Source organism: Diadema antillarum, unplaced genomic scaffold, assembly GCF_040938485.1.
Source record: "Diadema antillarum isolate AM-2024a unplaced genomic scaffold, OU_Dant_1.0 seq00000810_RagTag, whole genome shotgun sequence".
Taxonomy (NCBI): domain Eukaryota; kingdom Metazoa; phylum Echinodermata; class Echinoidea; order Diadematoida; family Diadematidae; genus Diadema; species Diadema antillarum.
This window is the reverse complement of record NW_027271690.1, coordinates 2,923,468-2,995,556: the sequence shown is the minus strand read 5'-3', so window position 1 is coordinate 2,995,556 and position 72,089 is coordinate 2,923,468. Positions and strand designations below refer to the sequence as shown.

Genomic DNA, 72,089 nt, shown 5'->3' with positions numbered 1-72,089 from the left:
TTATCATTCCTGTATAATAGCGTTTTTAATTGTTATTTCGGCATTCTGGTGAACTCTTGCTGTGGCATGTACTTTTTATGTTACTTTGCAATGTACAGTATGCTGGTATGTATCTACACTGTATTATGTCATCTTCTGTATATACGTTTTGCTATTGAATGTACATATGTTCATCAATATTATTCAGGGCTCCATGGAAGACCACTATTTATTGGTGAATGGACTACCCTGACAAAAGATTAGAAATAAATAAATAAATAAATAAAAATGCGTGTCATGATTAACTCAGCGTTCACAAAACTACGTCACAGACGGTATTCTCCATGAACAGTTGCATTGTGGAACTCATTTCTTTTTATTTCCATGTACCGCGTGTCTTCTCTTCCCCTCCCCTTTCTTCCTCCCCTCTCTTCCTACCCGTCTCCCTGTATATCTTGCTCACTGAGTTCTTCACTCAAACCAATGAGTTCAAACTCCGTAGTCAAACGTACAATTAATCTTGGGATTTCCAGTTAAAGCGGCTGTCCAATATAGCGCAGAGTATGGTCAGGAGGTCTGATTGGATTCGATGCCCCCGAGGGAATTCGAGAACCACGAATGGCTCCCGTCAGCCACAATTCACTGAATACTATTATTGTGTGCATTGAAGCTCACACTCATCGTTAACGGTCGACTCTTGACCACGGAAATTTTCGAATAATATCCGAACTGGGCCAACCTTCCAACTCCGCGAATCCACACGCCCGCCGGAAACTATACGACTTACGACTACACGTCTGACAGACAATAGATCTGAAATAAACACACGTATTTATTCCGAGGATATTATGATTTATCTCGGATCCAAAGTCTGTCAGTCGTATAGTTGACGTGTAGTCGTGAGTCGTATACTGTGCGGCGGGCTTTACAACTATTATTGTCGTTTCAAGGTCTGCCGGGCAAAGGACTCGCCTTGAGTCTTGATCACACGAACCACCACATCTATCTACTGACCTACAACGGAATTGACGATACCTCGACAGTTTTGCGTACCGGAATGAGCAGGGGTCCAATACGTACTATTCTGAGGCTTCGTAACCGTGGCATGATCCCGAGAATGCATCTTAACCCCACAAACAGGTTTTTGTCCTTACATTCCATTCTTGTTATTGTGAAGCAAAGTTGTTAATGTATTAATCGAAATTGCGACCATTTCATTTTCGAAATTGCTCTGGGTTATTATCAATCATTCACTTTCACTAGATCGCAACTTAACGAAGAAGTGTATTCAAGGGGAAATCCAGTCCAAATATAAGCTAGTCTGCTAAGAAAAAGTAAAATAAAACGAGTTCAAAGGTAAAATTTGGATTGAAATCGAATGACAAATAAGGAAGTTATTACAAATAAGGAAGACATTTTGAACTTTCGGTTTTTTTTTTTCTGCAAACATTTCTTGAAGGGTCAATATGAATTTGCAATAACAAAGTCAGCATTATCCCTTAACTTGCCAGATAGTTTGTTCAGAAAATTTTTACATTCTATTTTTTTTTCATTCTAACGCAATCATTCCCGAGACTAAAATCGTGATATATCTAACTGATCACTAAACATGGTAAATATTCTGAAGTTATTCAACCAGGAGTAACATCATGTTTCAGGCTTCACTGATAGAAGAATTGAATTTTTGTATTTTTTTTTTTGTCATTTCATCTTGTTCACTTTTTTTTTTGTCGTTTGTGTGTGTGTGAGTTAACATAATATTATAAAGTGTACTCAGGACCTGTAGTTTCCTTGCGTTATATCGAAGGTTTGTTACAACCGAACAGAAAACAAATGAAAATAGATAAACTGAGGCGATTATGTTGCAGCCTGAATTTTTACCTCGTTGATACCGGAATTCCGTTATAACCGTGTTCGTTATTACGGGAGTGCACTGTATAGTTAATGCGTGTGTACTCTAATTGAAACGGTGAATTCCAACATATTATTAACCCTTACATTTAGCAGAGGTTGAAAGACTGATAAACTTTTTTTTTTTCTAATTTAGCATTTTAGAAAATGTTAAACAGTGATTTTTGTTTTTGGTCAGCACTGTTCAATTTAACATTTCAAATTACATTCAATTGTTTGAAAGTAGTGAAATACCATTCACTAAACATGGTAATTTGATAAGCATTTCAGGATGTCATGACAGCAGTAGCTACATCAATGGATCACTAAAGCCTAGCTCACACCTTTGCGTTTCGAGCTTGCGTTCAGCTGCGTATTGCCCGAACGCAGTCTAACGCAGCCCAACGCAGCACTACGCAATGAAACGAGCTAATACGAGGTTAATACGCAGACTAACGCAGAGGCTTTGCGTTCTAGCTCGCTAGTTTGAAATTTTTTCAAACATCCGCAACTGAACGCAAGATCAAAATTCATACGAGCTAAGACGAGGGGCAACCATTTAGTGCGAGCAAGGACGAGCAAGGGCGAGCGACAACGAGCTGCTTAACGCAGGCCAACGCAGCTTTACTTTGAACTGCGTTTCACTGCGTATGGTTACGATACCTGCTCGCTTCACCTCGACTTACCTCGCTTTCGTTCGCGTTACCTCGCTTTACCTCGCATCACCTCACTCTACTCCTAGTACTCTGCTCGCATTAGCAAGGACCGTTGCGGATGTAACTCGCTTCATTGCGAATCTAGCTCGTCCGTCGCTCGCTCCCCCTCGTTCATCCTCGCCTTACCTCGTTCCTCCTCGATCCTGTTCGATGCTGCTCGCTTTAGCTCGCTATGACTGCGTATACATCTGTTCATACAAAATCTAGTTAGATTTAATTAGAATTCACTTAGTTGACTAAGAAACACAATATGCTTATCAAATCATGAAGCTTTTGGAATGATTGTGTGCTTTCAGCAACATCAGATTCAAACATATCAGTTTTTAAAAACACCTCAAACTGAGTTTCCCGCTGTTATTGTAGGTTTTGTGGAAAATCTTTTTTTTTTCTCAGAATTGTATTACCACTCAATGTATATGGCTGAAAAGTAATTTTTTTTAACACAGTAATATGCTCTGTTTAGTCCTCAACAACTGCAGGTAATGAGCAAGGTTGTCATTCCTGTTATAGTGACCGTAGGCAAGCCCTTTTGAAATAACCTGTAGTGAAAATAATGTCCTGACCCAAAGCGACATTAAGGGTGACCCTATAAGGAAAAGTTGACTTCAGACCATGAAAACAACATTCAGAATCGATTTCATTGACCCAGAAAACCTATAATACAGATTTTGAAAATTATTGTGAAATGTTTACTTTTTTAAACAATGGAAGTGACTTTTGAATTTCAGATGGCGGCCATATTGGATTTGGCCAATATGGCCTCAGGGCGCCCTTCTTGGCGCCCATAAAAAATTGAAATACACTATTATGCTTTTGGCAACACGTGTACCAAATTTACTGCTTTTTGAAGAATTTGAACCAAAAAGTCCTTGTGCCCCCCCCCCCCCCCGTAACTGTAAAATGTCAAAATTTTTATACCAGTGAAGCTCTCTATACGAGCTTATACGCAGCAGGGCGAATTGATACGCAGCGGATCGAGCCGGAACGAGTAACAGTCGAGTGGATAAGCAGTGAAACGAGGAGAAGCGAGTTCATGCGAGCTGCTACGAGCTAGTGCGAGATGCCAGCGAGCAACGAATGAGTGGCGAACGAGGTACACGCGCAACGGAGCGAGCAATCTTCGTACTGAATCGTACTTTTACGAGCAAAAGCGAGCTGGAGCGAGGTGAAAAGCAAACTCAGGCAACCGTAGGCAACCATTTTGTACAAAATATACGAGCTACAACGCAACAATGTGACTGCTACAAAATATTTTGCCGCGGAGTGCTGCGTTAGGCTGCTTTAAGGCTGCGTTCGACTGACACAGCTATACGCAGCTAAAACCGCAAAGGTGTGAGCGTTTACTGGGTCAATAAAATTAGAAAATGCTAACATTTAAAACTTTAGCTCTTAGCTCGAGTATTCGAATAATCATATATAAAAATCTATTATTTGTTCGATTTTTCAATATGACTCGCATTCTTTTTTTTATCGTATTTTTTTCATTTACCACAGGATGGTTTATGCGGTATTCAATCACGGAATCACTGGGGTATCATTGAACGGACGCAGCAAGCATGAGATCCCTGCAACATCGAATTTGTTCGATTACAGCATTGAAATCGAACGAAGAGACGGTACTTGTTACAATGTGCAATGTTACACAAAGTCTTATCTGACGTCATGATAGAGTTAATTGGACATAATGGTAGAAATATTTGTGGCACTCAAGGGCTTTGCAGCCTTTCCTCATTGCAGTGTTAATGCTTAGAATACAATACAATATTTCGATCGATTTCAAGATATGAAACAAACGACCGCTTACAAAAAATCTGTGTACTGAGGAAACTGTTGTACTTAGATGACCGTATAGGCCTATTATGTAATTATGGGGGGGGGGGGGGTCTCAAATACTCAGAAAAAGAAAAAAGAGTTTTCATTTCTTGTGCATGCTAATTACATTTCTCGTCGTGGATATTCAACATGTCAAATCTCTACGACTGGCCATAAGACCCAGTCGTATGATACTTCCGGTCTTAAGGTTGTGCGACTGGTCGGATCGTATGGTGTGCGGAGGGCTTTACGCCATAGGTTATGGGAACCTTCACGCCCTTATCTTTTGTGCCGACGTTATACAAGTGTAGCTTTTTCTAGAGACCCTGCAATGTGGGAACACCACTGATTTGAAGACTGGCCCGGATCGGTTATGCTCGAGAATCTTCGTAATGAATTGTGTATACATTTATCTCTGATCTCTGTGTTATAGTAAGGAATACACACACAGCCGAACAATCCCGACTGTAGTCTGCAGTCGACCATTACCGATGAGCATAAAATGTGTACACTTTGAACAATGCTCATAAATTGGTGGACCGGTGCTATACGTGGTGGTTTTTCGAATGGGCAGCCGTCGGGATTTGAGAATGATTCGGGCCAACTATTCCTACTGGAAAGAACACAGTGTCCCACAGTGTGTTCAGAGTGTGTTCGATGATGTGTTCGTATAGTCGACTATAAGAAAATGTTCGAATTTAAACGGGTGAAGATGATTTCACACTGTGGTGTGGTTTTCACAGAGTGTTCATAAAAAATTATACTAATGCTGTGTTTCACACTGTGAATTGACGACTCACAATGTGTTAACACTGTGGTTCTCACACGATGGGGCACTGTGTTCTTTTCAGCAGGGATGAATTCCCGCGCTTCGCGGTATTCAACATACAACAGCTATGACAAAACCACCACTCAATTTATATGACTGAAATATATCTGCGATGTACATTGAAGGAAAGATCAAGGTAAATGTTAGCCTGTATACATAACCATCGCTCTCTTTTTATACTTGTTCTTCAGATACGCGCGTCCACCGATGCACTGCGGCTAATGGTGTAGTGCGGATTTACATGATTTATTCTGACGGAAGGGAAGGGAGTATGTCTTTTAAGGATGCTGGAATTTCATGGTGTATCATTCGTCACTTTCGGGGCCCTTCTTTCCTGATGTTTACCAGCAATGGCATGATCAACTTACGAACATTATCAAACATAGACTTTGTATATTTGGCACGCTATATAATTTTCGAAAGAGTCGTTCAGAAAACCGCATACTTTTTGAAAATGTGCTGCAATTCAATATTGTGAATGTTTTCATTTAATAGTCATGTGGGATTACTTTCCAACTTTAAGAGCTTTTATAGGCTTCAGAAGTAATCTGAAAAAAAAAGTCAAATGGAATATTGCACTTTATTAATCCATCAATAATTTATGCGAGTAGTGATAGAAAATGCTTTAATACTTCCTCCAGAATGTAAACTCTATAGCGTGAAGAAAAAAAAAAGCCTAGCGTGGTACAGATGAATTTCCTTTAGGGCTTGTTCCGCAGTCTAATCCACACAGATCATTGAACAACATCAAACCTATTTAAAGACATTATTTACCATTAGCAGATGAAACAAAAACCCAGCTTTAGTGCTTCAAAAATGCATGTAGTTCTAAAATGTGAGTCAGTCATAGAAACACCAATTCCTATTAAAACTCCCGATTTACCTATGTGGTCTGCAGATTCTTTTGGTATCTGACTTCATTAGAATAAGGACTCTTACATAACAGAATACTTATTTAAACGGTAATTTCAGATGAATCATTATAGACAGAGCGAGATATATTAGTTTTATATGCACGCTCTACGAAGTGAAGTGCATTGTGGGCTCACGCGCTAATGGTCAAAGGTCAAAAGTTAAAAAAAAAATACTAGCGTTACACCCCCATATCTCTGACTCCTATATGAGGGCATTTCATTAAACTTTATACGGTATAAAAATATCACCACATGAGCATTTTCGAAAGTATTCGTCAATGGGGCTTTCGGTCAAAGGTAAAGTAGCAATGCTATAAATCATAGCACTCAGGTAAACACAATACTTATTCGTGAAATCACACTGTTTCATGTATACGGAGACGAACCTTAGAAATAACTTCTATAAAGTATGGTGAACGAGAAAAAAAGAAAGACGATGTTCATTAACAAGGTGATTAATACATTTCTGGAAAGCTTAAGTCTCTAGGAATATAAATGATTATCTTTCAGAAGGTAAAAACGTCTCCAGAAACATGAAGAGATGGTGTTTTGAGACCCCTTTTGACCACCTGAACCCGATCTGACGGCGAAATTTTGGTGACCAGAATTATGACGCCACGAAATATACACACCCCATCCACACAGTGGGCTCCGTCTATGGAAAGCCGTTGCGGACATAGGACCTAATTCGTTTGGGGCATACGTATGGAAACGGGAATACATATGCAACTACCTTTAGCAAACGTTTGCTAATTGACCAATCAGCGAGTGTTGTTTGGGAAACGTTTGCAAGTTTATTTATTTATTTGTTTTTGTTAGCAAACGTATGCCGTTTTTATACGTATGCGCAGAATACCAGTAAATTGATTTTCAAGGCAACCAAGGAAGTTAGCTGTTAGAACCAGCTGATCAGCTCAGTACGGCTCCGTACGACTCAGTACTGCTCAAGTCAGCTCTGTATGGTCAATAAAACTCAAGTGGAAACGAATTGCGGTAAGTGCAAAAGTTTCAACAAAAGCGTCGAAAAAGACGGCTGTTCCGGAGCGAAAATTGGTGAAGTACTGTAAATCAGTAAGTTTTAACTCGCGATTTCTCAGTGGCGCGATTTTTTTTTTTAATAAGTCACATTAAAAATCTGTTTTAGGAGACATTTCCCTCTGCTTTGACACCTTCTTTTATATTTTCTTGATTCTAATGTCTTGTTCACGATACTTAAAGTGTTTACACTTAAAACTATAAAACCTTTATACACTGTACAATGAGTCTGTAGAAAAATATTTGAGAAATGCGGTTAAGTCAAGAGAACATTTCACTTTTTGCACATATTTTTTGAATGGACGACAACATTGTTGAAAGACAGAGATAATTTGCGAATTTGAGAATCCTCACTGGTGTCTTGAGCTGGGACCCTTGGCCTTTCTCACCACCACAGTGTGTACCTGTATGTGCTCTATCTTCTCGTTTTATTTTGCTAAAATCTATAAAACTATCTTCGTGTTTCTGTGGTCACGTTTCATAAAAAAGAGGTGACCATCAAAGTTTAAAACGAAATAAAAATAGACCCTTAGATAGATATTGCGTTACTACAATTTGCTATTGTAATTATTGCTTCATTTTGACAGTGTGGGTTATGATTTATTCAATTTATTTTCTCATTTCATACTGAAAGAAAATCCTGTAACGGGGACACGAGTCGCTCAATATACAAACGTCTACTATTGAACAAATAATTATACTATATATATATATATATATATATATATATATATAACGTATATAAACAAATATATATACACTTACATATCAAGCACTGCGTGTCACAGACATATCTTTTACGCCTGTGCATACATTTTCGATATCTGATCTATTTTTTATGCTTTACTTTGCATCTGTATTAAAGAGAACCACATAAATATGATCACAATATGTAATTGTTTCGTTCTCTATATAAATGTAAGTTTTCCCGGTGAATTTCATACTTTGGTCATTCAAGTTCCTATTCCGAGCATTCAGTTTCACTCATTCCGCGCTCTCAGCACCGAATCAGGAATCAAATTCAAAATCCGGTCATTCGAATTCACTACGGGGGCATTCAAATTCACTATGGGAGCATTGAAATTCACTGTCGGAGCATTCAAATTTACCATCGGAGCATTCAAATTCAAAAGTGGAGCACGCATTTCAGCAATGAGCATTCAAAGTCGTCAATAGGCAACCATGTTCCAAATACGTGCATTCAATTCAAAAAAAGTCCTGAATATAGTCAGTATGCAACATGGTATGGGGTAGTGTATTATTATGTGTCTTTTACATTAAGCATTGAATACATTTGACTCTATGATGAAGGTTATTTATTTTGCAGTATGGAGGTCCACCTGTTCATTGAAAAATTTGAACTTTAGCTTCACGAAAAGGAATATACAGGCACACGTCCCTCGGATAGGACATAAAATGGAGGTCCCATAACCATGTGTGAGAGAGTCACAACTCATGCACGTAAAAGATCCCACTTCTTATTCATCGCAAAGACCAGTGTTTTTTGTTTCGTTTTTGTTTTTGTTTTTGTTTTTTGTTTGTTTTTTGTTTGTGTTTTGTTTGTTTGTTCGTTTGTTTGTTTGTTTGTTTTTTTTTTGTTTGTTTGTTTTTTGTTTTTTTTTGTTTTTGTTTTTTTTTTTTTTGGGGGGGGGGCTTGTTTGTTTTGTTTTTTAACCCGGTGAAATGGTGCCACCTAATTTCCAACTGCACCTCATGGAAGAATAAACCAGCCGTCTTCTTAAATAGAAAATGAAAAACAAACAAACGAACAAACGATTTCGACTACAATATACGTCTTGTTTGTTGTTTCTTGCTGTCTTATTGGTTTACTTTTGCGAGAATATGTGAGATCTTTGTTTCAGTTTGTCTTTAGATTGATGCATTGTCATTATGTAGTTTGCGTTGGGGCGTTGTCACCATGAAGAATAATCAAGATATATGATCAGATTGTCGTCGTCTTGTTTGGATGCACTGCTGATTGGGTGAGATGAAAACGAAATAGAACTCCCATGAATGAAATTGATCGCTCGGATTTTGAATTTGAATGACAAAGGTATTGAATTGACCGGGATAAGCTATATAAATAAATACATAAATATTGCAAAAGCATGCCCGATTCTGAAACGATTCTTTCATACCCCTTTTCACGTTCCGCTCCCCGGAAGGTGAAAGAGATGAAGAGATGATGAAGAGAGCGGTGTTTGGGACTATCCTGTTTCAATTTTAATGTAACTCGAACGTATTCTCCGTCTTTGTCTTGGTTTGCTGCCACTACGTGGCTTTAGTAGTTATGACCTCCGTGATCAAAATGACTGATTGCCAAAACGAATATTATCCTTACAGTGGAGCATCAGGCCAACTTTGTAAGACGGTGAGTAGGATGATAATGATGTAGGCCCCCTAAATCTAATGTGCATGAATTTGGCCACAGAAAGCAGCGTGTATGTCTACCTGTCATGTACAAGTCATGTTGTGTGCACATACATTAGCCTAGTTCACACGTGCAAAATAGCGGGATGACGATCGCGATCCACATCTCGAGTTTTTTTGCGAGCGTCCACACGTACCAAATTAGCGGGATAGCGATCGCGATCGGTATGTTATCTCTTTCGGCAATTAGCGGGATAATTCGGTGCGTGTGGACGCTCGCCAAATTAGCGGGATACCGATCGCGATCGCTGTCCCAACAATTTGGTACGTGTGGACGCTCGCAAAAAAACTCGAGATATGGATCGCGATCGTCATCCCGCTATATTGTACGTGTGAACCCGGCTACTGACGCGCAAAAAAAAAAAACAAAAAAAAAAAAAAAAAAAAAAAAACACAAAAAGCAATGGACAAAGGGAAGTGCGCCCAGGCAGTGATAGAGAAGGGCGCTGTGTGACCCAGTTTGCAGGCTTTGCTGTTATCTCGATCAGCAATTGGCGGGATAATTCTGTACGTGTGGACGCTTGCAAAAAACTCGAGATTTCGAGCGCGATCGCTGTCCCGCTAATTTGGAGCGTGTGAACGGTTGCAAAAAATCTTGAGATATGGATCGCGATCGTCATCCCGCTATTTTGTACGTGTGAACCCGGCTCTTTGGCATTCACCACTGCGCTTCAAACAGTCCACAATCAGCACATGCGCGCAATATGCAAACTACAGTCACCACTATACTAAGCGCCTCGTGGTGTCACATGACACGCGCAACCAGGGTCAAAGTTCCATGCTTCAGGCAGCCTCATTGCCACTCCACTACACTGTCACTACCACAAACACCTTGGCCCGAATTAACGAAATAGGACATGCGACACTTGGCGCCCCAGACAAAACAAGGAAAAGTAGAAATTACGCGGTGCGTAAAATATGTCCCCGCCGGAAGTAGCATTTAGTAGCAAAATGTACAATATCGGTAAAAAAATCAAGGTCACAGGTCAAAGAAGTCAAAGGTCAAAATTCTGTGTAGAAGTTTTGAAGCCCTCACCTAGTGCCATCACAAAAAGCAAACGGAATCGAAATCGGGTTAGAAATGGCAAAGGAGTAGCATTTTGTAGCCAATGTACAATATAGGTCAAAAATCAAGGTCAAAGGTCAAAGAAGTCAAAGGTCAAAATTCTGTGTAGAGGTTTTGAAGCCCTCACCTAGTGCCATCACAAAAAGCAAACGGAATCGAAATCGGGTTAGAAATGGCAAAGGAGGAGCATTTTGTAGCCAATGTACAATATAGGTCAAAAATCAAGGTCAAAGGTCAAAGAAGTCAAGGGTCAAAATTCTGTGTAGAAGTTTTGAAGCCCTCACCTACAGACTGTAGTGCCATCACATAAAGCAAACGGAAATGTAATTGGGTTAGAAATGGCAAAGGAGTAGCATTTTGTAGCAAAATGTACAAGGCAGGTCAAAAATCAAGGTCAAAATTCTGTGTAGAAGTTTTGAAGCCCTCACCTAGTGCCATCACAAAAAGCAAACGGAATCGAAATCGGGTTAGAAATGGCGAAGGAGTAGCATTTTGTAGCCAATGTACAATATAGGTCAAAAATCAAGGTCAAAGGTCAAAGAAGTCAAAGGTCGAAATTCTGTGTAGAAGTTTTGAAGCCCTCACCTAGTGCCATCACATAAAGCAAACGGAATCGAAATCGGGTTAGAAATGGCGAAGGAGTAGCATTTTGAAGCAAAATGTACAATATCGGTCAGAGGTCAAGGTCAAAGGTCACAACTGAAATTCTGTGTAGAAGTTTCAAAGCTCCCATGTAGTGCTATCATATAAAGCAAACAGAATCAAAATTGGCTCATAAATGACAGAGAAGTAGCAAATTGAACATTTTGATCACACACGGACGCACAGACAGATGGACGGACGGACAGACAGACGGACGGACGGACACACGGACACACACACGTACGGAGCCCGTTTCATAGTCCCCTGCTCGAACTCGTTCGGCGGGGACAACTACGGCCTGTGTTCATGGTTTAAACTACGACTGACTAATCAGGAGAACTTACAAGCTGCAACTCATACGACGATACGACTAATGGTACAGTACTTCACACCACCACTGACTGGACACTAATAGTGAAGCACAGGCAACCAAGTATGTAAACGAACAGTACTTAAAGAAATTGCGATAACAATGTTTGTTCAGATATAGTAATTTGAATCATTTGTTTTATAATAACGTATGTACATAGTATTGGGCTCTTCAACCCAAAGGGTAAAATGGGGTAAATGAAACACCAGGGCAAGTGGGACACTTGAAGGATTATGTGTTACATAGTTTAGAAGGCATTTGTAGGGTTAAAAGTATCGTAGGAACATAGAAATATGAAGAAACAAAATGGAAGCCTCCTTGTCAAAAAACAACAAAAAACGAACAAACAAAACAAAATCCAAAACAAACAAACAAACAAAACAAAATCCAAAACAAACAAACAAAGGAATCAGAGCTAAAATTGTCCAAAATTATGAACATCCCACAGTCTGACTCCAAGATTTTGCGTCATAACTATTCTATGAATAACAGTGAATAAGACATGGTGATGTTTAGTATCTTATTTGTTTCAAAAAGCGTATTTTAGTGACGGAATTCAGCGATATACAACAGATGACCAGAAGTTATAACAAAACATACGCAAACTTTTACTCTTTTATCAATCAGTTGAATTTCGATTCGGGCATTTCCTCGCCCGATGAAATATTGATCGACGCTGTGCTGATGGCGACGTCATTATTGAGAAATATGTAGCCTTCTGTCTCTGCTTTGTTTCATTCTGATTCATTTCAGTCTCTTTTTTTTTCCTTCAAAATTTTTCTTTGACAAGTTAACACTTCCGAAAATTCCTGAAGGACTCGTTTTAGTTTTTAGAAGATTTTTGAAATAAAAATGATAGTTTTGTGGCCTGTATGAGGCCATGGCGTGAGGGCGGCAAATTTGGAAAAAAAAAAACAAACCCAAAGAACCACATAATAAATAAAAAGTCCCGGGCCCTGTTTCATGCAGCTGGTCGTAAAGTTACGAACAACTTATGAACGACTGGTGATCAGTTCTTATGCTGAATTATTGAAATTCTGATAAGTATAGCACATCACAACTAATCACCAGTCGCTCGTAAGTTGTTCGTAACTTTAAGAACAGCTTCATGAAACACCCCCCAAGATTGTTACCAAACACCTCACTTGCAAGATTTCAAATCACATCTCAGCGGCAAACGAGTCTTTTCAAAGATAGATCTTGTTCGTGCTTATCCTGTGGAGCAGACGACATACCGAAGACTGCACTCATTACACCATTTGGACTTTTCAAATTTGATCGAATGCCTTCCAGACTTCGGAATGCTGCACAATCATTTCAACGGCTGACGGACGAAGTCGTGAGAGGACTGCAATTTGTGTTTGGACGACTTACAGGAATACGGCATCGTCATTAACCATGTGGTCGACGAACACATAATCAGGCCTTTGGACGAGAAAGTGCAACACATCTTGATCTAGACAACTCTGTGCATAACTCCAGGATTTCACGCAAAAAAAAAAAAAAAAATCTGCCCCATCCCCACGCGCAGACAACGTACACCATAAACTATGCGAACTCCGATTTTTTTCTACATCGAGTCACGTGTTCATCAGGAAAGGACGCAGTATTAAGTAAACCCCTTGAACCGCCCTTCCGAAGCCCTTTCCTTGTCCTTCGTCGTATTGACGAGTTTTTCGGCATAGACATTGACCGTAAGCAAGAAAAGGAAAGTATTGATCGCCTGAAGCCAGCATTATTTGGGAAAGGACTACACATTTTCTCCAGTGCCATCGGATCCAAAACTTTCAGTGAAAGCCTCATCATCACTGCCTGCAGGACCACCATCATCCACCCCTGCTCCTGCAGCAACCTCTCCTGAAGCAACCTCTCCTGAATCCCCACATGCAAGTGAGGTTGTCTTCATCAGATATGGATCGCTATGGCTACAGTGTCTTCATCATCCTCAAGCCTACGTACACTATACAATCAGAACAATCGCACAAGAGGCGAAAACAGAGAGGACTTGAAATAGAAGTAAATCCATGTTTCATGGTCGCAGTAAAAAAAAAAGAGACAGTCATCAAACGTTTTGGACGAGTGGCTCTAGAGAACATGTTATCAAGAAAACAAGCCATCGAAAAAAATGTCTTGAATGACAATTCCACAGGGGAAGGAATGCTGACGAGCCTTCAAGGTTTCATAGAAGACTTCAACACAAAAGTAGGGTCATCATGCATGGCGATGGACATGGTGGAGGAAAAGTTGATTATGGCCATTTGCAGATCTTTAATGACAAAAGTCCATACTGACCTATGGCATACAGGTGAGCTAGTCTTCGTCAGATATGGATCACTATGGCTGCAGTGTATTCGCTATCCGCAAGCCTACCCCGCATTATACGATTATACCAGTCGCAAGACTAGACAGAGTATGAGCCGGGTCATACGACCAGTCATGCAACTTGACACCACATACTATTATGACCAGACTACACAGCTAGGCTTAAGTACACCATACAGTGGGATGACTGGTTGAACGCCCATGACCGGTCGTGAAATTTTGACAAGTCAAATCTCTATGACTGGCACAAAGACCCAGTCGCACAACTCTAAACTGCAGGGCTGGTGACGCCACACTTGTGGTCTAAGGTCCTATGACCAGTAAATTGTGACAAAGTCGTATAGTGCGTTGTGGTCATTACACATAGCTTTGCTGGGGAACTTCCACTGGGTTTTCTTATCACCACATAAAAAAACCCAAAATATCATTAAGGCTGCTTTTCAACTCTACTGTGGTTTCCTTCCTGACGGCTGCTTGGAGGGAGGGGAAAGGGAGAAGGGTCCATTTTGTTTATGGTGGATGATTGCCATGCAGAGCAGTAGGTCATTCAGGACCTCTTCCCTAATGCATCTACGTCTCCTTTGCATATCTTGCTGGGTGATGGAGACGGATACCAAAGCATCAGCCCCTTCTCATCTCAGGCATCTCAAGCGACTTGTTTTCAAAGTAACAACGGGATTTGTGTTGGCCAATCCTCAATCTGCTCTCAGTGGTAGCGCCGATGTATGCTCTTATTTCCAGTCCAGCATCAGTTCCAATCATATGGTTTTACCAGTGGCAAATTAAATCATGAAAGTACAAATTAACTAATGTCAATATGTATCACTTCATGGTTTATATGTTTTCATAACCATATTGTAATCGTTTATATGAGTAAAGAAGGCATATTAAAGTCATACATTTAAATTTTTGTTTATCTTCTTGTGAATAGGATCTGTTTGACAACATTTACAATGGTTAAAGTGTGATTATGTAGAAGATAAACGGATAAAGAAATAAGTATTATTCACTCATTTTCAAGAAGCAAAAATGTTGTTAAATTACGAAGGCAAGATTACTTGAATACATAACAAAGAAAAAGTAATGGTTCACATGCTTTTACTAACAGTGAAAGTACGCCATATCTTGTCACTCATGTTGGTCATGTTCTGTGCAGTGTGTATGAACACTTCATTGATGCCTTGAGACTGAAGGTTGTATCTTTGCCACTATTAAATTCATGAATAGAAAAAGGATCACAAACTCAAACAATAGGGAATCACCATGAATAAATGACAAACAATATGCATTTAATATCACATATTTTAGGGATTCTGAAATGTAAGACATTATATTCTTCTCTGTGATTTCCTTGGAAGAGATAATTGATTTGCTCTTAAAAATCTCAATTAGACTCTCATTGCTACTTTAGAATGAGTCGCAAAAAACAACAACAATTATGGCTTTTCATTGGCATTCCGCTAGAGCATACGGGTGGGTGAAATTGTCGGCTCTATAGCCATATTGGTAGAGCGATTCTAACTGCTTCTTTTGATAAAATACATTTGTCTTGAACATTTCTTCTGTTAACATAATAAGGGTCAATTTATGAAACCTTGTAAAGTCTAAGCAATGTCTGAAGTGGAGTGCACTTCCCAGTAAATTCAGATGTACTATTGAATGTAAGAATTGCATTTGACCACTGTCTTCGCTTAAACATACTATTTCCATGGTTATGCACTAGTGCACAGGAATATATTTTAGTACATGGATGTTAGCAGCAGTGTACGTGAAAAAAATATCTTGCATTGTTTTTGTTTTTTTTTTTGTTGCAAAGACATCAGTCTGACATTTGTTAATCTTTTTTTATTGTATTACTCATTTTTCATGAGAACGGCAAGAGAGCTTTTGAAGTCATTCCATTCACAAGGTTTATGTTTTAAGATGTGGTTATCATGGTAATGCCTCATTTGACAGACCCCCCCCCCCCAAAAAAAAAAAAAAATGCACTGCAAAAACTAGGGTGTTAAATATCTAACACCAGCACAGAATAGACAAATACTAACACTCTTGGTGTTGATTTTAGGTCCGTTCAGAAAGAATCACACCAACTGGTGTCGAAACATTCAATTACAGGTTGATGTTAGAGTTTTGGTGTCATTAATTCGTCGTTGGGCAATCAAAAGGGCGAAGTTGCCGCTATCGATAGCAAAACTGATACATGTTTTTTAGACGAAAGAATGTTTTTCGCCTATTTCTTTTTACTATTCACAATTTTATCGGGGTTTTTGATGTGTTGAAGTTCAAAAATCAATTTTACACCTTATGCTCTTGTTTTGTTTGCAATTTTTGGCTTATATTCCAAGTAAATCAATATTTCTCGTTTTGCCCTTTTTACTGCCCAATTCTGGACGAAGCAGAAGCGTCTAAAAAGGGCAAAGCGCATATTGCCCTTTTGAACGCGCGGGTATACACGCTACGTTCGCCAATCCCACAGTCAAAAAGGGCAACTTCGTCATTAGTCCATTCATTTACACACATTTTAAAGGGTAATATGGGAACAAGGTGTATTGTATTTAAGGCTATGTTCACACCGACGCCGAATGTCGCGCTTTAGATCTGTGATCAATTCGGCGTCATTTTTGTTTACTTTTCAAAAAATCTCACGATCTCCTCAGATATATTATGCTCAGATAAGCTCTGATACGCTCTGATACGAAGTTCGTTCCCGCTTTGGGCGACAAATTATTTCCCGAATCGCTACGGCTTCTCACGCTTTGATGCCGATTGATCAGGATTTGTTACGCTTTAAATCACGCTTTGATATGGTTTAATACTCTTTGATAAGCTTTGATGCGCTTATCACGCTTTAAATAACGCTCTGATACGATTATCACGCTCTCTTGTGCATTGATAGGCTCTGTTAAGCTCTGAACTATTATGCAAATTAAGAGATCCCGATTGCATCCCTACTACTAGTCTATATAGAACTGTGATTTTAATCACAGCATCAGGGATGCCATTTTCAGTGAAATAGAGGAAGAGGTGGGGTTCAAGTTCAAGATGGAACAAAAGCAGATCATGAGCGATTCCATAGTGAACCACACGTTCAATGTTCTCCCAACTGGGTTTGGGAAGAGTTTGTGCTTTGCCCTGCACCATTTGATGATGGACAAAGTAAGTATACTCAATAGGCTAACAGAAAATTTAAAAAGGGTAGTCTAGGTCTAATAACGAACGTGACATGATATGGATTAAAACTTAAAGTACAATATTTTTGGTTTAAAGAAAAAACTTTTCAAAAATATTCTCCACAGCAATTCTAGTACTTGATTATGACTATAAAGGCAAGGGTTTACTTTGAATCCCTTTCATTTATTTTAAAAATAATTTATTTGGATTATTCTTTAATTGTTTGGAGGCCCTCTCAACAAATATATAGTTTTATACACATTATTAACTGCATTTTACAAGGGGGTAATTAAACTAATTATGATTAATCGTAAATCTAACTTTGGTTCAAAGCATATGAAAGTAGTTAAGAAATACTCTGGACAGTGTTTTATCAAATATAGGAGTTTTAACTTTTTTCAATTGTCTGAACCAAACCTATCCCTGTGCTTTAATTCAACTAAGTTTTAACAAGCTTTAATGAAAAGTCAAGGCAAAAAATATGTAATTTAAGAAGAAATATAATTTCCTCCTTCAAACTGTTGCAAATCATCTGAAAAATCAGGTTAAGAGTATGTTTTTTTTTTTTTTTTTTTGCTTGTCACCTGCGGCAAAAGGGTGTCCCATATATAAGGATGTGTACCCCTGTTGTGATAAATAAAATGGGAGAATATTTCTTGAAAAATGTGTCATGGTTCAGCAATTATTTTATCAAAATAAAATTATATCTGTGCACATACTGATTTTTCATGGTTATGAATAAGATGAATAAGGTTCTATATGCAATACAGCAAATTTACATATTGAATATTTCATGACCTCTAGCTAATCTGTTAAAAAAAATGCTATCTGTGCACAAGTGGATTTTACATTTCTGCACAAGTTAACATATCATAATTATTAAGGTGTTCATTTTTAATAACTTTATTACCATGAGTACCTATTTTCATTTTTATTGAGCGATTGATTTTGGCTGACAACGAAGTTTTTGTTACTTTTGATACATATCTTTCTTAGTATCTCAGATTTATGTTAAAGGAATTAAAGAAAACACCTTTTTAAAAACATTTTTAGCCCTCCACAGGCTATTTTATTGATCATAAATCAACATGGTTTACAACGAAATATAATTACTTTTACTGTCATTTTGACAATACAATTTAACAGTTTTCTCTCATAAAATTTCAAGAAAATAATACTGGGAGCATTAGCCATTTTTTATCAAACTTTTCCTGTTTACCAGACACATCAAAAATATATTTATCATTGTAAATCTGAATAACCTTTTGTTTGACCATCTTAAACCTTGGTAGTTTGCCGTTCCATTTATGCCAGAATAGCTGATACTTAATGATGATAAGAATGCAGTTAAGTGCATCATTTCTTTGTTCTTGAAAAGCGAATAAACTATTCTCCATAGAAAAAAGAACACCTATTTGAGTAAAACTAAACATCCACCCCCATTGTTTTGGACGATATTTCCTGACTGAAATTACATATTTATATAAAGTTCCATGTCTTCCATTTCCTCCAAACAAAAGGAACAATTTTCACAGTCTACTATTTTCATTTTAAACAGCTGCTCATTTAGAAACAACACCCTATTTACGATCTTATATTGAAAATACCTCAAGCGGACATCAGCTGTATACCGAAATACAATATTAAAACTCTTCATTCCAAGAGATCATGCAGGGTATGGATAAAGGGTGTTAAGCTGTGAATCACCCAATACTTTCAATATACACATATTTATTGTGTTTTGATTCCAACCAACTGAACTCATACCTCTCTATTCTCATGTTTTTAGCTACCCCCTAATGTACACCACAAAACCCTGGTCATTCCCCCCCCCCCAAGTCCCTTATGCTGGACCAGGTGTCTCGTTTCGAGAGCCATGGGAGTCTGTGCAGTGGCACTTATGTCCAAGAAAGACACGAGCAAAACTGACCTTGAAGGTATAAATAACTTGTTTTCAAACTCACAGTTTTAATTGTTCATGTGCAAATTAAATTATATATAATTGTAAGCAGTATAAAGTTTCCCTCTTTTTGGGGGCATTAACTACCCTATCGTGTATGTAGCAAGCCACATTATGAATAAAATATGTTTAATATACCCATGTAAAAGCTCATCCAACCGTCTAGGACACTGAAGTTTCCCATAAAACAATCACAAAATATAGCTTTCATTTTCATATTGTTTTGTAGATGTTTATAATATGAAGGAAAATAAACTAACAAATTCTTTTAATTATTCAATATATAATGAACAGCACAAACTTGCTCCAATACAAATTTAATCTCTTATATCACAAATATTATTTTTCAGGAATGGAGACAGGGCACTTTTGCCTCATATACTCTAGCCCCGAGGCGATAACATCCAGTGTCTGGTGAGAGTGGGTGAAGGATCACTGGACTGAGATCTCCCTCCTGGCACTGGATGAGGGTCACTGCCTTTCTCAGTGGTGAGAACATTTTCCAACTAAAGCTTTACTTTCATTGTAAATCAGCGGGAATGGAGACAGGGCACTTTTACCTCATATGTGACCCTGCACCTCAAAACAAACAAAAAGTCGCCAGACATGAATTTTTTGTTTAGACCATATTCTGAAAGAGCAGACTTTAAGCTTTAAAATGATGTATAACTCAAATCAAATGGACTCTCCTAACCTATCTAAATATTGGAAAGAAAGCACAAACTCAGGAAAAGTGTGAACTGAGAAAAGAGGCTCTGAAGTACAGTGTCTTTTCAAGCGCTTAATCTTTACCAAACCATGCTGGATGTGCGATGAATGGGACAAAAAACAGGAAGTAAACCACCAGAGTAACAACAATGAAGGGATTATTAAATCAAACTGAAATTAAATATGCCTCATTAACACATTCTGTCCATAATTAATGCCAACTTTCAAAGCAGTAGCATCATCCTTTCAAAAGTTATTAGAGTTGAAAGTGAAGAGTGTGGACAAGGTTTTGCAGAAATGAAAAAGGGATTCTAAAGACAGACCTAATCACACTATTCTACCAAAATGTTCGAGATAAACTGCTAAAAAAACACACTTTCCTGCCCATTTTATGATACCAAATTTTAGCATAATGCAAAAGACGACCCGCTCTTTCAGAAAATATGAAAAAGTCAAGTTCGGCTAGGTTGACCCATTTCACTTATTTTCAGTCCTCACGCAAAATCAGTGTGTGCGACTTTATGTTCGTTTTGAGGTGCACTGTCACATATACACTAGCCCTGAGGCGATAACATCCAGTGTCTGGTGAGAGTGGGTGAAGGATCACTGGACTGAGATCTCCTTCCTGGCACTGGATGAGGGTCACTGCCTTTCTCAGTGGTGAGAACATTTTCCAACTAAAGCTTTACTTTCATTGTAAATCAGCGGGAATGGAGACAGGGCACTTTTGCCTCATATACTCTAGCCCCGAGGCGATAACATCCAGTGTCTGGTGAGAGTGGGTGAAGGATCACTGGACTGAGATCTCCCTCCTGGCACTGGATGAGGGTCACTGCCTTTCTCAGTGGTGAGAACATTTTCCAACTAAAGCTTTGCTTTCATTGTAAATCAGCGGGAATGGAGACAGGGCACTTTTGCCTCATATACTCTAGCCCCGAGGCGATAACATCCAGTGTCTGGTGAGAGTAGGTGAAGGATCACTGGACTGAGATCTCCCTCCTGGCACTGGATGAGGGTCACTGCCTTTCTCAGTGGTGAGAACATTTTTCAACTAAAGTTTTACTTTCATTGTAAATCAGCGGGAATGGAGACAGGGCACTTTTGCCTCATATACTCTAGCCCCGAGACGATAACATCCAGTGTCTGGTGAGAGTGGGTGAAGGATCACTGGACTGAGATCTCCCTCCTGGCACTGGATGAGGATCACTGCCTTTCTCAGTGGTGAGAACATTTTCCAACTAAAGCTTTACTTTCATTGTAAATCAGCGGGAATGGAGACAGGGCACTTTTGCCTCATATACTCTAGCCCCGAGGCGATAACATCCAGTGTCTGGTGAGAGAGGGTTAAGGATCACTGGACTGAGATCTCCCTCCTGGCACTGGATGAGGGTCACTGCCTTTCTCAGTGGTGAGAACATTTTCCAGCTAAAGCTTTACTTTCATTGTAAATCAGCGGGAATGGAGACAGGGCACTTTTGCCTCATATACTCTAGCCCCGAGACGATAACATCTAGTGTCTGGTGAGATTGGGTGAAGGATCACCGGACTGAGATAACCCTTCCTGGCACTAGATGAGGGTCACTGCCTTTCTCAGTGGTGAGAACATTTTCCAACTAAAGCTTTGCTTTCATTGTAAATCAGCGGGAATGGAGACAGGGCACTTTTGCCTCATATACTCTAGCCCCGAGACGATAACATCTAGTGTCAGGTGAGAGTGGGTGAAGGATCATCGGACTGAGATAACCCTTCCTGGCACTGGATGAGGGTCACTGCCTTTCTCAGTGGTGAGAACATTTTCCAACTAAAGCTTTGCTTTCATTGTAAATCAGCGGGAATGGAGACAGGGCACTTTTGCCTCATATGTGACCCTGCACCTCAAAACAAACAAAAAGTCGCCAGACATGAATTTTTAGTTAAGACCATATTCTGTAAGAGCAGACTTTAAGCTTTAAAATGATGTATAACTCAAATCAAATGGACTCTCCTAACCTATCTAAATATTGGAAAGAAAGCACAAACTCAGGAAAAGTGTGAACTGAGAAAAGAGGCTCTGAAGTACAGTGTCTATTCAAGCGCTTAATCTTTACCAAACCGTCCTGGCTGTGCGATGAATGGGACAAAAAACAGGAAGTAAACCACCAGAGTAACAACAATGAAGGGATTATCAGATTAAACTGAAATTTAGCATGCCTCATTAACACACTCTGTCCATAATTAATGCCAACTTTCAAAGCAGTAGCATTATCCTTTCAAAAGTTATTAGAATTGAAAGTAAAGAGTGTGGACAAGGTTTTTCAGAAATGAAAAAGGGATTCGAAAGACACACCTAATCACACTATTCTACCAAAAATGTTCGAGATAAACTGCTAAAAAATCACACTTTCCTGCCCGTTTTATGATACCAAATTTTAGCATAATGTAAAAGAAGACCCGCTCTTTCAGAAAATATGAAAAAGTCAAGTTCGGCTAGGTTGACCCATTTCACTTATTTTCAGTCCTCACGCAAAATCAGTGTGTGCGACTTTATGTTCGTTTTGAGGTGCACTGTCACATATACTCTAGCCCCGAGACGATAACATCTAGTGTCAGGTGAGAGTGGGTGAAGGATCACTGGACTGAGATAACCCTCCTGGCACTGGATGAGGGTCACTGCCTTTCTCAGTGGTGAGAACATTTTCCAACTAAAGCTTTACTTTCATTGTAAATCAGCGGGAATGGAGACAGGGCACTTTTGCCTCATATACTCTAGCCCCGAGGCGATAACATCCAGTGTCTGGTGAGAGTGGGTGAAGGATCACTGGACTGAGATCTCCCTCCTGGCACTGGATGAGGGTCACTGCCTTTCTCAGTGGTGAGAACATTTTCCAACTAAAGCTTTACTTTCATTGTAAATCAGCGGGAATGGAGACAGGGCACTTTTGCCTCATATACTCTAGCCCCGAGGCGATAACATCCAGTGTCTGGTGAGAGAGGGTGAAGGATCACTGGACTGAGATCTCCCTCCTGGCACTGGATGAGGGTCACTGCCTTTCACAGTGGTGAGAACATTTTCCAACTAAAGCTTTGCTTTAATTGTAAATCAGCGGGAATGGAGACAGGGCAATTTTGCCTCATATACTTTAGCCCCGAGACAATAACATCTAGTGTCTGGTGAGATTGGGTGAAGGATCACCGGACTGAGATAACCCTTCCTGGCACTGGATGAGGGTCACTGCCTTTCTCAGTAGTGAGAACATTTTCCAACTAAAGCTTTGCTTTAATTGTAAATCAGCGGGAATGGAGACAGGGCAATTTTGCCTCATATACTCTAGCCCCGAGACAATAACATCTAGTGTCTGGTGAGATTGGGTGAAGGATCACCGGACTGAGATAACCCTTCCTGGCACTGGATGAGGGTCACTGCCTTTCTCAGTAGTGAGAACATTTTCCAGCTAAAGCTTTGCTTTCATTGTAAATCAGCGGGAATGGAGACAGGGCACTTTTGCCTCATATACTCTATTCCCGAGACAATAACATCTAGTGTCTGGTAAGATTGGGTGAAGGATCACCGGACTGAGATAACCCTTCCTGGCACTGGATGAGGGTCACTGCCTTTCTCAGTGGTGAGAACATTTTCCAACTAAAGCTTTGCTTTCATTGTAAATCAGCGGGAATGGAGACAGGGCACTTTTGCCTCATATACTCTAGCACCGAGACGATAACATCTAGTGTCAGGTGAGATTGGGTGAAGGATCACCGGACTGAAAATTCCTTCCTGGCACTGGATGAGGGTCACTGCCTTTCTCAGTGGTGAGAACATTTTCCAACTAAAGCTTTACTTTCATTGTAAATCATATGCAGTGCAATGGTACACATTGCTTTGTGATTAATGACAGAGGCCTATGATAATTAATTTATGTTTAATGTTATAATACAGAAGATCATTTACATAAATGGTGATTAAATGTAAATAAATGTATAGAAGATACTGGTTACTCTTGAAAAATTGCATTGGCCTTTTACACAAAATCACAAAATTCAGCGATTTTCAGGTTGACACGCATGTATTTAGAGTCACTTAACTTCATGAACGCACGCGAGAACGTCATAAATTTGGTCTCAAAATATGCACGTTGCAACAAGAAAAAAAAAATCATGAAACTGCGTGGCAAGACCTACACATGTTGCAAGAAGATGACAAAGTTCAAGAACATTTGGAAGATGAACATGTATCATGCTCACTTGCAGGATCAACAGGACAGCAACCAAACCAAGAAGATGACAAAGTCCAAGAACATTTGGAAGATGACTTTGTACCAAGCTCACTTGCAGGATCGGAAGATGAATTTCAGTCTGAAATGCTGCCGCACTGTAGGAATCATATGGTCATTTCACAAAACCAAAAATTGCCAATACCTGAACAACATAATGATCGCAACCTACGTGATGATGAATTGCCTTCGTCTGAATCTGCGACAGGTATTACTGCTGTGTCTCTTGCAACTTCACAAGTTGACACTGTGGTTGGCCATGTTCCAGGTAGAAATACTGCAGTGGAAATGAAGCCTGTTTGTAAAAAACGTAAAGCAAGTAAAAAGCGTAAGGCAGAAAACCTATCTGATGAATATTCCTCTGATGCAGATTTTAGTGATCTTCCGTCTCCTGAAGACGATTCAGATGATCCTGACTTTGTGCCATCAGATGATGGGATAGATCATCAGGCGTACCAAACGGAAAGAAAGAGGAGTACAGACCACAAAGCAACTATTACACCTGGAAAACAGTAAACTTGGATCTGAATAAAGGCACAGAAACAAGTCCAAAACAAAGTGTGCATTTTGGAGAGAGAGTGCCCAGCTTGAAGCGAATATGCCCATTTTGTAACAAGAATTACCCAGCGAAGCTTTCCCGTCACATAACAATAACAGGGTTCATACTCTTTCTCATGAATTGCAGGGCTGCCAACCTTGAGTGAGAGTTTGGCGTGAGACACTACGAGGGAGCGGAGCGACCTCGCTGGCTAGCACCTGGCGGCCTGCTGTGCGGCCGTACGTACGTACGTACGTACTACGTACACAGTCAGTGTATGTAAAGCGATGTAAAGCACACGTCATAGCCATACAATATGTACTGTAATTTGCCAAAAGTACACGCTACGCTCACGTGGTATAGGTAGAAGCCAATCGTAATCCAATAGCTCGTCTTTGCGCGCGAACCGAAAACGATTATTATTGGTTAAGCTTTACACCCGCGCTGGAAAATCTCGACATTTTGGGCTTGGGCATATCGATATTCGGAATATCAGAGAATTTAGAGATATATTTATTTTTGTAGTCATGTACAGTCCATTTAGGGGGTTTAGCGTGAGATTTCGTTTATCAGAGTGAGACAGTCAAAATTGGTTGAATTGCGTGAGTCTCACGCTCAATGCGTGAGAGTTGGCAGCCCTGAATTGAATTCCATGACTTTCCATGACCATTTTAGCCAGAATTCCATGACCTTTCCATGACTTTTACACAATTCTTTTTTTAAGACATTAAACTGAAAATTTGATCTCAAATCAAAGTGAAGCAAAGGGAATACATATACACGTACATCTCACACAAACAACAGATAAACTTCTATAATTTTTGCAATTCCATGACTTTCCATGACCTTTTGATGAAAATATCAAGTTTTTCATGACTTTCAAGGCCTGGAAAAAGACTAGGCCAAATTCCATGACTTTCCAGGTTTTCCATGACCCGTATGAACCCTGAATAAAGCATGGTGATAGGGATGAAGTGAAGAAAGCACTGCAGGCACCAAGAAAGGAGCGATTAGAACAGTTCAGTAGATTCAAAAAGGAAGGAATTTACAAGGCAAATAAAATGACTGCTGGGGACACCGACCCAAGCTTTCACCAAGAGCGCAGATCACGGGCAAAGAGTAAACTCGTTACGTGTGGTAATTGTATGGGGTTCTACAGTAGTCGATACCTTGGTAGGCATAGGAAACATTGTGAGAATGAGTCCTCTACCAGAGCCTGCGATGTTCTGAAGCAAGAAGATGAAGCAGAAGATCCATCATTCTTCCATAACATCTTGTGTTCATTCAATGATGATGATATTAGCAACATTTGCCGTACAGACAGTATGATCCTTACTGTTGGGAGGAGATTGTGGCACGAAGAAAAGCGGAAGTTTGATAAGAAATCAGAAGTTCAAAAAAGTGTCATGGCAGCCATGAGGCGGCTAGCACATTAATTTTGTATACGTCCATTTCCAAAACACAAAGCAAGAGTTAGGTGCATTTGATGAATCGGTAGGATGCGCAGTTGACATGTTTTCCAGGGGCAATTTCAAACATCTGGAAGATGCTGTGAGAACCTATTGCCAAAAATCAAAAGGAAACCTTCCAGGAGATGACCTGAAGTATGGTCTAAAAACTGCCCTCTATTACTTGATCAAAAGTGCATGCAATATTATGAAGGGGACCTATCTCATTGAGGACAGGGATAGCAAAGCAGCTGGTCTGGATAAGTTTGTAGAAGTTCTGGAAGTCAACCATGATTTTGTGTTTGGTGATGCCGTGTATGCAACAAACAAGATTCGGAAGGAGAAACTTAGGAAACCAAACCTTCTTCCCCTGAGAATGATATTGCTCTTGTAAGAAATCACACCCTCACCAAACTGGAGGAAATCACTCCCACGAAGTGCTATGATGCAGCTGAAGGTAAAGGATTCAAAGAGCTGAGGAACTTGATTGTCGCATGCCTTACTCTTTACAATGCCAGGAGTCATGGGGAGCCATGTCGTTTGAGCAGAAAAGAATGGATGGAAGCGGAAAATGGTACATGGATAAATGCAAACATTGAAGACCTGAACCCGGCCGAACAAAAGATCGTAAAGAACATGAAGATCCCATACCAGTTAGGTAAAGGGAAGCACCTTGTACCTGTACTCATCCCCCATGACTGTTTTGAACCCATACGCCTTCTGAATGACAATGATGACCTTTAGGAACTCCTGAACGAAGTCTGGTGTAACTGTAAGACAGGCTGTCAGCAACAGGCAGTGTAGTTGCAGGGCAAACAGACTTGACTGCCCACATACCAGTGGCAGATGTGGGCTTTTACTGATCAGGCACTTGTAATCTTATATGTCTAAAATATGTGAGGACTCAGATGATGCTGTTCTAAATGGTGATTAGGAATAAGGAACATTCTTCATAGGAGAGTAGGAAAACAAAAAAAAAATGGAATAACATGTCAAAGGAAATGAAAGGACATGTTTCCGAAGAGAGAAACCATATTCTCAAGACTGGTAAGTCAACATGTCACTAATATTTTTCATTTCTTTCTTACCTTCTTCTTGAAAGTAAAGTATGGTGATGAAAAAATAGGGGGAAAATGTCAAACGTAAATGTAGATGGCGCTGCATGACAGAGTTTTCGACTTGGTGTTTTGTCATAGTTATGCACGTTCCATGCTTTCCTGGGGTGGTATTCTGAACACCGTTTTATCTCTGTTGTAACTTCTGTTGTAAGTCTGTGAGTTACAACACCACTAAAACAGATGTAAATCGGTATTCTGAGAACTGACTTTAAAACTCTATCGTCAAATACTGTACTGTAAAAAGCTCAGCCTGAGCCGTCAATCCCTCGTTTGAGGCGAGTCCCCAACTGGGGGTCCCCAAAGTGGGGTTCTATACGGCTTTCAAGACTTTTCGTTTGGGAGTTGGGAGTCGAAGTATTTGTCCATTGCAAATAAACTTTCTGCTCGGTGTGACAAACCTGGAGGCCAAGCCAGGGTTTGATGACTCCAGCAGCTGTCGTATTACGTAAGAGCATGATAAGGATATCTGCCTGTGGCAGACCATTCAAAGTGAACTCAATTTTCTCTATCCTTTCTAAAGTTTTCAATTTTATATTCTATTGAGAAATTCTATGGTCATCCATATTACATTTCGAACGAAAAAAATTGACCCGTAAATAACGAAAATACAGGAATAAGAAGGAGAGCATTGCCAGTTTGCCGGTGCTGACAATGTGCTATTTGGCAGTGAGTTACAACGGGGAGGTGAGACTACCTCCCTGGTTACAATCAGCCTGCTGACTGGATCATTGAGAAAGAGAGAGAGAGGGATGGGATATCTTTCCGTTCACAGTTCCTTGCTGAAACATGAGGTCGACAAAGCTGTGAACTTGACGAACATAACGAAACAAGGTTGATCTTGTCAAGGATTACAAACTCGGTTCTAGTTTAGTTCAGTCTAGTTTTATTCATCATAATTCAAGTACAATGAAGTGCAATAAAAAGACACTAAAAAATAATTGAATTACAAAATAAATAAATTAGAACAAAACAAGAAGAGTTGATCTTGAAGGTGAACCCTACATACATATTTTCATATGCTTTATATTCCCTGGAAGAGCATTTCAGTTGTGGTTAATCAAGTTCCCTCGATTGTTTACAGTTAGTTTCTCGTCAGTGTATAAAGTTTATCTTGCAAGTGCTCTGGATCAGCATCTCGCTTTATAATCATCCCTCTTGAAGCTAACCGAGCTAACCAGTATCCACGATTACTGCACATTATGACCTCGGACAGAACCGGAGATGGTGATATCGGACCGTACATACCAACATTTCAAGGGAAATGTAAGTACAATTACAAGACGAAGTGTCAATCACTTTTGAAAATGTATATTTCTGTGATTATTCTTATCAACTCGTATAACAGCTAATGAGGCCAATGTGGTTGCGTGAAGTAATTAATGCACTTCACTTTTTTTTCATCAATCACAAACACGCAGTTCGTGGTATTAAAAAAAATCGAGGCTATTGCTAAACAAAACAGCTAACTTCTGGAATTGGTATTGCCGCTTGAAATTGTTGCCTTTGTTGTTACCGTTTTTTATACCATTGTAATGATTATCATGAATACTGTACTATTATCATCATCACAAATAATTTCATTCTCTATATACGTTGTCATTGCAAACCTCCTGAGAACCTCTGTTTTGATTGAGGAGAAAATATGTTTTGTCAAGATTATTTTGACGATGCTCATAACGCCAGAGTACGTGGAATCCGTTCCAGTTAATGCTAATGCTATCGACAATAATTATCTGATATCATTTGGCTCCCAGCCATTAGCCTCTTCACGATTCGCAAGATATATAGGCATATAGCACACATACAAAAACAAAAAACACCAATGACCAATGACCAGTAACAGGAACAACGACGATGGCGAGACATAGTACTAATAATGTGAATATTACACAAAAATGAATTACACTGATAATACTGAGCAGCAACATGTGAATTATCATTATCTTCGGTTCGACAGTGTTCTTCCCAGTCGTATTCAATATATCACCTATAATAATTCCACGTCAAGCATATTGCTGTGCTTGAAAGCACAAATTTAAACTTCTCTCTGCCATTATTTTAAAGAGGTGCGAACATTGCCTGTTTGTTAAGAGCAAAATTTACATACTTACCGATGTAATAGATTATCTATAAGAAACTTACGGTCGAGCCACATACATTTGCAAAGAAAATACTAACAGGGATAATTCACAGGGATAATATGAGAAAAGGAAGAGAGAAAATATACCTTCGACATAAAAAAGGAAATGTCTGAAAATCAAGCTTATCCGAGGTACTAAAAAGGACAGATTACGAACATCTTGTGGGAATTTACCAGCAGGCCTGTACAGCGTATTGCACTACCAAAGACATTAACCAGCATACATGTAAACATGTGTGTATACAATGTGTGAACTAATGATTGATCGTTGAGTCAATGTTTTTACTGTTTGAACGTCACTGTACAGTGGAAATTAGGCCCTACGTCCATGTGACGGGGGGGGGGGGTGGGCATTCAGGGTAATATCTTTGGAGTGACTGTTGCGTAATGTATACTGAGTATAATATTGTTATTTTGTATCGTAATTTGTTGTTTTGTTGAATATGACGAGGGCACTAATAAACAAACATACAGCCTAAATAAACATGAAAAATAAGTGAAAACGCGCTGGCATTCATTACCCATCTATACACGCCTATAGGGGGATTCACACGTATAAAATTTACTGGGTAACAAAACGAGAAATTTGTAACCCGCTAGTAAACTGAGTTCTTTGCACGAGTGGACAAAAACCCAACAAAGTGCGGTCAGCAGCGCAATGCTAAACCCAAGAAATCTTGCTGTTATTAGCGCGCTAATCTTTGTCCCGCAGATACGTGTGAACGGTCGACCACAAAAAACTCGAATCTTTCATATCCCATCATTCATAGCGCACGCCACAACGGGGTGCACTCGACAATGTATGTGAGGTTCAAGAACAATACTTGTAGTTTCATCGATTTATCGATAGGCAATTAGCGAGTTACTAGTATTTCTGTAAGGGAGAAAGGCTGCAAAAATAAAAACAGACAAATAAAGAAACAGACAAAAAGCCCAACAAACTCTAGTGTCCGAGCGCATAGTATACTAGTACTAACCAATTAATTTGGAGAGTGTCGATTAACGGTTTCAACAAAAACAAAGAAAACAAATAAAACAAAACAAAATAAAAACTCAAGTTTCGGGGAGCTTGGTAACCCGCTATATGGTACGTACAAACGCGGCTACTAAGTAACACTCGTAGACCTTATACGTACAATTTCCTTCATAATACCCTATCAGTACAATGATACAACATGCGCTTGTTCATCCGGATCGTTCGCATTCATGATTATGCATGTCTTGATATTGTGTTTACTATCTTTCCAGTATGTAGAATATCTACGCGCCATTAGCCGGATCCACACGTACACTGTATAACAACATAGCGGGATGACGACCAAGGATGACAATGGAACTCCAAATCTCGAGATTTTCCCCCTCTTCACGCGTTTGCATGTACCGGCAATATTTACGCAGCTGCCACACAGTAGTGTGATGTTGTCATTTACCCATTATTGTGATGCTCGCTTGAATGATGGAATATAAAATCTGGAGATGAGCAAAGTATTTTCGGTCAGCCGTTTACGCGGTCACCGGGAGCAAATCAGCGCACTATTTCAGAAATCAAGTCCAAGATTTGTTGGGGGTACCGTCGCGATGCTGATCGCGCAAATTAGTGAGATTTTGTGTGCACATTTGCAAAAAACTCGAGATTACGATGGTCATGTAAATCTCGAGATTTGTATCCCGCTTTTTGGCATACGCGCGAACACTAATAGTTGTGTGCAAAACTTAGAACAATGTACAGTACACTGTATTTAAAAAAATAAAAAATAAAAAATTGCGGCCTAATAGTACACCATGATATAGTCTACTGCCGATTCCACAGCAGAGTAGATTACCAAAGGAACTGTTCACACAGTTTGAACAACCACCGTGATTACTCGCTGTGATGCCATCAACGTCGTTCCCCAATGTTCAACTCTTTAGACAGGTGGGCAGTGGTAGCAGCGGGCCAGATGAAATGACAGGCCTCGGGATGGGCATGGTTTTCGCCAGGAACGTTCAGGCTGTGAAGGGGCTCAGCCGAACTTCGGAGAGGTGGAGGAAGAAACTTTTCAGAAGAAAGACAGATGGATAAAGCGACTTGTCTCTGGTGATACTTCGTGGCCGGGAATAGAAAATCGGCATGTCCGAACCTCTCCAATTTTTTTAGTGCTTTTGGTTTTGGTTTTGTTATTTTGTTGAACACATCTGCCTGTTTAATAAAGAACAAAACACAAACATTTTCATATATAATGTTATCATTACCATGGTTCCATGAGTAGAGATTTTCTTCAACTAATATACGATTCAATTGCACATCCCGTATAGTTTATGCACCAGAGTAAAATGATATTCACACAATGCCTTCCATTCTGACTAATAAGAAATTCGCGGAATAAAAATAAGCGTCATATAGGCCGATATAGGCCTTACGTGTTTTCACATTCTACAAAAAAACACACACAAAACAAAATAAAACAAAAACACAAATACACATGCACACACACACACACAATGCGAAAAAGAACAGGTCACGTTTGTTGATATATTTATTAGAATAACATTACCTTTGTTGACTGGCTTCCAATGCGCATTCCTATTTTTTCTCGATTTGCTCCTGAGATCTATAAAACAAAATTGATACAGTGGAATTAGAGATTCATTCTTTTTTCACGCGTAAACGTATATTGAAAGAGTAACGTCGGGTCATACAACGTATCTCATTGACTACCTGATTAGATTCATCGCAATATCCCGCGTTCCCTGTTAATGGAATCAATTGAGTTTTCACAAGTTAATTCCGAGACAAACTTGAGTTTTATTTATTCATTTATTTTTGGTGTCCTGTTCGGATCGCTTACAAAAACGTTCAATTCGAATTTTGATGGCCCGAAAAAAGAAATGTATCGTGGCCTACCAATGAAAGGAAACATTTTTTTTTTCGACACAGTTCTCCGATGGAACCGTCAAAATATAAACTGTTTAGAAGTTTGGTGGTCTGATTTCATTTTCAGAGGTCCCGAGAAACCACTAAAGTGCCATTTGAGATGTAGAGTATCCATAGCCTACTGAAAGTGTAAAAGGAAAAGACATTGGTTGCATTCATAACCGACAATCTATGAAAAATTATGCACGCATTGTTCCCAGGATGAATGCCTTTTGAGAAAGAAAAAAATACATCTGAAGATTTTTTTTTTTCCTCAGAAGGGATTCATCCGGGGAACATAATCATAGCATCCTAAAAAGTTTTAGAACCTGACATCAAGCTGTTCTCACTGACTGTGATAACAAATTATGAAATGGAAATGGAATTATGCAACCTGCAAATCATCTTATAGCTTGTCAAATTACAAAATCTATTTCATATTTCCATTTACTATAACTTTCATAATTATTCAGCACTTCAAAGAAAAGGGCACATCAAAGCAAACAGCAATTCATCATGATGGATCTACGTACAATATGTACCATCTACATAGATGGACAAAACTGACACAGTGAATGAACAACCTACAGTCTTCTACGGCATATACATGTAGAGTCTCAGTCAATTTGGTAATAAAAAACAGTAATTGAAGAGCTTTGAAAACAAAAGCAAACAAATCAAAATACATATAAAAAAGTATATAGGATACTAAGCAGAGAAAATTGAATGAAAATGATACGCAATGATACGCAAACACACGCACATTATCATGATGCATTGGACCACTGAACCTCCGCCAAACGGCCAGCGTTAGTCGTTATGTTGCAGGTATTGTATACTTCATTTTTATGATTATGATATGACAGATTAATTACATCATAAGGATGAGCTATGTAATGTGATGTAGAAACGGTTATTATAAATAGGGGCTACTCAAAGGTAGGGAAAAGAAAATGACACGACGAGGGTGTAATGCTGCCGCGCCATTGTGTTCCCCTGTTTCTGATACTACCTAGTAGTAGTATACAGTGTAGATCATCCCCTTCCAAATCTCATGTAAACTGTACTCGACAGAAATTATGATCACCCCTTACCCCATTCTCTTTGGGCACATATTATTCACTTTTAGAATTAATAACGGATATTCCTTCATTTTTTATTAACGAATCTCCTTTCTGGGATAACGAGCCTTATTTCGTTTTCGGATCGATACACATAATCTTGAGAATACTATGGACGCTTCAGAATAAGGAAATTTATTTCATTTTCAGATCAACGAACACTCGGCACTAAGGGACCTTTCATTCTCGTTTGGCCGATTACCCCTTGCGAATTTCATTATTCAGAAATCTATTTTTCTGAACTTTTTACACGCATAAAACCTTGAAAATCAAGGTGAAAAAATAAAGTAATCAAGTCTTTTGTGGGTCATCCTACATACATCTTTTCTAGCAGGCACAGGATATTCTTCACGAGATAAACTTCAAGCTCTCACATCATGCACTTACGGATAAAGATGGGTCGGACTGACTAACTTCTACACTCAATGCCTGTATACTCACTTTTTCACTCAGGACATCGCGAGCTGGGGTCGGTAGATCCAGGTGTCGCGTCTGTCCATTTCTACGGGATGAAGGCATCTTGTCCAGTTTCAATAATCGCGATCCCTTCGTTGTCCCCTACGCCTCATTTCGAAATATTCTATATTCTTTTGCGAGATTTCTGGGTCGGAGACGTATGCATACCTCGTCTTGCAAAACCTAACTGTTTCAGTTGCTCTCGAGTCGGAATCCGTAGAGCTCTATACGCAGCATCACACCGAGGAAAAGAGACTATGTGTCCTCCAGTAAACAAACGGAACGACGCGACGGCTGATAGCGCAGTGCGATCACAGAACTCCACGCACACACAACGTGCATACAGGTCTGCAAATGTGCCATGAACCCCCATGATTACGCAATATTCCCTCGCCGCGCCGTCTCTCTCCCAAATTCACGGAGGTGAAAAGGTCAACCTCCCAGACCAAGCCGTGCGGTGCACATCGCTCGCGTGTGCGGAAGATAACGGTTGAAAAAGCCCCAAGACCAATGTAGTCAAATTCAAACGGTAGAGGGAGGTAAGGTCGTATCACGGGGGAAAGTGTGGGTCCCACACTTTTATCGGACGACGTATTTTTGCATTTCTCAGCCATTTCTAGACCAATTTTTGTCAAATAAACTTTGAATTCCCCATAAATTTCAATGCTCTTTCATATTTCATAAGTAGTTTCTCATTATCTTGCCAAAAAATTTCATCCCGACGTGCCATCATCAACCAAAACAGGACCTTCCCTTTAAGTGATGAAGTCACTACTTTCAAAGTTATAACAGCTTCCCTACCCAACCTTCCCTCACAATGTTTGAATTTGAGCATACGATGCCATTGAACATTTGAAACTTTGAAATGTCTTTAATAGCTTTCGTATTTAATGTCCAAACTGATATCACCTCTTTATAAATCTAACAGTCATTTTTTTTAAGTCAATTTCAAAATGAAAAAAAAATATATATATAATCACTGCAACGACCAAAAATATTATGTGTCAGGAAGACCCAGATGTTTTTTTTTTTCTTAAAAAAAGGAAATTAGAAATGGCCATGCAACAAGTAAACAGAGAAAGGTCTCTACTAATATAAAGAAAGAAAAAAAAACCAAACAAACAAACAAACAAGAAACAAACAACAAGCAACAAACAGCTTGACTTGCTGTGTAGAAGATGCTGCTCATTCATGAACTCGGCTACGTGCCTATCCTTGCAGTTCGTCTGTGATTTTTTTTTTTTTGCGCATGCGTCAAAGGACATAATAAATTGCTTATCAGTTTTGACAATGGCTTGAGTATCATTATCTTTTGTTACATATTTTCCTTTCAGCTTCAAAGCCGTAGGACTTTGTCTAGGGAGAATCATCGGAGTTCAAGGCCCGTCCTATTTTCAACGTAATTCATTAGACATTCAGGGTCAGATGAAAGTGTGCTCACGTTATCACACGTTTTGTTGCTTTGCAATTCCAATTAATTGAGTTGCCCACATTAGTACAAGCTTGACTTTTCTGTGATCTTCTTTTTCCTGCAGTAGAAATACTTCGTTCAAACAGTTTGATATCTATATAGGTTACGCACTTGCTTATTTTTCTGTTTAGTTTTCAAATATATAAATGATTGAACGCATATACTGTGTGATATTGGAAACAAATATTACTCATGATTATGATAGAAATGATGAAGATGATAATAATGATGCTAATGACTAATAAAAGTTATTGTAATGATAAATAAATGTATATATATATATATATATATATATATGTAATTACAATTACATTATACATATTATGTTATACTCAACAATTACATATGCAATTGTATTATCAATATTACGGATGATATTCATAATAACAATAATAACAATAACCATGAAAAGAAGAAAAGAATATTTGTTATTGCGCATACACAACAATGAAATAACATTTCTATGCACATTGAAGGAGAAAAAAAAATATATATAGGCCTAAGAAAATAAAGGGAAAGACGTATAATAGAAAGAGAGAAAAAAGGAAGCAAAGTGAGATAAAGAGTGAAAAAGCTCATGCCTTCATTTTCTTCAAAGATGGATGGATGATGATTACACTCCCTTGAAATGACCACATGTGTTGTCAAAATCCGAGATCGAATATGATTTTAGTTCGTGGATGCATCCTTCAATGAAGGTTTGGCATATACCTTAATCAAAGGAAAAGTTTCGTGCCGCCGTCACTGAATTATTCTCAAGGGAGGTCTTCTGATTATCTCCATGGCAACGATCCGCTTTTTGCGCCAAAGTCTAGTGCGCAGAAGTACGAGAAGAGATCGTGTATGACCTTTATATCACTATCTCTTACTCCAACCTCCTCGCACTTTCTCTCCCCCTCCGTCTCCCCTCTCTCGCTGTCTGTAATTGCCCGGCAGTGGCGCGGTCAGATGTCTCTTCAACTGGACCCCCAATCAGATTCCAGTTATATTGCCAGTGAGTTGTTCGGTGGCGGTGACGGCTTTCATCTCTTCCTCAGTCCGTCGCAGAGAACACATTAACTGATTTCACCTGTTGCATGATACCTGTTATCAGCTCCCAAAAATGGTAAGTAGTGTAACTTTATGTCAAAATGAGGGTATGTTGTTACTTTTGCAAATTTAGTATTCACAGTAGACTTGATGAGTAACCAGTATTTAGGAAAACGGCATAAACATGTGAAGAATTTGATTGCAAAAGGGGTTGGTGCCATCGCTTGATATTTTAAGGCAGTCTATTATCAGATAGAGCAAAGTAAACCCTTCCCTGTGATATCTCATTTGTTGTATAGCTAGGAATGTTCTTGAGTTCATGATTAGAAAATTGCTATATACTGTCTTACTATCATAGTTATTTCCATGATAGCAGCTTTAATTTGAAATATCTCAAATCAACAAGAACAGAGTTAAGCAAAGCAGTTTGAATAATTATTTGTGAACTGCCCGTAATTTTTTTTTTTCTCGGAGTGTGGTCGTATTAAGGATTTGCTAACTCAATGCTTCAACTAGCATATTCTGACTTCCCTCAAATATTTTTAACGAAGATTAAAAATGTCCGGTCAATCCATCTAACGAGGAAATATTTACAGGACCACTCTCATATAAGAATGAAATCTGCTTGATATGTTGGCACTTGAGATTTTTTTTTTTTTTTTTTTTTTTTTTGGGGGGGGGGGACACTGCAAATCTTTGGAGAATCTGGTAAAAATTTGCAGGATTTAGACAACTTGCATTGAATTTCACAGAATTTATCAGATAACAAAGCTTGTTTGTCAAGTGATTACATTCTGAATTTGATCAATAGATCTGCTGAAACATGTATTTTAGTTACAAAATGTTTAATTTTGATAGTGATTAAAAAGAAAATATTCTTAAATTATTTCTTAACTATTAAAAGTTTTCAAAGTTGTAGAGCCTTTCTGATTTATCATCTGTGTGAATCGCTTTGCTGCCCTTTTCCCTGTATTTCCAATATCATTTTGTAGAATAAAAATAAAAGTGCTGTAATCATGTACGATGCTCGTTTCTTATGATTATTGACTACGATATTTGGTCTTATTATCATTCATCATAATCGAGGTGAAATGATGGTAACTTGTGATGTTGCTATCAGGATTACCCCTTAGATCTCGCCAAAGCAACACGTATCTCTCGAAATCAAACCATGCTTGCATGAATGTAGAAACAGCAGATAATTAACTGTGTGTTGATATCCAAACTTCATCTATCATTTGTTGGATAGTGGCTGCAGTTGGATTACGTCTATCTTGACCCTTTTGCTTTAACATGTGATTCTAGGGATAAGATCGAATTAAATTGCTTTTGCCATTGCTCTGAATGTGATACCAACATCAAACAATACCTATTTTCTCATATTCTACAATTTACGCACTGTTTTCATTTGTTCAAGACCGGATATGGTTGGTTGTATTGACGATTTACGTATTTGTTGCTATGGAGTTTCTCATACAATACTGAGTTATCCTGCTATGATATACCGTGATCGTCACCGGGTGTGACAAATTTATATTCAAATTCAAAAACCCACATACACAATGAAATAATTGCATAATACTTTCCACATTCATGATAAAGTATAACATATAAAGCCATATACTGATCGTCAACAGCGGTTACCTTTATTTCAAACAGTTTTCGTAAATGCGATGTACATGCAAATGCTATACTCTACTTCATACTTTTGTTGCATATGAAAAAAAAAAATTACTCATGTTTTATTTGTATGTGCAGCTTTGCAATGTTTATCAACTCTTAGTGGCCCCAGCCACCGGGGTACCGCTGATGTTGAGACGAATAGGTATATAGATATATGATTGCATATATTACAGTAAGAGAGAGAGAGAGAGAGATGTTTGTGGATGTGTGTTTTCTCCAATACTTAATAATTAATTACATGTTCGATGTGTTGTTGATTTTTCACCAAGATAAAAAGCCTCAGGAACAAACAACGTTTAATGTTTGCCTATTCTATCCAATTGTCACAATATAGTATTACAATAAAACTTACTTTTTCAGGTAGAACATGAAATTACGTCGAGATTTTCTTTGTTTTGCTCCCTTTCTTGTAACCCAGTACGGCAGTGTTAATGTCAGTATCAAGGACTTGGTGACGGAGAAATGGGGGAACGAGACGTGGGAAAAGATACGGTAAACTCTGCAACATACTTCCTTTTTCTTTTATGTAGAGGGAAATGTTTGTAACTGATTGACAACTTGCCCTACATTGACGTTTATAGGCACTGAATTGATCTCTGATTTTAGTTGTAATCATGATAAAAAATCATGGGCGTAAATACTGGAGCAGGATTCGAACCTACGACCTCCTGATCTCCTGACAGGCGTCATCTCCACTAGACCACTGAGCTTCCGCCCGGGAACAAGTGTTTGTTGTAATTCCTATAGCATGCAGCGGGTTCTGTGTAATAATTCAAATTCATGAAATTCTTCCATCGAGATATTTTCATTGCAACTGATTGACAAATTGCCCTACATGTGCAATGTTTGACATCCCTTTGTCGCTGATGATGAATAAACGCCATTTCCTTTTTCCTTACATTCCATCCCATTTATTTGCAAAATCAAATATGTTGCATGGAAAGAAAAAACATAAACAAGCCATTTTGGAGTAGCACAATAAGGCATGTAAAAATACGTACATGAAACATTCTAGGAAGAGAGTGACAAAAACTGAGTTTTATCGAAAAACGGATAGCCTTGAATTGCAATAATGCATCGGATAGATAAATAGACGAACAAATGAAAGTACATGGGTGCTATATCTCAGTTTATGATAACACTGTGCATGTGGGACTTGATTTGTCAAGCTTACATAAAAAAAAACACCATGATCTATAAGATTTCGATGAACTATAGCATTCTGTGTTATTTTTCATTTTCTTCTTTGATTCTATTCTATTTTTCATTTTCTTCTTTGATTGTGTACACACACCGTTGATTGTAAAATGTACAAACACACACAATCACACACATACATATACCGGTATATAAATATATATATGTATATATATATATATATATATATATATATATATATATATATAATATCATCAAGATTAAAACTGGAACCAAGTTCATGCTGTAATCACCAAAAGTTTATTTCGGCATACACATTTTTGAGCGATTCGCTCTTTGTCAGAACATCTGAAAAAGAGCAAATCGTTTGAAAATTTGTGCGCCGAAATAAACTTTTGTTGATTTCAGCATGAACTTGATTTCAGTTTTAATTTTGATGAAATATATAACATACATAAATAAGCAATCGTTGTTTACAAAGCAATTTTGTCGCCATTGGAGACAAATGAAAACGAATGTCGATTTTTTTTTCTTCCGCAATAGTGTCATGGATGATGATTTGTTTCCTAAAAAGAATTTCCTTCCGAAATGAGCAATAGACCTTTGTATGCCCCCTCCACCCCCCCCCCCGTGATTGACGGATACTCTCCCTTTTATTAACGCCTCGCTCTTCCGCATAGCGTGCAATCTGCAGCTGAGAGGTGATATAGCGGTATTCACCCGCGCAAGACTGACCTTATAAAGAATTGATAGTAATTACGTCGACCAATTATCCGGTGTTCCATTTTGATATACGACAGTTGCCATTATTGTAGAGACCACATGCTGGTTCGTGATGTCAGGAGTAGAAGGCGATAGCAAACAATCCTCGTGAGGGCAATGATCACTATTATTTTCTCTTTTCCCTTTCTACCGACATGCTTTCACAGTTTCTCCGTCTTTTTTAAACAATCGTTAGCATAAAACTTGAAAACGTGATGACCTTACTCATCGAGGGACATCTAATCTAAATAGATGTCAGAGTAACTTGCTGCCTTAAACTCATTCATCATTTTGCCATTCGGTTAATGCATTCACTGTGACAGCTGTATGAATCGATAGAGTTTGGCAAATATGATTTTTCAAAGTTTCCATTAATAGTAATAATTAAATAATGATAATGACGTGTGCGTGTATGAGTATGTGTGTGTGTTTTTTTTTTGTGTGTGTAGATATTTGTTTGTCTCCATGGTCATTGTCTGTTTAGGCAAAACTGACAGAAAACTTCCTGAGTTGTGGCTGGGCACAGCAAAATTGGCCCTTCTAGAGAAAGAAAGAAAGAAAGGAAGAGACCGACATACTATAACAATTTTGAATGACTTGCAGATGAGTGTTCGACTTATCAAAGAGATGAGTGATTACAGTAATTCCAATAAGGACAATTTCCAATTTCCCATATAACAACTGGTGAAGGGTCAGGTAAAGAGAATTTAATAGGCTTTAAAAAGTCTGAGTTTCAATATTCATTCGCTGGATCAACAGAAAAATATAAAAATCAGGGAAACCATGACAACACACATATTATACACATGAAGTGATACACAAAACCTGAAAGTTTCATCACATCTAGCCTCGGCATAGCTTCATTCAGCAAAATGAAACCGACTTATTGGTGAACAATATACGACTGTAAGGCTTCATATTCCAAAAGGGCGACATGTATTGGTTCTTTGTACTCTTTCCGACTGACTGCTTTGTGGCATCATTGTAGCATCAGCTGTCCGGAGGTGATGTCAAGTTACTTTCTGAAAGAATATTTCTATTATGTTATGATGTTATTTCATACAATGTGAGTTATGTAATGAGGGGATCCCAAGTAAATCAAATGACTTTGTTTTTATGATTGTGTTTCAAAATATTAAAGTAAATATTTTTTTTTTACTGAAAATCATCTTGCAATGTGGCATCATTTTTAATGTGAAACAAACTACAATGTATGTTAAGTAATTTTCAATATCCTTTCTTGCAGACTGAAAGCCGGTGTCGACGACCGTTTCGTGAAGTTCGACATGTATCCTGACTCCATCACTTACCAGATCGTTGGCGTCGCTGCTGAAGTCTTGGGTGAGTGTTCAAAGATCCCTTGAAACATCATGATGGGCACTTTTTTGAAATCCTTTAGGAACGTAATGTACTATCGTTTCTGAAATCTCTTGGGTAGAGTCCAAACGATTATCACGAAAAACTGAGACTGCTCACAGAGAGTCAAAATTTGCAGGGAAGTTTTATTTTAACCTTTTCAGTATCAATGTGTCAAATGCGCAAATTTTCCTACACAAAACAATGGAAGGAAATAAATGCGGAACACATAAGTTAACAACCCTTTTGAAAATCAACATGCAATTGTATTTTGCATCGCTGAAACGACAATCCTGTCCATGAGTGGAGAATGATTAAGGTACTAAGCAGAACAAAATTGTTCGAGTCTGACTGAATAGTTTGGAGTGCTTGACGCTTTATAGATGAAATTATATGTGGAGAATTGTTATCTTTGTCCTCGTATAACGTTCTTAGTCAGGAAAACTCATGCGCATATGCAAAAATGCAAACATGCATACACACATAATCTATATGCATTATACGAGTAATCATTTCCAGTGCATTCAAAGTGATGATAAGTGCGGGAACTCATTCCGTAATTTGTTGATTTGTAATTGAATATGTCAAAATTTAGCAGTACTTAAAGACTTACAGCACATACCTAGATGGATTTGTTTTTCCTTCTAATGGTAAACAGACAAGAGATTGGATGCGTTGTGAATCATCTCACACATTAATTCTTTGACCTTTTAATGAATTCGTGTATTCTTTTTTATATACAACCCACAAATTGTTTAGACATATTTAAGGGCTGTTTACAAATTTAAATCATCGGCTTTTAAGTTTGGTTTAGAGTTTTCAGCTGTTATTGTTTTTCAGTTGTGCAGAGTCCGCTTTCTTCTTTTTCACTTAAAAGGGGTTATTCGACATTTTATTCACGACATCCAAATCATGACACAATGTCAAAGTATAAAGCTTTCCGCTGTCTGAAGGGTTTGCATGAAATTTTGATATACCTTATGGGCGGTACGGCAGTATAAAGATGAATTTCAAGATGAGACAGGCAAGCAATCACGGGTCTTCAGATTCCGTAACAAACGTATTAGATATGCCTGGTTTTATAAATTTACACTTCGCTTCACAATTGATACCATAAATCGAATCGCATGGAGATTTGTTTCTGTTGTTGTTTTTGTTGTTCCGATTTGATTTTTGGTATCTTTTCGCTGTACGTGGACATACGTTCTTGTGTGTGTGTGTGTGTGTGTGTGTGTGTGTTTGTGTGTGTGTGTGTGTGTGTGTTTGTGACCGTAGTTGCTATAGATGTCCCATTGCATATCGATATAAATTCAACAAAAGCCTTCTACAGATAACATACTACTAAATCCCGAAGTATCAATGAGTAAATTGTAAATGACCCCGCTTATCTTTTTTTCGTCCGTCCTACTGCAATGAGTACAAGTAAGATATGAAATAAAATTGACGTACATCTGAAACTCCGATGACCTTGTCTGAAGAGTGAATACGAACAGTTGAAAGTGATACTTTAAACTTTTTGATATTTCTCACGCAATAGGCACCTTGTGGTAACACTTACAAATAAACAAAATATATTACAAAAAAAACCCCACAAAATTGACCTGGAATAACTTCAGAAGTGTCTACTGCACTAAACAGAATTTACAATGCATTTTGCCCAACCAAGAAATTGCTCAAATGCAAATTGTGTAAATTAGGTCAAAATGTATGGCAATTTGAGATTTCTTTCAGGGCAACTGAGTTAAATTCTCCAAGTATTACATCCTTTGAATAAGGAACTTATTTGAACATATGATAATTCTCTATTGAAAATTATTCAACGTCCACCTACATGTACACTTATGTAAAGAAAGAAACGAAATAAAAAATTGCAGGAGAAGAGAAATCAAATGACCTTGAAACACATACATTTATAATGGATATACAGGTATATTATGCAGTTGTTTTCTATAATTTTATATTCATGTATTGTTGTTATACATATATATATGTATGGATATTCATATATTATATTCATATACACATTATACACACACTCTCAAACATACACACACATATTATATATATATATATATATATATATATATATATATATATATATAATTCATATATATTATGAAAAGAAACAAAAGGAAAACTGACCAGAAAGGAATGATAAACATTGAAAAGACAAACGATGAAAATCAATTGTCTTTGCTCAAAGTTTTCACTATGTATATTCTATATACATATATAGGTCCTTCATATTGTTCTTTTTCAATTCTCCCTGCAATATTTTCTTGTGAAAAAAAAACACGTAATGTTCGTTGTTTTTTTTTGTTTGCTTATTTGTTCGTTTGTGTGTGTGTGTGTGTGTGTGTGTGTGTGTGTTTTTCATAATATTGAAACCGAGGTCAATGTCACATCACTCACTCAGGGTATATAATTCACGAAGTTGCACTTTTCCTATTAGAATGATTTGATTACAAAAGCAACCATATTCGCAAATATTGCAGTATTCTTGAACAATCTTTATTCGTGCACTTTTTAATTGTCTTATACCAAGAGGAGAATAGGAAAGTAAAGGGAATGAGGGAAAGAGTGAGGGGATGGTAGAATGGACGGAAAGAAAATAATTATTATGACTAAGCGAAAAAGGAGAAAGGTCTCTACTTCTTTCACTAACTTCGCCCAATTCAATATTTCATTAAAGAAAAATATCTGTCTCCCTCATTTCATCTTTTCGTTATCTCTTTATTTTCTGTAGCTTCGAGCCCATCGGAGCTCTCTCTTATTTTCATTTCATTTTTTTTTCTTCCAGGCAAAAATTTGATTAGCAAGGCTGTAACAGGTTCGTCGGTAATTCTGTTACATATATCACGCTCGAGCGAGCATTTTGATAGTAGTTCACCAAGGGCGTGGATGAATAAAAAAGCGCGCGTCTCAGATGTAATCATCATGTGTGGTAAAAATAAAAATCCAACACAACAACACATGCACGCTCATGTATTGAGACTTTACCCACCCACCCCCCCCCCCCTCTATCTCTCTTCTCTCCTTCTCTCCTGCTTTTCTTTCTCTCCCTTTTCTCTCTCTCTCTCTCTTTCTCTCTTTCTATGTCGCCCGATCTCAGTCTGCCTATATACTCCCGTAAGCCTTTTACGTTTTTCTTTTGCGTTTTTAATTCTTTCTGCCGTATTTATATCTTACCTGTACTATTCCTCTTCTGCTTGTAATACAGTTTAATTCGTAAGGTTAATCTAATTTTCTGTGAGATGCAATGAACTAAATTGATATTATTATTGCCTTTGAATTACTGATTAATATTTTTATTTCATAGACTTTCACTAACTCAGAAAGCATTTGCCCATCGATTATTCATAGATAATTGCATAAGACACAAAACTATGTTGTGTCTTTGTTACACAATAAGAAGTCTTACGCACAATGCTGAGTATATATATCTTTAATTTTTCCAATATAATGCAATTACATCGATATTCATTTTATTGACCTTTATTACAAAGTAATGTGACTTTATTAGGTGGCACGTCTCATGCAATCATGTTACTAGATTTGTATGAGGCGTTGTGGTCTTATCAGAAAAAAAAATACAGAAATAATATTGTACACTTCCTGCTTTTGGATTAAAAAAAAAAGAACATTTCCAGTATCAAAAAAGCATTTAGTTAAAAGCATTTATTGATGGTATATACATCAACTTGTCATATATGAAATATAGTGTATTATATAGTATCAAAATATGCAACATCATATTTAATAAATATCTAATATTATAAATCTAATATTATAAATGATATACATACATAGATAGATGGAGAGAGAGAGAGATTAATAATATTTGTTATGATTACAGTATTTTAATAATAACATGAAAATAACAATTACAAAGTTATACCAACACAACAAATGTAACACCACAGCACTACAAGGTTTTGATGCGAATTTGCCATGGCAACAACAAGCATGCAAAGCAACAGTTTGAGGGGTCGGAAAGTACACTCGAATGAGATAACTTGGTCGCAGTTTCTCCGTCTATCGAGAATTACCTCGCATGAACCGTGAAGGTAAGAGCTTGAGGCTCTCAGATTGGAAATCAATACCCCCTTGCCATCACTTCCAAGATAAAGAATCGGTGCAACAAACCAGGCGTAAATTCGAGAAAAATACGGGGGATTTTGTTTTCTGATTTCAAGAATGAAACAGCCGTCCATAGCGGCGTGAAGTTACGACTAGGAGGATTTGAGAATTCATGGATGAAATCTGGATCATTTTGCTTCAGTGGAGATTGGCTGACAACCATGAACGTGTATAGAATCGGGAGGGGAGAGGCAACAACAAAAGCATTATTGGTAGAACAATGGTTACAGCGGACACTGCAATATCCTAATATTTGCAATGCATTATACACTAAAGGGTTCCTTAGAACTGGGCATACTATTTTCAGTCCGAATGAGATTTTGGATTTTCAAGATAATTTGGGTGTGATTGATGTACACTATGTTCACACACAGTTTTCTCTGACACATACACATACATACACACACGGGCATGAACACACTCTTGAACAAACTTAAACAAACACACAAACAAGCAAACAAGCATAATATCTTAAAAGATATTATTAGCGTGTGTCTTTATTTATATGGCATCACTCTCATGATGTATCCAACTGCATACACAAGGGATTAATCTGCCCGTGATACATTCGTTTTCTTATCAATTCAAACTTTCAACTTGTGTCTCTTTCATCCCATGAATTTGATGTAGCATTCGTTAAACAACTTAAAGTTCAGGTCGGTAAAGCGAATCATAAAAAGCTATAAAATGTGTTAATGTCATACACAGGAGATATGTTTCGCCATTTATATTTTCTTTAATCTGTCAAGTCGTCCATCCCTAAATATTCTGCTAAAGGAGCATCAGATTTGCGATCCTCAGGAAATGTCAGTGCGTTTGAAAAATCGATTATTTTCTTTCCAGTACTAAATACCTCAACTGCATCTTGTCAAATCTTCAGGGCGTACTGAATTTCTTGTGGGCGAATGGACCGTAAGGTGGAAAGTCGCGTGTTCAATCTAAGTGCAGCTTATAAAAGAGTTCGACTTTCTGCCAGACCTGAAAATACTCTGCTTGTATAAAAACGCACAGTTAAGGATACGCAGACAAACAGCATGATGGATTAACTGAACAAGGTCAACTATGCAGTATTTTCTATTTTTCATGGAAAATGCCAGTTAGACAGTCTCGTCGGTAGTAATGTCTTTGTATTATGAAACATTTGGATGTGGGTGTGTAAACGTTTTGTATTTTTGCTGGAATGCGTAGAAACGCATATGCAATTCGAAAGTTAGGCAATAAAAGTTGTTTTCATATTTGATTATGATACTATGTAAATCTATCTTGATTTCTTGTTTCCTTTCTTGGATGTTTATGTCTTTTAATTCTTTAAATCTATTGGTTCCGTATAACATGGTATCCATGTCTCACCTCAAAAAGTAACCATTCATAAAACTTCTTTTTTTTTATTTGCATTAACGTCCTCTGCAGGAGTTTTCTCTTTCTTAGTTTATATAATATACTGATCTTTAACATCATTACTTACCTTAACTTTGCGATGTTCTATATCTATATTCTACATCTATCTCACATGCACGAACCAAATGACTATGATGCTATCTATTTCCTGAAATGGAGTATTGCATCTTTGATGGAGCTTGGTTGGCCCTCTCCCTCCCGTGTTTTTTTTTTTTTTTTTTTTTTTTTTTTTTACCCTCATTATCCAAGAATCTGTCTATATATGCCAATATATGAAGAATTTGTTCGCAAAAACCGATAAGTCCATATTTGCCAAATGGAGATATTTGCGATTAAAGGTCAAGAAAAATAAAGAAAATAATAAGAAATATTTGCTTCTTTTGACCATAACTTCAAGAATGTACCTTTATATGTAGTGACAAATGTATCATTTAAAAGGTATTATTTTGTACTTTATGACAGAGATCGTACTTCAAAATCTTCAAAAATGGACTTATCGGTTTTTGCAAACAAACTCTACATAATCTCTATATTCCCCGCGTATTGGCAGTACTAGAAATAGCAATAATAATGTCACAACAGAGGAATACATGCCGCACTGTTATCCCTGATGAAGAGGAAGGAACCTCGAAAATTCGGATTTTTCATTAAAATCAAGATTGGCATTCAATGCATTTCTCTGTTGTGACATTATTATTGCTATTTCTACCTATCTACATGTATTCACTTTTCTATGTAAGGTACTATGATGTGTCCATTACATAGTCGCCTATCTGACTGTCTATTCATATCTCGCCTTTCTTCTCTTCCACATACTTGCATATTCTTCTCCTGTCCTCGAATCCACATTATCGTTGAATTGAAAATCACAAAAACAGAGCATATTAACCCAGCTGAACATTCATTTCATTTGACATTCATGCGGTTGAAGAAAGAACACATGTTCACACACTATAGTCTACAAAAGGTAGCAATTCGTTTTCAGCAATTCTCACGTGACTCCCAATATGTTCAAAGGAAAAACAACAACAGTCTATTTAGGAGGAAAAAAGAAAGCGCATAGACGTGAATTTTCATCACTTACAACACGTTATTTTGATAGATTCTGATCTGGCACGTATAGCAACAAAAGGAATGAATAGATAAATGGATAGAAAATGATTGACTAAAAAAAAGAAGAACAAAATATTCAAAAAGCATTTAAAGTGGACACATCAATTTTATATTATCATTGTGTCTGTATTTTTTCAGAAAGGGATTATCTGAAAATGAAAATGTCTCTACAGTCCTTTGGTCAAAAATACTTTGGCAACCTGTGTCATAAATAAAAGGGCTAAAGAAAAATTATATGTATGTGTACAATAATTGTACAATAGAATTATATAAAGAGTTTGTTCGCAAAAACCGATAAGTCCATTTTTGAAGATTTTAAAGTACGGTCTCTCTCAATAAAGTAGAAAAAATACCTATTAAATGATATATTGGCCACTACATAATAATAAAGGTACATTTTTGAAGTTGTGATCAAAAGAAGCAAAATTTTTCTTACTATTCTCTTTATTTTTCTTGACCTTTAATCGCAAATATCTCTATTTGGCACATACGGACTTATCGGTTTTTGCGAACAAACTCTTTATGTACATATACATACAATGTACTGTTATATATATATACACACACACATAATTATGCATCTTTTTTATAGTTCTTAAAACCAAAATCTCAACATGTCATTGCCTTGATGAACAAAAGTGTTGTCATGACGATGATAGAATCAATGCCTCGTTTGTCTCTCTCTCTCTCTCTCTCTCTTTTTCTCTGTTTTTCTCCTCTCTCTCTCTCTCTCTCTCTCTCTTTCTCTCACTTTCTGTCTCTCCCTCTCTCCTTCTTTCAGAGGCCTTTCTGCGTCAACATGACAATATTATACGATATAAAAAACATTTTCCATGACTGTTGCGGGCAGCTATTGTCTGAAAGACCACTGCTAGTATGACTATACACTTATCAGATTTCTACACTAATACTTTAAACCAGCTTACTGTACTGAATCTCCATTGTATTCAATGAAAACGGGTGGATGCATTTTTTCTTTTTACTCCACAAGTCGTGTGAACAAGTTATGACGTACTTGAGATACAGAAGTAGCAAAATAACAATGCGCACCTAGTGATACCTTACAGAAGATTGTTTGTTGGTCTAGTATGGATGTCACGGGAATCAAAAGCAGCGGCATCATAAAGTTTGAATTTGAATTATCGTAAAGAAACTTGAAATTTCTCCAGCAGATATACTCAATATTGAGGACAGAGAGAGAAAGAGAGAGAGAGAGAGAGAGAGAGAGAGAGAAAGAGGGGGGAAGTAAAAAGAGATGTACTCAGTATTTTGTTCTAGTTGCCACTGTGGGCTTCCATTTTACTGAATGCAACTTCCAAAGGAGAGATGAGGCAATGCATATAGCAGAGAATCTAATAAAGAGCCAGTAACCTTTCTACGCGGGCGGCTGAATGGTTTAATATCATGTCAAGCTAAATCGCACACTTATAATTTGTTTATATCTGCATATCCAGCATTAAAAGCAAATTATTTTTCAACACCGTTGTATCTGAGGTAGTCAAGGTCATGCAGCGGGTAGCAGTAATATGCTTGAAAACATAAACAGCTACAAATTGCGGTCAGCTTGCATTGAAAGCGTAGTTTTATTAATCTTTGGTGTGGTTCACTAACGAATACAAAGAAGCACCCGGTCCGGAATAACTGAGTGTTTGATGCCATAAACTTAATTATTTGGAAAATCATCATGAGGGTGAATTCATAAACCATTTTTTTTCATACACTCGTGTGGTTAATTCATCTTTAGGCATTCGAGAGAATTTGATGTGGAATGTCATTTCATTTTCCATCTCAGTCATGACCATCGTGACTAGACAAGACAGCTTTAGTTTTTTTAATGTAATCCTTTACAAAAGTTTGAATTCATTCATTCTTTCTTTATTTCATTCATTCATTCGTTCGTTCATTTATTTGGCGAAATATGAAACAATAGACAAGTCATAACAAAGAAGTCAATAAAGCATCAAAGGCCGGAAATGCTAACAAGGAACATACTTGTATCTGGAGCAATGTGGAGAAAAAAAAATCCACTATCACTAACACTTGTTAACCCGTTCCATACGGGAACCTGGTGGCCTGTGTATTAAGTCTATGGGGATTTCAGAATTCAGTATCGAACGGTTTAAAGTAACCAAAGCATACACAAGAACAAACTTAACACATACATGATACATTAGATGACAGATGATTAAGTGTGCATTCTTTCATAAACATGGTTTCTGTGACATAAAGAAACAAGCCGTGGGGGGCATGGGGCGTCCAGTTGTATCAAACTTCTTTCGCTGCCTACCGGGGTATATTCGAAAACCAGGAATAGCCCACTCTAGCAAATAATGCATCGAAGTGTATACGGTTATCACTAACGGTCGAATCCATTCAAGATTCTTTAGCTGTTTGTACTTATGATAGTGTCCGAGCCTGGCTATAGACCAGAAGGCGTGGAGGAGGGAGGCTGCTCCCTCCTCCACGCCTTCTTCTCTTTAATAAGGTACATCAGAACAGAGAAAACTCAGATATTTCAATGCCTGTCCAATAACTCGTCATGCCCTGGAGTAATTTGTACACAAATTATCATCATGTCATCATTGTATCGACGACTCTTAAAGATTAAACGTAACATGTAAACTTCACTGAAGTTTGCACAAAATCAGAATGAAATATTAATTAAAAAAAACTTTATCCTGTAAACCGCGCCATCAATATTAATAAGGAACTGACATTTTTAAGAATAATAGTTATAGAGACATTAAAAGGAAAATCTACTTTGGTAATTTAAAGATGACATGAAGGGTATGACCGTAAAAAGAAACCAATTACATACAGAATGTCGACAAATGAAGAAAGCATTTAAAAAAAAGAGGGGGAAAAGAAAATATGTTGGTAGTTTGTAAGTATTGATTCAATTCTGAATTATCAAAAGGTTTCCGTCCGATTAAATGTAAAGGAACAAGAAAGCAGCAACGCACAAATCGTTCTTGGTCGTACCATCGCGTGGAGTGATTGTAAAACGGATTACAATCTCAATTTTCTTCATTCTCTTGCACTTGCACATTGGGACTTTGGGAGTGGGTTACACGCAGATTAAAAGCTGTTACAAAGTAACGCTGAAGGACTTCTTTATGGAATGTTTATTCCTTTGCTATCACATCATTCTTTCTACAAGTGCGGGAAGGTCATGTCTAATTCCATCGACCAGCACTCAGCAGCAGATCTGATTTAATCACGAACCGTGACAAGTATACCATAAAAGGAAGACTCAATTTCCGCATGCTTTAACACTTTAGACAGGGAAGGAGGTTATGTATTATACACACATGCACACCAACACACAAGATATTCGTATTATACACACAGGGAAGGACACACACTATTACGCACACACACACCATTTTTGAATGATGTGCCAGATTAAAAATCAAATGTGTATGAGGTGTGTACGCGTTTCACCATGGAGACTGACCTATGGTGTGGAAAAAAAAATCGAGATATCTGCTGGGTTATAGGATACGCAGGGACATGACTAAAGCAATCTACAATTTGAGTCTTTTTTCTTGTTCGGTTGTTGTTGTTGTTGTTGTTGTTGTTGTTGTGTACATATATATAATATGAAAGAGAGGGAGGAAAGGTGACGAAAAATGTTGCGCTGTATACTTTTAAAAGTGATGCAAGCCAAATATAACATTTTAGATATATTATGTTTGCAATGGAGTAGAGTTCTAAATTAGACGGATAGCCATGGAAGAACATGGATCAGCCACAACCACCAATATCTATTTGAGCAACACGATCATGCTTATCATAAAAAACAAAAACAAAAACACAATGTTTCAATCTTTCGTCAATTCGTTATAATATCCACATACAAAACTCACCTCACACACACACACATGCACACACACACACCAACACACAAGCATAATGGATTATGTAGGACTTGACATGTTTTTTTTTTTCTCTGTTGGAACGTTTATGCCATTAAAATCTTTAAATTCCTAATATCTCGAAAAAGATACAAAGTAGGCCTAACCCAAGCAAAGGAAAAGTTAAACCATAAAGAATCTGATTGCCTTACCGGGCCACTAGATCACATCTAATGTCAAGCACTGTTTTTCATATGGTAGATTATTAAAAACCCTATAATGTATGTAATTATATCATTATGTTTTTATAGACAGAGAGAGAGAAAAAAAAAGGGAGAGAGAGGTAGGGAGAAAGGGGGTAGATGCATATCACAATCGGGTATCTTCATACATGATCTTCAACATAAGTTTGTTCTTTTCTTTCGTTCGTCCGTTTTTTTTTCTTTCTTTCTTTCTTCCTCTCTCTCTCTCTTTCTTTCTTTCCCGTCTTCAACAATTCAAGGCGTGGATGGCAATGTCGTGCTGGAGACGTTCGGTGTGTACTGGGTTGTATGGTGCATGAGGTGCGGTTACGACGCCCTCTTCCGAGCACTTGGCGGAACCCTCGCCGATTTCATCGCCAACCTGGACTTTTTACACTGCGTGTACATGAAGACATTGTACCCAAAGATGACCGTCCCGTCTTTTCGTGTGGAGGAACTCGAGAACGATGAGCTAATTCTCAACTACTACTCCAATCGCCCTGGACTTGGGAGTATCGTGTATGGTGAGTCTTTCTAATGAAACCACAATTATGTAGACACAAGAAAAAACAAATAGTTTGACCTTTTATTCTATACGCATGACCTTTTTCTTCAATATTTATATGATTCTGGTTTTGTTCTTATATATACTATAATATATATAAGTGGTAAATGGATGATTCTTATATTAAATCTGTTATTTTCATTTTTATGTATTATGAAAATAACAAACGAACAGGGAAAATCAGCAAAACCCCAGAGCAGCTAAACAATTAAGGGGAAAACTTACAATAACGGAATCAATTAGAATGTAAATGCAAATATTACCTCTGACACGATTTCGATTGACAGCCCGACTCTACTAGACGAAACGAATGTTCTTATAGTAAAGGTTGTTTTTTTTGTGTGTGAATACTTTGCCAACTAAACTGCACGTGTCAAAGCAATATTCGTTTCTTTTTTTTTAATGTTCAATTCGTCTGTACGTTTTGAAGAAAAAAGGAAAACACCTCCAATCACAAAAACTTTTTTTTTAAGTGTGTAGAATTGTCATAACAACCAAAGATTATTCCAATAATCTGTTATTTAGTACTTGTTTTCACAAGTTGGAAAATTAGCATGCAAAATGAAAACACGCACAGGGATTGTGATTGTGGCAATATTCGATTATTTGCCTTAATCTGTTAAGCTATCTCTTTAATAATTTGTCTTTCTCGCTTATCAAGGGTGCGTCAAAGCCGTTGGACGAATCATTTTCAACACGGAAGTGGACATCGAACTTTTATCACATGACCAGGTGGAGCATTGTGGGATAGTGAAGGACCACTACAAGTTCCACGTGCGTTTCGTTCGGTTCGACTTGCCACAATTAGGGATGAGTGGGCAGGTCACTGAGGAGGTAACGAGCACGATTGAATTATTTACTGAGCTGTTTTGCACTTGGCATCAAACACATTGCAGGGCCAAAACCATTAAAAATGTACAATTCAGGTTTTGAAATTTTGAAAAAATAAAGTTTTCTCAAAAACATTCCGACAACGAAAAATTGCTAGAGGATACACTGAATTTCAACTTAAACAAAAATGAGCAACAAATATTGCAAACTTTTTATGTTCTGAAATTTGAAGTTGAACATGAAAATTTCACCACTGTAACTTACGTTACTGCGCTTATTTTTCTTTGACCATATTCATTCTGTTTAGGGATGGACAATTTAACTATCCTTCTATTGGTGGATAGTTTCGAAGATATGACCATTCTTATTTCAATGTGCCTGCTATATTTTCCATTCATTTGATGAGTTGCTGTAACCGTGAATTAAGATATTGATAGATATGATGGAGGTTGTTAACTATGTAAAGTTAGATTGTTTCCTGTGGTTTTTTTATTCGTACACATAGAACTTGCAGAAAACTGCCAAATGATTTTAGATGGATTTGTCCTGCACATATTCTCAAACAATCTCAGTCACCATATGACAAATAAAAATGTGACTGTTTAAACCTTGGTAACGTTAGTTACGCATATGAGTCACGTATGTTACATGAATATATTAAACACTAAAAAAGAAGATAAATTTTAAGAGTTCTAATAAACATCAAAAGTACCAGCGTTGCAAGACCTTCAGTACTTCTGGAAGCAGATTTATTTAATTGTCGTCTGATTTTATCGTCCTTATAGTATATACATTTGGCCAAAAATGAAAAATTGGAATACAATATTTAGATTTCAAGAGTTTATTTTGTCTGAATATCATGAGTTTCACTGCAAAATTACCTGTTGAAGTGCCCTGTTTAAAACCAAAGGAATGCATTTATATAAGAGTCACAAAAGACATTGTCAAGAACCCCTAAAATGTATCAGTGTGTACTATAAACAATTGTAACGTATGTTTCAAATGTTTCCAGATTGAAATATTAATCACTCGAAAGTGGAGATGCATTGGAAAGTGCATTAAAAAGGAATGATGCATCGCTAAACAACATTGCACAGTGTGAGTGCACAAACTGGTCAGCACTTAAGTGTTTAGCATATTAAAGTTTACATCAATAAGGTATATCAGGCATAAGAGTGAAAAATGTGAAATAAATCACATCGAGCCTATGAAGTTTAAAATGCAAACACCAGCACTGCTTTATGATTGATAATGCATGATTATCACGAGTTTCATTAATGAACAAACCATGCATTATTGTTGCTTAAAACGTACAGATTTCTTGGCACATTATTCAATATTGTGCTAAGAAATCTGTAAGTTTTAAGCAACAATAATGCATGGTTTGGGTAATAGTCACAAAAATACAGAATTATGAACAATTTAAGAGTGGTCACGTAAATAGACAGCTTTCTCACGGTTTTAGATTGAGAGTATAACTGACCTATGACACACTAGTCTATAAAGACAACAATGATAAACACAAAAAGGCGCACCTTTCATAATTTGGATACCCCCCCCCCTTTTTTTTGGGGGGTGGGGGAGAGGCAATGGAAAGGCATAGAAATGTCAGAAGAACAAATTGCAGTTCTTCTATTTCCATTACATAGAATAAAAGTTCGGTGACCTATAAAATGTTTTCAGTGGACATCATTATAAAAGACAACTGTAAACTCACAATCTAGTATTTTTCTGCAAAAGGCAACTTTCAATAAAAGGCATACTGGGTAAGAGCCATGCAGTGTAGGAGAGAATAATGCAAAAGTGGCGAGTTGTATTATAGTGAAATTATATAAAAGTTGGTATAGGAGCGTTAGTATGACGCTTTCTTCTATTTTCTTGGTTAAACTTCATATTTTCATTAATATCTCGGAATAGTTAGATTGGGTAGAAATTTTCATGGATGATTTTCGGTGCATAAACAAGGAAATTTACATATATTTCATCCTTTCAATTTGATATCTACAAGCCAACACTTTTATACAGTACCTTTCATTGTAAAGCATACATAAGTATACATCATTAGCAAATTTTTAAATTTGTGAATCAATTTCCTTGTCAATCCTTGTCAATCAAGTCGACATTATCACCTTCATTCACCCTTTGCTGAGATCGGTTTAAGTCTTCTTTTATTTTCTTGCCGAACGCTCTGTGCTTTTTAACTCTTTCATTTTTTTTCTGCGCTCTTGTTTTTCCCAACTCTTAAGATTTTCCACAGGAACGTAATACTTTTTTACACGTTGTTTCTCGGATTTACTCTCTAAAAAAAATCGAGTGAAAGTATTCACTCTTAATGGGGTAAATAAAAAAAAGAGTGAATTTAGAGTGAAAATGTTCATTTTCACTCTTCTTAGAGTGACCTCAGGGACCACTCCTAAATCTTCGAATGATCCCTGAGGTCACCCCAAAATGAGTGAAAATGAACTTTTTTCACTCAAAATTCATTCCAATTTTACTCTAAATTCACTCTTTTTTTGTATTCACTCCATGAAGAGTGAATATTTTCACTCAATTTTTTCTAAGAGAGTACGGAAGGCTTCTTCTCCAATCTTTTCTTTTTTCCTTCTTCAGTAATCGGCCTGAATCTTGGCTCTTTATTTTCCCATTTTGACCTCTAGGAACCGAAGGAGTAATGATAAGATTCCCTTAACAGAGAAATAAGAAAATCCATACTGCAAATCAGTAATAAGATATTCTTACATAATTACGTAACCTACGTTACCTCTAATTACAAGGAATGAAGTGTCACATAATGAATTTGGTAGACTACAGTCACCATAACTTTGAAGTTAATGATATAATTAAAATGAAAACCATTATTTTCATCATTCATATATCATTAACATACATATTGGATTGATTTTGATAGAGTGATTGAAACCTACGTTACCAGGGTATTCAGGGCCTCATTGACAATGATTATCGCCAAAAAGAATGGTTAGTGCAAGCGTAAAATTGAAATATGTTTTTCATCTGTTTATTTATGGATATTAGTCTTTTTTAGGATAAAGCTTTGGTGAAAAGTACGACAGTGTACATGCAGATGTAAAATTGAAACCTACGTTACCTTAAGTGAAACCTACGTTACAATATTGACCCTATGTTTAAGTACCTTAATGTTGTATAAATATCTGAGTGTGATGTAAACTTATTATTCTCCTCGACAAAACAAACACCAAAGTACTTGCTTATAGTAAAAAAGTACCAATATTTGAATGTGATTACGCTAAACATGACTTTGAAAATATATATACCGTTCGCTCAGATACTGAGAAAGATCTCGTGCAGTCCATTCCCTGTGAGTCGTCAACGTGATGTGCCATTTTGTCGCAAGGACTGTTTCTATGCAACTATGGAGTAAGATGGCTCTAGATAGCACTTGTTATCGATGAATGGTTGCAATGTTAGTGAATCTAATTAAGATTATTTTTTCGGGGGTAACGTATGTTTCGGTAACGTAAGTTACATCAGACCTTCGATGTGACTTTTTCAAGCGATTAGTAATGGCTCAAAATTGAAAACTCAGTGGAGAGATTGGGGTACCGTATGCCTATGTTTGGCATCTTCCTTGTAACATTTTCATTTTTAATTTTCCATAGCGGTGGTAACGTATGTTTCATTTCTTAACCATACGGTCTGACACATATTAGTGCTTGAAGCTTTTTCTCTGCAGCAGATAACCAGGTGGCACAACTATTGTTTACAGCATTGGACGAGACATTTTCTAAGTTTTTAGGACGGATAATTCACAATTTCAACCCCAGGGAATATTTTAAAGGAAAACTTGAAATCATGGTAACGTATGTTTCACAGGCCTTTGCGACAAATTTGACTTGTAAAATAATTCAACTGAACAGTTTTCAATTATATTTCTTTGTATTCTAACGTGTAGGCAAATGGCTTAATTTGCCTTAGAACAAGTTTTAATGAAAAAAGATCATGCTTTCATTTGCATAATAGTAGCATATCGGCAAAACTATTAATTTGCGACATGCTGTTTTTGGCGGGTTTACCATCTTTATGAATGCATAACTTCCGAAAGAATCATAACTGGATGTTCAAATTCTCGGCAGTTCTAGTTAACAATGTACTAACGGTAAGTATTACCCAAAACTTATGACAATCGGTCGTTGCTTTATTTTTTCTTTGGTAAAACTATTGCGACAAGTATTTCACTAAATTGTACATATTTAGTGGTTTTGAACCTGCAGAGACCAGAAACTCTATAGAAATTAGATGACATTCTGTGATTTTGATAAAACTGAGTGTCCGGGTTTTTAAAATCTATTCGGAGAGTGCATTATCATTTATGTTGTCAATATTGGATGCAATTCGATTTTCATGAGACGAATCGCCTGGTTTCTTTCTTTGCCTTTTTTTTTTATTTCACTGTAGATACCATTCACAATGTAACTCTTATTGTGTCCTGTATAGAAACTTCTAGAAGTCGAGAATGACTTCGTTTCCAATCAGTTGCCCATATGATAAAATAAAATCGTTAGAATTATATAAATTATCTAAGCTACAGATACACTATAGGCATAGGCATCCTATTTCTATAAATACATGGCCTGTTGCAGTACGTGCTTTATTTTGCTTTATCGACAGTGATTCTGCTTGTAATTTAATTCATGAGTTTCATTACTTTCAGGCCTTTACGAGGGAAGAAATATGCACTCCCCCTGCGTTTTTTAAACAACTTTACTTACACTCTGAGAATGTACGGCATTTGTTTCCCTACAACAATCCTTATTGCCACCAAGATATTAATTCCAATGCATTAGTTTATTGAAACAAAGAGTATTGCATTGGTGTTCGTCTTATCTTAAAGGAGTGGACATCTATTGTGGACGGCACATCTCATCTTGTCGGTGGACGCTACACCCCCTCAGACAGCGATACCAAGACCACGCCCTCCAGCAAAAGCAGCAGACCGGGCACTAGGGAGAAGTGTCCCTTCTCCGGTCTCGAAATCAAGGAGCTGGAAGAAACCCTCGCAGAGAAGCCCAACCGGGTCAAGACAGCGGTCAGGCTCAGCCGACAGGAGCGAGTACTTCCGGTCAGTCAGTTCAAACCAAAAGTGCCCACCAAGATTCTCCTGGACCCGACGACCTTCTGCAAGACGTTTCCCTATCACATTCTCTTCGACAGCGACCTGATCATCAGGCACTCCGGCTCGAAGCTTCAGCAGTTCTGTCCCTTGGTCAACAAAGAGGGCGGTACACTCAGAGACATCCTGATCCTCGATCACCCTCAGATTGATCTGACCTCTGAAAATATCTTCCTCTTCCTCAACATGATCTTCATGGTTACCTTGAAGAGGGAAGCCATGGCAACCCAGACGCCAGTCATGTCACTCAGAGGTCAGTGCACTATATCCCCAATCTCAATTAAAACTAGCAAGATGGACGATTTTACCTTCTGAGTCACAATCACCCCTTCTTTGTCATCTTAATCTCACCTCCACCCTAACCCTAACTTGTTGTGTGTGGGAAACGGAGAGCGGGATGGAGATATAGGGCGCAAGAAGGATGAATATATAGAGAAAGAATACATATAATTTTTGTGTGTGTCTGATTGTGTATGAGGGCAGCCCCACATGAATCAAACATTATTATTGTTCTACTTCTACGTTATGCAGTGATTGCGGAACCACTGCAAACGTGATTGGAAATGATTGAATAAATGAACGGTAAATGAATGGATGAATGAAAGAATGAATGAACGAATGAATAAATGAATGGGTGGTTATGTCCTCATTGTCATGAGAAGAATGATGTGATTACATTTGACATTGACGAATGATTTGTAAATCATAATCAGTCCATTACGTATCGCACTGATCAATAGAAGGACAATAAGAATAATCAATCTTGCCTAACAGGTCTTGGACAAATCGGGTAAATTAAATGATTGTATGATAATCGTCCGACTTCTCTTCTATAATGCTTTATCTTTTAATAAATCCATCACATCTTTCTTGGTTTTTTTTTCTCGTATTTTTTGCTCTAGGACAAATGATTTGGATGGCGGATTCTCGTCTGTTCGTCTTTTTGTGCTCACCTCAGCTGACGTCACTCAGTGACCTGCAGGAAAAAAAGATGCACTTCTCCGATATTGCGTCACATGATCTTACACGTGACCTTATACTCTTCAATCAGCAGCGCATCGCAGAGGTGCGTGAGCTCAAACTGGAATCATCCTGCAATTTCACACGTAGATTACACACATACACACACACACACAATTAGAAACGCACACACATCACCATTGCGCACACACACTTTGGCACACACGATTCAACAAACAAAACACATAAACATAATATTATATCATTGAATACGTGGGACATAGATTATTTTGTTAGTCAGCTCTCTTCATCACATTATAAGCAGCTTACTGTAACAGATGCCTGAAGAATGAATATCAAGCTCTACTTCCTCACACTTTACCCCACTTGAGTAACAATATGATATTATATATATAGTGCATGAGGCTGCATGCACTATAACAATATAAGCACCGACAAATTCTGAATTTGCCCCGAAGGCCAGTTATATTCAATGAGGCCGCAGGCCGAATTGAATATAATTGCCTGAGGGCAAATTCAGAATTTGGAGGTGCTTGGTACTTGTTATAGTGCAATAAGATGTCATGCACTATGTGTTATATAAAATAGCATACATACCCAGGCAAGATAAATTGAAAAAATACGAAAGTCTAGCAATTTAGATAATTTAAGACTCTAACGCTACACTTGTCTAGACAAGCAATAATACCAGTTTTTTAACCTGTGTAGACAAAATCCTGAAGATCCAAATTCAAGTAGCTGTTACATAGAGTCTAGGGTCTACGTGGTTATATCTAACGATTTCTAGGCCCTACGATAGATTAGGTCTAGGGGCCCTGGCCTAACGTTATACAAACTAGACCTACCCGGTACGTCACTTACGAGCGACAGAGCTAACGTTAGTTAAGACTTGACCATATACAATAGGTCTACCATGGATCTAACACTAGCAGTTACACGTTAGACGCCTAAGTTTACTTACTGCACTGTGGGTCCAGGACCACGACTAGATGATGTTTTGTAGGATTAGGGATCTACTGGATTTAAACACAAGGCTCGTGCCAGGCATCACTGAAGTCACCATTGCTGCACAAGTGGATTCCGAGAGTGTGTTGTAAACGTCGTAGTAAAAGTTCATAGCGTAGCGTGATCAAAGGGCGCTTAGCGTATACCGTACACACACACGCTACCCATTTCCACGGCGCACTTCCGCGTAGAATGTACGGAGAAAGCGGCACAAATCTTGGGTTGACTTGCTCAATATCCGTCGGATTGATTCCTTTTTCAGAACAGTAGGAGTCCAAAATTCGTAGGGCGTATTTGATGGCATCCTTTATGTCCTTATTGTCAAAGATACTGTTCATATAGATCAGTCTCTGTAAAAGTAGCGAACCTGTTCATTTCAGCTTCCATGTTTAAATCTACCGCTGAAAGTCTAGTCCCACACAGATAAGTTGCTGGCATAGCCAGCGAGAATCGAGAATAACGATAATATCGAGCAAATCGCGGTTGTGGCGCAATCGCGTCGATGAGGTGCGGGATTCTGTACTCCATGATTAACTGAAATGAGGGAGCAAAAACCGATATCAAATCGATAGTGGGTTATCGTCTGCAATCGTTATATTTTGCGTGCACTATAACTTTTGTCGTGCACTGCCGGCCTGTATTATAAGTATGTATGCTATTTTATATAATCGTATATGCTACACAAATTACTGTAAACAACGCATTAATAAAGTGAATGTGGGGATGAATGTGAAAATGAATGACGGAATATCTGCCTAAATGAATGGATAAAACTCTATCGATCAAACAATCACTAACAATTGGTACTAGACATCACACCAGGAAAGTGATTGTTAGCGGTTTTATAGATACTTCTACGCTTTTTCAGTAGGTGCAGGAGTATTATATACACTTAAGTTGCTGTCGATAAACAGAACCAAAAAGAGAAAGAAAGTATAAGTGAATTTTAGCCACAAAATGTCATGTCGTAGACAACATGTCATGTACTCATAGCTCAAATATCGGTATCTCTTCAATGCAATGGTTTGCCCTTTGGTGAGACGGCTGCTCCTCCCCCCCCCTTTCCTTCTTCACCCCACCCCTCCCCCACCCCGGCCGTCTACGTACTCGTCCTACTCCCCTTCCAATTTCCATTGCCTCTTACCTCCCCCACCCACTCCACCCCCGCTTCTTTTTACCTCATTCCTACCTTCACTAACTCCTAATTGTTCCTCCTCCATCCATTTCATCTTACACTCACTTCTCCTTACTCCCTTCCTCCGAACATTCCTCCTCATCTTCTTGCTCCCCCATTCCTTTCCTCCTCTTCTTCCCAGCCATACCTCCCTCATCAGCTCCCTTTCATCTCCCCTACCCTTTTCCTTAACCTCAACTCACACTTCCAACTCTTTTTCATTGATCTAATTCAACTACTTCTCCTCCCCCTCCTTCCCCTCCACGTTCTCCTCCTTCCCCCTCTCCCCACTACCGTACACCCTTTCTCATCACTCCGTACCCCTCTGTTCCTAAACCACCCTCATTCCACTGCCCTGCAGGTGGAGCTAGCCAAGCAGCTGGAACAGAAGAAGGAGGAGCTCCGAATCCTAATGAGGGACCTTGAGCTGGAGAAGAAGAAAACCGACATGCTCCTTTACTCCATGCTGCCGAAAGAGGTCGCTAATGATCTGAGGGATGGCAAGCGGGTTGAAGCAGGTCAGAAAATGTTGCGCTGCTTGGAGACTGGTCATTGAGCTTATACACATAGAGATTAGTGGGCTATACACTTATTCTGTTCTTTTCTTTTTCAATATCATAACGGCTATAATATATCATAACTACATTTTGAAATAATGCTATGTGTTTGATATTCACATAAAACCAGTTTGCTTCCCTTCAATATTAAACAAAACGCTCGATTGGGTGGGGTGGAATGATCCTCGAATCAAGAGCTTTAACTCTCTGCTTTTACGTGCCATATAGTGATTAACTGTTCACATGTTTCTGTGTGAAATTTGTGAACAGTTGACTCGTTGGCACTGAACGTGTTAATAGAGATCCTCAAGAGGTTTAATAGAGAAGTATGTTAATGCATATTTACTTTTTTTTATTTATAGAGCCCAGTATTGTAATATGACAAGGTATTCAATGCAATGCTGTTCCCTCGTCATGCTTCCTTACAACGAGTTAATCAAGCATATATCAAGCATCATACTGTGGGATTAACAATTATATCATGTGTAACCCGTCGGACTGATTAGGATGATAGCAACAATACCACAAACATTACTCAACAATTCGTAATAATTAGTTAATTAATAACTAATGATGGTATTGACTGAAAAACAGTTACAAGGAGACTTCTTTTAAGTTTCTGTGGATTTTGTTTAGATTACAATAATCTTTAAAATAAAGATGATTATCAATAACAGATTCATCAATAATAATTGTTTATTCAAATTCATGAATTTCTTCCGTCGAGATGTTTTCATTGCAACTGATTGACAAATTGCCCTACATCGACGTAAATAAGCACTGAATTGATCAGTGTTTAGTAGTAGCCAGTGTTCAGTAGTAGCCATGATAAAAAATCATGGGCGTACCCATGGGCGTACGGAAGAAATTCATGAATTTGAATAACAAAGCAGTACCCGCTGCATGCTATAAGGATTAGAACCAACACTTGCTTTCGGGCGAAAGCTCGGTGGTCTAGTGGAGATGACGCCTGTCCGGTGATCAGGAGGTCGTAGGTTCAAATCCTGCTCGAGTATGTACGCCCATGATTTTTTATCATGGCTACTACTAAACACTGATCAATTCAGTGCTTATTTACGTCGATGTAGAGCAATTTGTCAATCAGCTGCAATAATTGTTTACTTTTAAATTGCTGTTTTGCTTGCTTGCTCGATGGAAGGCGAGTTCGAGCTCGTTACGATCTCTTTCAGCGACATCGTGCGTTTCACGGACATGTGCGCCCTGTGTAAGCCGATCCAGATCGTCCACCTGCTCAACGAGATGTACGTACTCTTCGACGAGCTTACCAGCGTCCACAACATCTACAAGGTGACGTCACGTACTCAAACCTTTATGAACATCAGTGACCACTTGAAATCGAGTGATGATAACAATTATAGCAGTAACAATTACGATGATAACATAATAATAGCAATAGATCAATAAAACACCTGAAAAGTCTATAATGGCCTCAACGTATAACGCTAAGCTGACGTATACTATGAAACGCAGTTATTAAGACCATAAAATAGATATCATTAGCATGAATGCTGAAGGCGTGTGAGATTAACAGTTGTGAAGATTTTTGTTTCATTATTATATTATAAGGGTCTTTATGTTTTGTCTTTAGAAATCCAATAATTTTTTTTTTCTCCTTGTTAAATTGAATCAATTAACCGATGATTAACTTCCTAGATGCTGGTCATGAAGCACATTCTAAATGCATTTTGGGATAACTTGTCAGCCCGTCTTTTATTGGAGTAAAAGACAGGACTCACCTTTAAAGTAATGATCTGGACTGTCATCGTTCAATTCATAAGTAATGCATGCACATTATTTTGATGAATACTGGAACCTTGGGCGGACTGTTTGCTGTCAAATGTGTTTTCAATGTTCTTCAATTCCAAAGTTAACACGACATAACCAAACAGGTAATCAGAACTCCTTATCTTATGGAGATGTGAACATGTTACCACGGTAAATCTTATGCTTGCCTGTACTGCCTCTCTGACTGTTTTGATTGTTGTAATGATTTGTTCTTTCCTTGACGTGCCGCTCATAAATGCAGGTGGAAACCATCGGTGACGCCTACATGACTGTCGGTGGCTTACCCGTGCCAAATAAAACGCATGCAGAACAGGTGGCGCGATTCGGTTTGGGCCAGCATGAAGCCGTCGGCAATATCCGGTCACCAGCTACGGGTGATCCAATCCGGGTAATTCGAAGGTTTTCTGCATGTCAACCTCGATGACCATAGTGACCTCCATAACAGACTTGAGGGGAAATTTACCTTTTCTTCGTTATCATGATCGTATGTGTGTGGGGGGGGGGGGGGGGGGGGGGAGGGGAGGAGAGAGTTTTTTCGTCAGTTGCAATGATTGATCTCAATGCTGCAAAGAATAACAACTCACTTAAGCCTTTGTCCCTGCTGGTAAAGATGAGGGTTAGGGGTCTACAAAACACACAAAACTGAAACGTCTGAAAGGCTACTAAAGTTCAGCGCAACATGGAAACTAGTGTCGTGGACATGCTGCTACACTGCAATTCATGATGGACGCGGAATATACACTCCACCACGTATGGTACGCAGTGTGACGTAAAGTAAAACAAATGAATAATCTTTGCTACCTTTCCATTGCAGATCCGAGTTGGCATTCACACTGGTCCTGTCGTAGCGGGCGTGGTTGGGGTCAAGATGCCACGCTACTGTCTGTTCGGCGACACGGTGAACACCGCCTCTCGGATGGAAAGCCATGGACTTCCGGGAAAAGTCCATATTAGCCCGTCCACGTACAAGTGCGTGTTGTCTATTTGTTCTCGTGACTATCGTTACCATCACAATGGTTACCAGAACAACAACGATGTAACAGAAGTTCGTTGAAATAATCATGTTCTTGTCATATTAGTAGCCTCGCTTCGACAGCTCTTAAGTCCATTAAAACCGAAACGGCCATGGCTTAAAATAAATGAGAATTTCAAACATAATCTTATTAACATATTTTATTTTTCAATACTTTGTCTTTAAAGGGATCGTACAGTTCTGGTTGAGACCTAATTTCAGGTTTCTAACATTTTAGGTGAGATAATGAGAAATCTCATATGAAATATGAAAGAGCATGCAATTCTATGAGGAATTCAATGTTTATTTGGTAAAAATTGGTTTTGAAATGGCCGAGATATCCAAAAAAGAACGATTCTAGTAAAGTGTGGGACCCACACTTTGTAACGATCGCTTTGTTTTACTTTATTTTTGGATGTTTCAGTTATTCCAAACCCGATTTTCATCAAATAAACTTTGAATTCCTCTTAAAACGGTAGGCTCTGTACTATATCGTGAGTGTTTTCTTGGTATCTTGCAAAAATTTAAAAGCCTAATTCTCATCTCAACCAAAACTGTACTATCCCTTTAACCCAACACAATGTTAAAAACTCATCTTTTGAACAATGCAATTCTATGTATGTTTGAATATGTCTTAATCGTTACTTTGTTTGGCGCACAGTAGCTGTGCAATATAAATGCTCTTTATTATTATCATTATTATTATTATTATTATTATTATTATTATTATTAATATTATTATTACTATTATTATTATTAGGTGTCTGAGGAAAAGCCCAATCTGATGCTTGAAATATCAAATCTAGACATTTCCAAAATAAAGTGTTAAGCCTTATTCTCTGTTTGAATGTCAAAAAGTGAACATTATGTACCAACATCGATGAACTAGACGAATCAATGAAAGAATGAATGAATAACTGTCTAACTTAATAAATGAATTCATGGATAAGTAAAATAATATCTAAATTGAGTGACCGAATGAATAAATAAGTGACCAGTAGAGATGTTGGAGTTCATCCCTTACGTGAAAATATAATACTGGGCAAGGTCAGGCTTTTTATTTCATGATCCGTAGCTCCAGTGCGTTCTTGCTTGTTTTATGAAAGTCTTGCTCTGGTGATAATTTTACACACGCACAGAGCCATAAAGGACAAAGGGTTTATCCTCGAAGAACGCGGCCAGGTGGAAATCAAGGGAAAGGGCTTGATGACGACACATTTTGTGGTTGGCCACACCAACGTGATGTCGGACGAGGTCAAAGGTGATGGGAGCGAAGACTCGTCGAATTCATCAGTGGCAGAAGGTGCCCTCCGATGTCGTGTTAACGTACAGCACACACACTGAAATTCTCCTGCGTGCATTTCAATTCTATTTTCTGTCACTATCCATTGTTGCTTATATTTCTATTCCATATAATTCTAGTTATAATATATTCTTTTGGTACTATGGTAAACGTTTGAAAAAATGTTATACTGTATTACTGTTCAATAATGGCATCAGGTTCGAAAGAAATGTAATTCATTACCATTATGCACACATGCATTAATTCAAATTTATACTTTGTATACAACCTCTGAAATGCTTACTTAATACACTTACAAGCATGTAATAATCGTCTTTAATAGAAACACGAATTCTGATCTAATCATGTAAACAGGGGGGGGGGGAATAATATAATATAAATAATTGTCATCTAAGGACTCTGTTTTAATATTGGTAGAACAGCGACTTACAAAACGCTTATTGACGGTAATCATAATAATATGATTGGAGTTAACAAGTGCATTCCCTTCTTTGGAAAAATTAATACTGAAACATGTAGCAGAAGAGGTCTAAGAACTGCAAGATATTCTATTTCCCTCCTATGTCCTTTCTCGCCATCTTTCATTATAGCTATTCATTTCTTCTTTGTTTTTCTTTCTTAGCACTACCTGTGTACATGACCATGTATGTTTTGTTGTATGAAGTAGTTTGTTTTTGTTGTAGTTAAGTAAGTCGATAGTTGGTTAAAACTGTTTATTCATATCTTTGTGCATTCAATAAGCCCCCAATATTAAGCTCGGCTTACTGGGTTTAATCCTAAAAGGTACTTCGATTTTTTTTTTTCATCATATCTCTGTTCTCTGTCACAATGATTTGCTTACCATGCATGTGCAAAAGCAGTCATGAATAATGATGAACTATGTGTATATTTGCGAAATTGATCACAGTTGATTACCTGTACCATACAGAAACAATAAAATAAATATGAAATGAAAATAATATATGTTTAATTGGTCATGACTAGACCTGAGATAACGAACTGGCTTGTAGAGAATTAACAAGCTAATGAGATTCTGTGATGCAAAAAAAAATAAATAAATGAATAATCTAATTTGACAGATTTCAAAGTCAATGCCATATGAGAGAGGTATTGATGAGTTAAATGAGCTCAATGAGATGGGGTAAATCACGTGATCTCAGCCCAGTGATAGAATAAAACTAAAGTGGAGTACTTTGAAGGGTGTAGCATTTGCAGAGGCTGCTTCGGAAAACATTATGTAGGTCATTGTCAGAAACTAAATAGCTAAATGTCAGTAATCGCATTTCACCGTGCAGTTATATAGATTAAAAACTTCTTTACATTCTTTACACATTATGACAATCACGATATAGATTTTAAGCGCTCTTTACTTCTACATAACGGCATTCTTACGTGACATATGATTTTATTGTAAATTTGCACACAAGTTAACAAAGAAGGGTTTTACCACTTGGCGAGTAAGTTGTTGGCAATGACAGCTTTTAAGAGAGATGATAATGTGGGGTTGTTGTTTTTTTGTCACTTTCAGAGAAAGATGACGTCACCACAGAGCTGAAAGAAGAAAAGAAGGAACCTATTGTGACGATTATTGAACCGACTCCGTCCCCCGCGACATCCAATTACCAGTCACACGAGCCAGTTGTGCAAGACCCGAGCACTTCTCCGTACAATCCAAGAGACACTCAGACTACTACAGCTTCGAATCGGAGTACGCCCCCATCGTCAGCGTTTTGCTCTGTTTTGTGAGCCCCTCAGCGATGAGCCAGTTTGTAATTCCAAATAGTGTTTGAGCAGAAAATTGTGATTGGCGATAACAAACGCATATCCATGATTTTGTTCTTCAAATTTGATGGGAAGAGCATCTGTGGTAAAAGGGCTATTTACGTGATTCTTGTAAACTGAGTTTGCCACCACGTCAACTTGACGGTACAGAATAATATTCGCTTAAGACTCTTCGATTTCACTAAGAGAATAGACCAAAAAAAAATGTAATGCTTTAAATGAAAAACAATGAATGGAATGAATATATTGCCAAATGTTACTATACGTTCTTATCAACTGGAGCAAGTCCATTCTCCGTTTGAACACGAGTTCCATAAATTTTATAGTCGGGCAATTTTACGAAACATATCTCTTTAACAACAACTTAAGTGCCTATGACCAATAGAAAAAAAAATAAGAACGGTCATCTGGTAAAATAAGCACCCGAAGTAATTACGAACTGGCTTTTATATCACACTGACAGAGAGGACAGTAGCACAAATCTATGGTTTTAGTCTAACATCATGTGCGATACAAGTTGCACATTTTCTATGTTTAATAAGCTCGTTGTGGACCGGAAACTATTAATAAGTACTATGCGCTTGCTTCATTTTGTAATGTATATGTGGGGATGTGTTGTTTTGTGCTATTGATATATGATTGATTTTTTTTTCCCACATCATCGCAAATAATCAGAGAACGGAACGAGGGCATAAAAGGAATTCGCAGTCTAAGGAACTATAGCCGGTTAGATGCAGTGTGAAGCGGTGATTTTATCCAACAAGAAACTCTGCAGGTCTGATTTCTTTTTTTTTTAACAAAAAAGGCGAGCTTTAGATCTACAACGCTAGCGATCACGATGCGCTTTCACCTGCGTTGGACAATGTGTTGGTCAATGGAAAAATAATGTGCAGAGCAACAGTTTCGTTTTCGTCTAAAAGTGGCGTTTTAGCGTTCGCGTTGGTGATCTAAAGCTGGCTACTTTCAAAGAAAGTGAAGGGTATGAGCTTGCACCACCCTCGTCCCAATAACACTAGGACTTGGCATTGACGGGGAGGAGGGGGATTGGTGAGTGGAAAACCTATTAAACATAGATGTAACCACATCTTATCATTATTGTTTCTTTAATTTTAACCTAAACCTTCCTCAAGTGAGAAAGTGATAAGAACGAAAACACATGTGCAGATAGATGTCTTAATCGTTAAAACACAACACGCCTTGATGTCGTGTTTGTGGTAAGAAGGCATACCTTAAACAGAACCTTGTTGAGTGCCGCGAACTCACTTTCCGACCCCTCGTTGTAAAAGCAAGACATTTGCCCATAACAGTTTGTGATAGGAATCACTCTGGCCAAGCAAAGGCGCCTTACTTTTCATTTTATCTTTATTTTTACGAGTTGTCTTTTCACTGAATTTCTTAAGCTTTCGTTATATCAACCAGATAATTATTGAAGAATTATATTACTGTATAATATGCGCTATGTATTGTATTATAAATCAATGCACTTGTACAGAACATCGTAGCTTAGCGAATTCTCTCCTCTTCTCTTTCCCTTTCTCGCTCTCTATCTCTCTCTCTCTCTCTTGTTTTACTTCTTGCTCTCCCTTTAGCGTATCTCTCTCTCTCTCTCTCTCTCTCTTGTGTGTGTGTGTGTGTGATATAACCTACGACGAAATGCCAGAAACACAACTCGTAAAATTATTCCGTGTTTTTTTTTTTTTTTTTAACAACAGAATAATGGGCTGTAAATATCTGAGCTGTATGAATAGATGTGCCAGTCCGATTGTATTGTTGAATAAAGGAGTGGTCATTAGAACTAGCTCGGTTATTGTTAAATCTGTAAGCCGCAATAAAAAAAAAAGGTTCGGAATGAAGATATCAATGACATCAAATACACTGAAATTGCCATGGTGAAATGCCAGGAACACAACTCGTATAATCATTCCATTTTGTTTTAAACAACAGAATAATGGACTGTAAATAAAAGAGCTGTACGAATAGATGCGACAGTCTAATTGTATTGTTGAATTGCCAAGGAGTATTCCTTTCTTAATGAATCGTTGGCGACACTATGAGAAATGTTCTTGTATTTTGTTACACTTGACAAAACTTAGAATAAGTTAGAAATTAAAGATAAAGTTAAGAAATATCAAAAGTAATCGAATAATGATAATATGATGTATTAAATTAAATTATTTTCTAGCATAGCTAAAAAAAAAATGTGAGTTTGCATCTGCTCATATACTTGTTTTATTTTGATTACATGGAAGTCAGTTGCACGAATGTGCGTAGTGCCTTGTAAACTATTTTTTACATCTATAATAAAACTATGCTCGAAAATTGTGTACAAGGTGAGGACTACTTATCTAATCATCTAATTACACTAATACATGCCACTGAAAATCTACCATCAATACAGAATGTCTTTGAACATAATTACTATCAGCTCAAGTCTTTGTTGCAAAAATGTGACCGCCCAGCTTAAACCATTAAGAACAAGAGCAAATGAATAAGCCAAAATTAATTTCACTCTTTCGATTCAGTTTGGAAGAGTACTCTGTGACCTTTAGTAGGATGATTTCTACAAATTGGACCATCCTACTTCATTCGAAATGTGACTGAAACAAGAGAGAGTTAGGAGTCGCAGTTTTATAGAAAGGAGAGAAAAGAGCATTTACACATGAAGAGTTTGTTCGCAAATACCGATAAGTCCATTTTTGAAAATTTTGAAGTACAGTCTCTGTCATAAAGTACAAAATAATACCTTTTAAATGATATATTGGTCACTGCATATAAAGGTACATTTTTCAAGTTATGGTCAATTCTTTATCATTCTCTTTATTTTTCTTGACTTTTCATCGCAAATATCTCCATTTAGCAAATATGGACTTATCGGTTTTTGCGAACAAGCTCTTCATATCATGGTCATTCAGACATGCTGTGCAGATGTATCAACAAAATTCCAGTGAAAGCAGCACTGTCCGAAAGAAAAAAAAATATATAATTATGGTGCAGAAAACTGCTAACATCTTAATTTTGGTTTTGTTTTAAACCATGGAAGACGGGCTGATATTGCTACCGCACTCATTTCCAGTAGACACCTGCCCGAGTATACTCGGGACACGTCTTCAACAGGCAAATTTTGACAGTAAGTATTGAAGTTAGAGATTATACTTACTCATATTAGAAAAACTGTAAAAACTTGAGTAGGTCAACCAAAAGACATTTCGGTCCATTACAGAAGAACCTAATATCCAACCTTATGTGGGTTTTAAGCCGGGCAGTCACAACTGGAAGGATTTTTGAATGCTCTCAATGAATATAATTATTTCAAATATCAAAATGACTGCAAAATGAGGACCTATTTTTTAGTGTGAACGAAAGTAAATTTGCCAATTGTAAATTGATTATTGCAATATGATTTAAGGCATATAATTATGTGTCAAAGAGGTGAATTAAAGTACGGAAGTTGAAATAAAATAAATATATGAAGAAATATGCAATAGTTTAATTGGATTGTCAATTCTTGGTCAAGTTTGATATCTTATTTGTTTCTGGCGTTGAATTGCATCTTCGCATTTCATATCAGTGACTGTGAACAACATTATCCATTAATTAAGGGATAGCTCCTTGCTCTAACCAAGGTCACTAAAAATAATGGGGCATGATTTACGTGGCAACACGCGCACACACACCCACACACATGCACGCACTTACAGACAGACAGACAGACACACACACACACACAAACACACACACACACACACACACACTATGTCTACCATGTTCACAACACTGCAAGTTGTTATGATCTTCCTGGTGGTTCAGAGTCCCTGTGGACGGCGGCATCATCATGGACGTTGCGGTCGTTGCCATGATAAATATACGTCAAAATGTGATCCTGGCTCGATGAGTCGAATTTCTTTCA

General features: G+C 37.8%; 1 protein-coding gene across 1 annotated transcript; it reads left to right on the top strand.

Moving 5' to 3' along the window:
* The first annotated feature begins 31,211 nt into the window (after positions 1-31,211).
* LOC139739693 (guanylate cyclase soluble subunit beta-2-like) lies at positions 31,212-68,146 on the top strand. The gene is made up of 14 exons (XM_071650303.1): positions 31,212-31,360; positions 36,216-36,273; positions 38,410-38,483; positions 41,158-41,252; positions 52,278-52,541; positions 53,244-53,416; positions 58,284-58,815; positions 59,465-59,628; positions 62,084-62,240; positions 63,439-63,587; positions 64,327-64,473; positions 64,900-65,054; positions 66,237-66,400; positions 67,929-68,146. Exons 1-14 carry the CDS (start codon positions 31,212-31,214, stop codon positions 68,144-68,146), a joined length of 2,499 nt encoding a protein of 832 aa, XP_071506404.1.
* Positions 68,147-72,089: the final 3,943 nt, after the last annotated feature.

Bases quoted from the DNA above. Each gene is read 5' to 3' on its own strand.
- LOC139739693 (XM_071650303.1), top strand. From the start codon at position 31,212: ATGCCATCAACGTCGTTCCCCAATGTTCAACTCTTTAGACAGGTGGGC. The intron at 53,417-58,283 runs GTAACGAGCACG...CTTATCTTAAAG, and splicing joins GTGGGCAGGTCACTGAGGAG to GAGTGGACATCTATTGTGGA. The intron at 62,241-63,438 runs GTCAGAAAATGT...GCTCGATGGAAG, and splicing joins TGGCAAGCGGGTTGAAGCAG to GCGAGTTCGAGCTCGTTACG.